The following is a 72,089-nucleotide window of genomic DNA, read 5'->3' on the forward strand; positions in this document are numbered from 1 at the left end:
TAATATTAAAATTAATTATATTATGAATTAATATTCATAATTTGGACCATCTTAGGCTGAAAATTAATTTGCCTTGATGCTTCAAAATTGCTTCTCGATTTTGCATTTCAAGTAGTGTCTGCCGAGCCGTTTTTGGTCCTTTGTGCGAATCTGTTGAAAATAAATCAAAATAAATTAAAATTTGATATAAAATTAATTAAAATTTATCATGTTAAAAATTAAAGTGCAATTTAATTATTTTATGATTATTATATATTTTTCAACAAGAATTTTACTAAAACTGCATGAATTTGAGTTAAAAAGGGCATGAAAAACAGTGTATATTTTTGTGTTTCCACACCCCAAACTTAATTTATTGCTCGTCTTGAGTAATGCACAAATTGAAAAGAATTTTTCGAAAACATTTTTGAAAAATTCCTTCAAAACAGCATTCTTCCCAAAATTATGATTTTAGTATACTTATGCTCAATAACAAGAATTTTGAGATTTATGCTACTTAAGTTTACATATCATTCAAATTAATCTCAATTATTCTTATGATAGAAAAAACAGACTAAATGCTTTCTCAATAAAGACATGCTAAATTCCTACCAATTTGATTTTATTCCCTTATTGAAGTTAAGTTGCAATCATCAAGTGTAATTTATACCTTCATATGTTGAGCATAGCAATTTCTCTCCACTAATATAGGTAGCATAGAAAATTCAATCAATAGGTCTTTTAAATAGGTTGTAACGTGGCTAGGCTAGGGGTTAGTAAAAGATATATAAATTTAGGCTTAAAACCCTAGACTCAGCTCGAATCGGACCTTCGGAATAATTACCTTCAATAAACCAACTTATTTTGCTTTCACACGCTCTTTTGTACCTCTATTTTGTTTCAAGTACATATGCTCTTCTTCTTTTTTTTCACGAGCATTATGCTATATGTAATACAATTTTTTTGAGCATTTGATATTTCTTTTCAACTCCCCCAAACTTATTTTCAAAGAATGTTCTGAATAGTACTGAGTCTAGTGTTTGGGACAATTTAAAGATAATTAAGAGAAAATTGATGGCTAAATATTGCAAGGGTTCAAATAAAATTAGGCCATATAGTCTCAAAGTTGGGTTTCAAAGGATAAAATTCCATCAAGGTTGGCTTGAAAGGCTCAGACGATCCAAACAAAAGTTGTCTAAATAATTTTCAACATTCTATGCTTCCAAGGATTTAGCCTTAAGAAATTACTAAGTAAATTCTAGAGACTTAAACTTTCATGCATGCCTAACTTTCCTAATGAGCTAAAATTTAATGGTATGATTTGCATGCTTAATTAAGAATACATTTGTTTCATAGTTCAACTAACATAACAATTATTGAAATAATTGAACTTTATTCATCTTGAAGTTTAACATACTTAACAAAATTTCAAATTTTGGACAAAATATAACTTAATCATAACTAAAAGTAAAATTTATTCGAGAGGAAATAATTTCAATTTTTCAGTCCCCTACTTAAGATGAACAATGTCCTCATTGTTAAAAGTGAATAGATACTATACACCAAGTAGGATTCTAGAAAAGAGATTTTTATTTATGATTTCCACTTGTTGTTTTATTTATGCGATAAATAAAAATCCTAATAGAATCTAATATTAAAACATTAAATAACCTAAGAATGAAAATAAAATAAAGTTAATATCCCCCCTTTTTTTATTTATTTGCAGATACCTCAGAATCCGACTCATCTTTTACTCCATCATCTTTGTTTCTGCATGAATCGCTTCGCTCCCTCTTCGATAGTGGCTCCATGGTTCAAATATGAAATCTAGAAACTCAGGCACAAAAATAAATGGGTCATTGTATATTTTCGTAAGAACGCTTCTCATTGAGTTATCCCATATTTTTGAATATCTCCAGTAAGCTTGTTGCTGCCACTGCATATGTTGCATTATGTCCATCAACTTTGACAGCTCATCTCAAAGATCTGGGTGAGACGATTGAGTTCTGAACATCGAGGTTGTTATGTCAGGTTCGGTTGTTGGTTCCATTGGTTCTGTTTTATTAGGGATTTCAGCTGACTGTATTGGTTCGATCTTTGTGGGATTTTCTTATTCTTCTTCTTCGGGATCCTCGCTCTCTTCAACTCATTGCTGGAGAACAGAGTCTCCGGCTATTCGGTATAGGTCCTAATTTGTAATTGTGCCTTGGCTATAACCTGTCTTCTTTACATTTGCAATAATTTTAGCTTTCAAGCACAAAATTGTTATCGTAAAGGGAAAGTAAGTTGGGCCAAAACGTCTAGCGGTTAAGATAAAGTATAACAAGACCATTCACTCTAATGAAATTGTAGTCCCGTATAAAATAGGCATAAGGCTAAACTGAATGAAATGGAACCATAGCTTCGCTAGTGATGTCAAATATTATCTACGACAAGTGTGAATTCCTTGCTTTAACACAGTCCACTTAGAATATGGAACTGTAAGTTCCTCGAGAATTTGTTGCATATCAATCTCAATATTTCTCATCAAGGAAGAGTATTCATTGTCTTCGAAATTAGGTAATTCAAAGGATCAATTAATAGCGTTTGAGGTTATCGATACCTTGATTCCTAGGACAGAAACTTTCGTTAATTCGTTTGAAGTGAAATTTGCATAAAGCTAACGAACTAATTCCTCATATACACTCGGTCTTGAATACACTTTCGTATCTTGCTTTGGATTCTTCACAGTGAAATTTATTTTGGGATTCTTTAATTTGGACAGAGGCACGAGTTCTCTTGCGAGGCATGATTAACCTGAACATAAGATGGAAATAAATTTTCTCAAAAATTTAATTAGTAAAAATAATATATTAACAGTTCACAATAAATTGAAAAGTTAAATAATTAAAACGAATTAAAATTTTGAAGAAAACTTTCTTACCACCTTGTATATAAAAATTAAGAACTCAAATAAAATTAGAAGGAAAAGATTGTAATTGAAGGATGGTTGGAAGGGTTATCGACTAAGTGTGGGCTGTTGGAGCTGGGAGCGACATGATGCGCATGGAGCAAGATGTGCAAGGCAGGGGTGTTGCGATGGGTGCTTCAATTGGGTCAGTAAGTAGGTGCGAGCCTTAGCAGTTTTGGAGTTGGGCAGTTGAGTCAAGTGCGTGCAATGACTGTGTGTGATTGCTGGCCGAAGGAAAGCTGCTGGCCGTGTTGTGATGGGAGCTGCGAAACTAGTTGGGTGTTTGGGTGATTGGTTAAGGTGATATGAAAGGTGGAGAAGGTTGGTGGAATTTATAAGGAAGAGGGTTGGTGTTCAATTAGAATTCTTAGAACAAATTAATAATTAAAATATTCTAAGCTCTAATTCTACACAAATTTAATAACAATTAATAATTAATATAATGCATATTAAATTATTATTTGTTATTAATTTATTGAAATAAAACCATTAAATAAAGTATTATCAAATTTAAACTAATCCTAATTCTATGCAAAGTTGATAACAATTAATATATTATAATAAATATAATTATATACTAGTTATTATCATCTTATTTATTAAATTAAATTAAAACATTTATTCTAGATGCCTTTGAAAATGTTTACAAAAGAGGCATCTAATTTTAATATTTACAAAAAAGAGCAACCAAAATTTGAAAATAATTCAATTAAGTACATAAACTTAAAGAAAATTTGAAAATTGAATTGTAATTAAGACTTGGATCAAAATTGACCCTTTTATTTGAAAAACTAAAACTTTATTTTGCCATTTAGAGAATAATTTCTTGAAAGATTATGTTGAAATCAATTCCCAAGAAAGATTGGAGGGGTCACAAGCGGTCCCGCTTAAGTTCCAATCTCCTAGACAAAATTTATTTAAACATACTAATCCCAAAAATATACCCTAAACTTAAAATGAAAAATAAGAAAAATTAAATATTTGATAAAATGAACGGGATTTGATCCTGTACAATTTTATCCCCTAGTAATGTTTGAAGTGCTGAGCATTGACTCGAAAATTACCTCCCTTACTTTGAAGTTCGACAACTCTGTATGGATAAACTTGGTGAATCGTAAATGGACTGGACCAACGTGATTTTAACTTACCTAGAAAGAACCTTAATCTGGAATTGAATAACAAGACTTGCTGGCTTGCTTCAAATTCTCGAACTCGAATGTGCTTGTCATGCCATCTTTTAAGTCTTTCCTTGAATAGTTTGGCATTCTCGTATGAGAACATTCAAAATTCTTCTAACTCATTGAGTTGAATCATCCGTTTTTCTTTAGCAAGCTTAAGATCCAAGTTGAGTTTTTGGAGAGCCTAGTAAGCTTTGTGTTCTAACTCTAAGGGCAGATGCCAAGCTTTCCCAAAAACCAACCTATAAGGTGACATCCCTAAAGGTGTCTTGTATACTATCTTGTAGGCCCATAAAGCATCATCCAGTCTTTTGGACCAATCTCATCAGTTCGGACAAACTACCTTCTCGAGTATGCCTTTGATCTCTTTGTTTGCCAGTTTAGCTTGCCTATTCGTCTGCGGATGGTAAGCTGTGGCAACCTTGTGCTTTACTCCATGTTTGTCGAGTAAACATTTCAACCATTTGTTCACAAAATGGGATCCTTAATCACTGATGATAGCTCTCGGGGTTCCAAACCTTGTGAACACATGCTTCTGCAAAAACTTCAGCACAACCTTAGCATCGTTCGTCGGATATGCCTCGACCTCAACCCACTTAGACACGTAGTCTACTGCTACCAATATGTACTTGTGACTAAAAGACGAAGGGAAAGGACCGAGAAAGTCAATACCCCAAAAATCAAATAATTCTACCTTAATGATGTTTGTCCGGGTCATCTCATTTCTGTTGGTGACGTTTCAACCGTTGGACATCGATCACAACTTTTTACATAAGCATACGTGTATTTGAATAGTATTGGCCAAAAGAATTTAGCTTGCAATACCTTGTCCGCAGTACGTGTACCTCCGAAGTGTCCCCCACTTGGAGCTAAGTGGCAATGATATAGAATCTTATGTACTTCATCTTCTTCCACACATCTCCAGATCATCTGATCTGTACACTTTTTAAACAAGTATGGTTCTTCCCAAAAATAGTACTTCACATCGTGAAGAAACTTTTTCTTTTGATGGCACGTCTTATCAATCGACATCCAACCACAAGCTAAATATTTAGCAATATCAGGAAACCAATGGAGTATTATGGACATGATTTACCTTCAGTATGTGTTCATCTGGGAATGTCTCCTGAATAGGTATAAGTGGAGAATTCCCTTCTTGCTGCTCCAATCTGGACAAGTGGTTTGCTACTTAGTTTTTTACCCCTTTTCGATCTTAAATTTCTAGATCGAACTTTTGGATTAGAAGTACCCATTGGATCAATCATGGCTTGGCGTCTTTCTTGGCAAGTAAATACTTAATTGTCGAATGGCCCGTATAGACAGTCACTTTGATAACTATAAGATAAGATCGAAACTTGTCAAAAGCAAACACAATAGCAAGTAAATCTTTCTCTGTTACCATATAATTCAATTGAGCTTCTGTCAGAGTCTGACTTGCATAGTAGATGGGATGAAAGACTTTGTTCCTTCACTGGCCTATCACAGCTCCTATCGCGAAGTCACTTCTGTCATACATCAGTTCAAATGGTAAATCCCAATCTAGTGTGACGATTATGGGTGCCGAAACTAATCGACTCTTTAAATCATTTAGAGCTCTTAAGCAATCCTCATCAAGTTTGAACATCGTGTCCTTCTCCAATAATTTGCCTAAGGGTTTAGCAATTTTGGAAAAGTTTTTGATAAATCTTCGATAGAAACTGGCATGGCCTAAAAAGCACTTAACACTCTTTATAGATGTTGGAGGTGGGAGTTTCTCAATAACATCTACCTTTGCTTTATCTACCTCGATTACATGTCTCGTTATCCGATGCCGTAGAACAATACCTTCTCGTACCATGAAATGACATTTTTTCCAGTTAAGTACGAGGTTTGTTTCTTTGCATCACCTTAGTACGTTAGCTGGATTGGCTAGGCAATCATCATAAGTGTCTCTAAACACTGAAAAATCATCCATAAACACTTCCAAATACTTCTAAACTATGTCAATAAAAATAGACATCACACATCTTTGAAATGTAGCAGGTGCATTACATAAACCAAATGGCATGTGTCTAAATGCAAATGTACCGTACAGGCATACAAATGTTGTCTTGTGTTGATTTTTTGGCACTGCTGTAATCTGATTATACCCTGAGTATCCATCAAGAAAATAGTAATAGTCTCGCCCCATGAGTCTATCCAGGATTTTGTCCAAGAATGATAAAGGAAAGTGGTATTTCCTTGTCTCCTTGTTCAACTTCCGATAATCGATGCAAATTCTCCATCCCATAACTGTTATGATCAGCATTAGCTCTTTGTTTTCATTCTCTATGACCGTAATACATCCTTTCTTTGGAAAGCACTAGACCGGACTTACCCACGAACTATCTGAGATGGGGTAAATTATAGTTTCATCCAACCACTTGATGATTTCTTTCTTTACACGTCCTTCATGTTGGGGTTCAGTCTTTGTTGTCCATCAATGGTCCTTTTCTCGCCATCTTCTAGGATGATATTGTGCATGTATATAGACGGACTAATGCCACGAATATCAGTTAGGATTCATCTGATAGCCTTCTTGAATTGTTTCAACACTAGGATGAGTTTCTCTTCTTGCTCTTCGGTCAATTTCGCAGAAACAATCACAGACAAAGTAGAAGCGTTACCCAAATAAACATATTTTAAATGTGAGGAAAGTACCTTCAGTTCTAATTTAGGTGGCTCTTCGATTGACGCTTTTGGTTGGGCATAATCCCTATTCTCTAACTCCAAAGATTCAAAGTAGGATTGCGGATTAAATCCCCTTTGATTAGCTTCTAGCAAAGCTAAGTATTCATCCTCCTCTTCATCACTTGAAAGGTCTGATTTCAAAATTTTCCCTAATGGGTCCTCACCAAAGTTAAGCTCCCTTTCCATGATTAATTCCTCTACGTTGGATACTGCAAAACAATCATCAGTTGTGTCAGGAAATCGCATACTCTTAAAAACATTAAATGTTACCTGATCGTCCTGAACACGTATAGTAAGCTCGCCCTTTTGCGCATCGATAAGGGTCCTTCCAGTTGTAAGGAAAGGCCTTCCTAGAATGATTGATAACTTTTTATCTACTTAAAAGTCTAGAATAACAAAGTCAGTAAGAAAAGCAAATTTGTCTTCTCGTACTAATACATCCTCGATTTTTTCCTTCTGGATGTGCTAAGGATCGATCTACCAATTGAAGTGTAACCGTAGTAGGTCTAACTTCACCTATCCCCAACTTTTTGAATATGGACATAGGCATCAAGTTAATGCTTGCACCCAAATCACATAGTGCCTTACAATAATACATTGCTCCAATGTTTCAAGGTATGGTAAAACATTCAGGATCGTTCAAATTTGGGGGTAGTTTATCTTGAAGATATGCACTGCATTCCTTCGTTAAGGCTACCGTCTTAAATTCTCTTAGTCTTCATTTCTTGGACAGAATATCCTTCATGAATTTGACATAATTCAGTAGTTTTTCAAGTGCTTCTACCAATAGAATGTTGATATGAAGTTGCTTGAGTACATCTAGGAACTTCTTGAACTAGACTTCCTATTTTTGCTTCTGAATCCTTTGAGGGTAGGGTGGTGGAGGCTTCTTTACTAGAACTGGTTGATTCATCTTCTGTGGCAATTCTGTATTTAATGAAGTTGTTAGTATTTTGACTAGTTCAGAAGTTACCTTATCAGGTTTTGCAGATTCTAGTTTCGGTGAAATTGGAATTTCAATACTCGGTTGACTTTCCACTGAGTCCTGAGCATCACTTAGCTCTTCTTGAACTTCAACAGTGTTGGGCTCTAATGTCTTTCAACTCCTCAATGTCAATGCTTAACAATGCTCCTTCCTCGAATTTCTTGGATTCTCTATATCACTAGGCAAAGCACCTTGTGGACGGTTTCCATAATTTTTGGCTGTGTATGCCTTCAACAAGTTTTCTAAGCCATTGGAAGTTTCAGCTTGAGGTTACTTCTGAGCTTGTTGGGTAAAAATAGGTGGCTGGGTCGGTCTAGGTTTGGCATAAGTGTTACTGGGTCTAGCCACTTAGTTACTCCAAGAGAAACTAGGATGGTTTAGCCAAGATGGGTTGTAGAAATTTGATTACCCATGTAATACATAGATTCTGAGTTTGATAGACATTCTTCGAACAAATGTCTGTCCCTAGAATAAACACAGGCTATATTTTCAAAGTGATTAGGTGGATGTGCTACAAAACTATTAAACCCATTAGTGGTAAAATTTTTAAGCATTGAGAAAATTGAAGATACTTGAGATACTAGTGAAGTGAGTGGATCCACTTCATGTATTCCAGCTACTCGCCTTCCTGATGCTGCTTGATTGGTTGGCCATTGATAATTGTTGATGGCAATCCTCTCAATGATTTCATAAGCCTCGTCATAAGACTTAGAGAGGAGAACACCATTAGCAGAAGCGTCAACTACCACCCTAGTGTGACCTTTGAGATAGTTATACAATTTCTCAAGTTGGATGCAATGAGGAATTCTGTGATAAGGGCACTCTGTAATAATTCTTTGTACCTTTCCCATGCCTCATGTAAGGACACTTCATCCATTTGTTGGAAAGCAGTGATCTCGTTCCTCAACTTAGCATTCTTTCTAGGCCGAAAATACTTCATGAGGAATCTTTCTACCAACTCTTGCCATGTGAAAATAGAATTTGGTAGCAATGAGTTCAACCAGGCTCGAGCTCTGTCCCTTAGCGAATATGGGAACAACTTTAATCGTAGTGCATTTTTGGTTATTCTGGCTAACTTGAAAGAATCGCTCACCTCCATAAACAATTTTAAGTGAAGATGAGGATCTTTGGTAGGCATTCCACTGAATTGGCCCACTGTCTAAAGCATCTGGAACATAACTGGCTTCAGCTCAAACTGTTGTGCCTCAATTTCAGGTCTCCTAATACTAGGATTAAGATCATGAAACACTGGCATCACATAATTTCTTAGAGCTCTATCCCTATCATCAGCAATAAGGATAGGATTTTGAGTAGGGTTTGCTCCATTTCCTTGATTTGGATTTTTGAAGTTTATCTCTTCGGTCCTTTTCTAACTTGCTTGTATCTATTGTTGTCAAAAAGTTCTTTCAATCTCAGGGTCTACGGGGAGTAAATTGATGATTCGATCAATACTCATAAACACCTAAAACAAAGATAGAAAAATTAATTAAGTTAAAATTAAACAAAAAAATAAACCAAAATGGAAAATCAAATTCACAAATAATGACTTCTAAAACAGTCCCCTGCAATGGTGCCAAAAAACTTGGAACGATAAAAATGTGCAAGTGTACACAATCGTAACAAGTAATAAAGTGACAAGTAAATGTCGAGTTATCGTACCCATAGGTACTGTGAAAAGAATTATTTATGAATGCAATTAAAAACACTTTGGTGAAGAAAAATATTTTGATTTGAGCAGGTGATTAAAAACTAAGATTTTAACTAAGTAAAATAAATAAAAAGAAAATAAAAGTTCCAATGCACAATTTCAAAAGATTATTTTAATCAAGATGACATAATTGTGTTAGATTAATTATGTTTCCTAACTTAGAATTACTAAACTCATGTTCCTGTTGTTACGAATAAATTCACAGCAACTTGATAATTTGCTAACTTATGAACAGACTCACCTACCAAAATCCATTTATCTCTTTACTATATCTCTATGTCAATTCAACGGATTAAACAAATTTTAATAAGAAAATGTGTTAATGCACATACATACTTATGAAATTAAAATAATTTCTTGTACATATCTCTATGCCAATTCAAACAACTAATTCAATGTCATAAGCGCATAAAAGATTACGTGAGGTAATAATGTATTCATACCATGAAACAGTTTAATCACAATAATCTTGCAAGTAATGTAAGGCTAATGTATTGTTAGATACCGTTACTAATTTAACCATCACTACTTTAGATCATTAAACATGTCTTGATTATATATTGTGTCAATTAATTACAATTTCAATCCATTTAAATAATTAATTCATTAGTTACCTTATAATTGTAATGCAAGAATAACGTAGTCATGGTTTTACTTAATCAAACATCATACCAAGGCCTATAACAACACAAACACAATTTTAATAAATTAAATGGACAAAATGCAATCAACTTAACATGAATTAAATTTAAGCCATATTAACTAAATTAAACATATCAACATTAAAATTATTCACAGACATGTTCATAACAACAACAGTAAAATTAAAAGGATAGGGAACAAGAATCAAATCCAGTGTTTCTCCGAGGCTTGAGTAGTTTGCTCCGCTCCTTCTTCTCCGCTTGTTCTTCTTGAACTGAGACTTCCACAAACACTTGAATGCTGCTCCAAATGGTGGTTGAAGGACTCTTTTTCAAGAGGTGAAATCGGAAAGAGAATGGGGAAGAAAATGAAGAACAACGGAAAGGAATTGAAAAGAGAAAGTGAGAGAGAAGTGAAAAGTTGAGAGGTTTTGAGATGTATGTCAAATGAGCATCCAAGGAGGGTTTTTATAGGTTGAGTAGGATTCAAAAAATAGCAAAAATAAGAAGCCATAGAGTCCCCCCATGGTCGGCCACATATGTGGCAAGTTTGAAGGTTTCAAACTTGCTATTTTAAGGTAGGAGCAAATCTAGAAAGGCATGAATAGTGGAGGGGTTTGAATGAAAATTCAAGGAGTCTTCAAGGGCTATTTTGTAAGCCAAATAGTTATCCAAACAAGCTGATTGGGTCAGCATGTGGGACAGTTTTGGGCTGCCCAGTGCTCGATTGGATCGGTTTTCTCAGTTCAGCTCAACTAGGCCTCTTTTCATAATTAATTAATAATAATTTATTTAACCCAAAATAAATTGGATTAAAATTAAAATTAACTATATTATGAATTAATATTCATAATTTGGACCGTCTTAGGCCAAAAAATTAATTTGCCTTGATACTTCAAAATTGATTCTCGATTTTGCGCTTCTAGTAGTGTCTACCGAGCCATTTTTTACCATTTGTGCGAATCTGTCGAAAATAAATCAAAATTAATCAAAATTTGATATAAAATTAATTAAAATTCAACATGTTAAAAATTTAACTGCAATTTAATTATTTTATAATTAGTATATATTTTTCAACAAGAATTTTATTGAAATTGCACGAATTTGAGTTAAAAAGGGCATAAAAAAGTGTGTATATTTTCGTGTTTGCAGTTACACGAGGTATTGGGTACAAAATTCAAGTTTAGTATGAATTTTCATTCACAAATGGGCTGTCAATATGAACAATTAATTCAGATTTTAGAAGACATGATTCGATGTTCCATTGTTGAGTTTGAGGGTAGTTGGGAGAAATATTTGTCATTAGTTGAGTTTGCTTATAATAACATCTAACAGGTGAGCTTAAAAATGGCACCGTATGAGGCTTTATATGGGCGTAAATGTAGAAGTCTGTTATGTTGGTCAGAGTTGAGTGAAAGGAAGTTGGAAGGGGTTGATTTAGTTCAAGATACTAGAGACAAAGTCAGACAAAAAGTCTTACGCAGATTTGAAGTGTAAGGATATTGAGTTTGTTGTGGGCGATTGAGTGTTTTAAAAAGTTTCTTCGTGGACAAAGATTCTGCATTTTGGCTAAAAAGGGAAGTTAAGTCTGAGGTTTATCGGGCCGTATGAAATCATTGGAAGAGTTGGTCCTGTAGCTTATAGGTTAGCTTTACCCCTAGAAGTTGAAAAGATTTATATTTTTTTATGTTTCTATGCTGAGATGATATGGATCAGATCCTTCGCATATAGTTGCTCCTTGTGAAGTAGAGATTTAGCCTGATCTGTCATATTTTGAAGAACCGATTAAGATTCTAGCACTTGAAGTAAAGGAACTCTGAAACAAAAAGGTATCATTGGTTAAATTATTGTGGAATCATCATGGGGTTGAAGAGGCTACGTGGGAGACAGAGGAGTTGATGAAATCACAGTACCCAAATATATTTTTTGGTAAGATTTTTGGGGACAAAAATTCCTGTAGGGGGAAAGTTGTAACAACTGATTTTTAGTGAAAATTATTATTTTAATGTCTATAGGAGATTATTAAGGTTTTATTAAAATTTCGTTAAGAAATTTTGATGTTTGCATTATTAATTAAGTAAAAAGGACTAAATCGTGAAAAGTGTAAAAATAGAGTTCTATTAGCTAAATGGGTCAGTTGGTTTTGAAACTTTAAAGTGAATGGACTTAAATGGTAATTAGATCATATGTATGAGTTAGTGGATATGCATGGCAAGGTATTAATGTAATTATGGAAGTTTTTAAAGGTTAAAATAGTAAATTAGTAATTAAAAGGAAAATTAAGTTAAGAAAATAATAAAAACAAGCTATCATCTTTTTCTTTTCACCTTGTTCATGCCAAAATCACCATAGGAAGGGGGAGAGAGCTTCGCTTTCTAATTCTTCTTGCATGATCACGAACAAGTTGATGATCGTGGAAAAGGAAAGATTTAGATGTAGTCCCTATGCTTTGCAATTACTACAATCTAGTCCAATAAGTTCATTTTATGTTTATTTTTAGTTGAATTAAAAACATTTTTAGTGATTAAATCTTTAAATTCTATTATGGAATGATGTTTAAATGTTGAATTATATTGTTATTTGGGCTTTGTGCCTAGTAGGCTTAGTGTCGGTGATATTCGGACTTTGTGTCTAGCAGGCTTAGTGCTAGTGTTATTCAGGCTTTGTGCCTAGTAGGCTTAATACCAGTGTTATTCGGGCTTTATGCCTAGCAGGCTTTGTGCCTAATAGGCTTAGTGCTGGTGTATTAAAAGTTAACATCCTTTGGAAATGTTATAGTTGATAGCAAATGAGTTTATTATCGAACTTACTAAGCTCCTTTGTGCTTATTAGTTTTATTTCTTTTTTTATGACTTTTGGAATCGTTGCTTTGATTGGATCGACTTGGAAGCTCACCCACTATCATCATCATCATCTCGATAGTCATTTTGTTGCTTGTTGTAGTTGGCTAAAGTGGCATGTATTAGGAGTGGTCCTTGGTATTATGATGTTTTGGTGAATATGTAAATGTTAAAAGTTGGTATTTTTATGCATGTTTTTAATGAATGGTATTGGACTTATGTTGCATGACTAAGTCCTTTTGGAACACTTTTATTTAGTAGATATATAAAGCCTTTTGGTGCAAAGTGTTGGAGTAAGAATGTTTCAATCATGTTGTGTTTTTAAGCTTAGTATGTAATGAGATATAGTGCTTGAATCTGTGGTAGGTTTTTGGCATGGTTAAGTAAGCATTATTTGTATGTGTTTGAGGTGCCTATGAGTGGCATATTGGTTTAATGTTAGATGGATGAATTAGCTTTTTTTAGGCTTGATTTTGGTCACTTTAAATAGGTCTTTTGGTTGGAAAATGATTTACTTAGGTTACAAATAAGCTTGAAATGGTAAACTTGTTGTTTAAGGTTCATTTTGGGTCCACACGGCCTGAGACACGGGCGTGTGTCTTAGCCGTTTGTGGCACAAGGCCTAGCGACATGGCCATGTGTCATCTGAGAATTTCTTTGTATGCAAGTCAGTGAGTTACATGGCCTAGCACATAGCCTGACACATGGGCGTGTGGGGCTATTTTGAGAGTTACATGGCCTGACACACGGGCTGGGACACGGTTATGTGTCCCTAGTTCAAAGGTTACACGACCTGGGACACGGGCGTCTGTTTCAGCCATATGAGTCACACGGCCTGGCCACACAGCCATGTAACCCTTGTATTCAAAATTTTCCAACTTTTTCTTGGACTTTCCTAATGTCTTCAATTTAGTCTTGAATTGTTTCTAAGGTATTTCTAAAGACTCGAGGGCTCGATTTAGGGATGGAATATGTATGTATGATTGATATATAATATGTTTATATTAATGTTTGAGATATCATTTAAATGTTTCTAATTGTACAGTAATGCTCTGTAATCCTAATCCAGTGACAAATACGGGTTATGGGTGTTACATTAACTCTTACCAATACTAGACATTCAAACATTCAATCACTCATGCAACCATACAAACAAGCCATTTAATTAGGGCTCGAAACGTACCTGATTCGACGACCATAAAATCACTTACTTAGCCATTTAACTAAGTTTGAATAGCAAGCTTAATCATTTTTTTAAGTATTAAAAATATTGTTTAACATTTAAATTTTATAGGTTAGAACCCACACCTTATTTTCGCACAACCATAGCATTACTTCTGAAACCCGTAATTCCTCCTTTAGACATAAACTAAGCCTAAATTTAAATACAATATTTATCAATTTAAAATGATGCCAAATCATCCCTAAAACACTCTCTTAAAGCTTCAATCAAATCAATGTTACCATAATAATTTTCAGATCCAAATCAACTAGGCTGCTTACATAGGTTTATTGCGAAAGGTATGCATGTAGTCACTACTGACCTGGGAAGTTTGAATAACACCTAAACATAATTAACCCCCAAAAATTAGTAACCCAAAACCCCCCATTCATACTTTAAAGTAATTGGCCAAATTAGAAATTATTAACAAAACAAAACAGTGTAAGATCTCACACAAATTTGCCCTTTGCACTACCCATTACCCAGATTTAAGTTTTCGGATGAACGTCTAAGTTATTTACTCAATTAGGATGAAATATCTAAGTTAATTATTAACAAAATAAAAATAAAAAATCTAACAATGGAGCGGTACAACTGTGATGAAATTCCAAAGAAAGGAAGAAACTTTGAGGAAAAAAAATAAAAAAGGAGAGGAGAACAACTAGGGTAGGAGAAAATTTGAATTAGGGCTGAAAAGGAAGTGAAAAAGTGATATTTATACCTAGTTTAAAAGGAATGGGTGGCACAAAAATAGGGTGAAGGAGAGAAATTAGCAAAATTAAGCTAGTTTAGAAGAGAAAGGAATCAAACTCAGGTTTCTAAGCGAATTGCATTGTCTCCTTGTTTTCTCTTAACCACCAAGTCAATTACTCATTATTGAAATAATTTTACAATCTTGAAACTAAAAATTTGGGATGTTACAAGTTTGAAGAAAAATTTGCGAAATAATAAAAATGGTGTAAGGGAAGGAATTTGAACTTGGGTTTCAATGATAATTTTAGCAACACTAAACCAATAGACTAGTAACTCATTTTTTCCTAGAAACACACAAATAATGTAAAAAATTAGGGCATGTCCTCTTTCTCTCTCTCGGTTCACAAGCCTAATTCTACTAACTCCCAATTTTTGGAATGTGACAACGACCGTGGATTCGATTTTCAAAATCTTAGTTTTGAATATTTTTGCAACTCAAATGGAATTAGTTATAATTTTTCAGCACCTAGAACCCCTCAACAAAATGGAGTTGTTGAGAGGAGAAATAGAACTTTAGAAGAAATGGCTAGAACTATGCTTTGTTAAAACAATTTAACAAAATATTTTTGAGCGGAAGCGACAAACACCACTTGATATATTTTTAACAAAGTAATGATTAGGCCTATTTTAGAGAAAAATCCAAATGAACTTTTCAAAAACAAAAAACCTAACATTAGCTATTTGCATCCTTTTAGACGCAAGTGTTTTGTTTTAAATATTGACAAAGACAATGTTGGCAATTTGATGCAAAAGGTGATGAAGGAAAATCTTCTTGGTTATTCTTTAAATTCAAAAGCTTATCGAGTATTTAACAAAAGAACTTTAGTAGTAGAAGAGTCTATACAAGTTATTTTGATGACTCTAACCTTCCTCATAGAAAAGATTCTTATGTTGACGATGATGATGATGTAGAAATTTTTAGTAATGATAAAGTGGATCAATCATCAAGTGAGAAAATACAAGAACAAACTCAAGATGCTTTAAAGGATCTTACATTAGAGGAGATGGAAGTCATTCATCCAATGGAGTTTAACTATGTGAAGGATGGTAAGATTTTGGGAGATCCATCCAAAGGGGTAACTACTAGATATTTTTCTTATAAATACATGAAGTTATGTTGCATTTATTTCAGACATTGAGCCTAAAAATATCAAAGAAGTATTAAATGATGAATATTGGATATTGGCAATGCAAGATGAATTAAATGAATTTGAGAGAAGCAATGTATGCACCATTCTAGATAGATCAAGTGATAAATCTACTATAGGTACTAAGTGAGATTTTAGGAATAAGCTTATGAGAGTGATAGTATAGTGAAGAACAAGGGTAGGCTTGTTGCTCAAGGTTACAATCAAGAGGAAGGTGGAAACACGAAAATTTACAAATTTTTACATACCCTTTTTAACTTAAAATCATATAGTTTCGATAAAACTCTTGTCGAAAAAATAATTAATTTTTACAAAATAATTAAAGTGCACTTAAAATATGAACATGTTGAATTTTAGTTAATTTTATAATTAATTTTGATGAATTTTGGTTATTTTCGACAGATTTGCACAAAGGGCGAAAAATGGCTCGGCAGACATTGCTAGAAGCGCAAAACCAAGAAGCAATTTGAAGTATCAAGGCGAACTAAATTTCAGTCTAAGATAGTCCAAAATTATATGTATTAATTCATCATAAAATTAATTTTAATTTATATCCAATTTAAATTGGGTTAATAAATTATTATTAATTAATTATAAAAAAGTTGTCCAGTTGAACTGAACCGACTGAACCGAACCGACCAAGAAATGGATAGCCCAAAAGAACTGTCCCAAGAGCTGAGCCAAATCCGCTTATTAGCTGATTATTTAAGCTTGCAAAGAGGCCCTTGAAAACTTGTTCAAGTTGCTTACAAACCCCTCCACAATTGGTGGCTTTATAGATTTGCCATAAGCCTAAATTAGTAAAGTTGAAACTATCAACCTTGCCACATGTGTGGCCAACCAAGGGAGGGCTCTTTGGCTGATAATTTTAGCTATTTTTAGAAGCCTTCCTCAGCTATAAAAACCCCCTTAGGCTACTCATTTTAAACACACCTCAAGCATTCACATATTTCCTCTCTTCTCTCCAGTTTCTCTTTTCTTTTCCATTTCAAAATTCCCTTGCTCTCTTGCCAATTTCTCCTCTTGGGAAAGGGGCATTCATCAGATATTTGGAGCAGCAATTAAGTGTTCATAGCAGCCTTGGTTGACAAGGACAATAGAGAAGGAAGAACAGAGCAACTAGTCAAGCCACAGAAAAACACCAGATTTAATTCTTGTTCCCTATCTCTTTAATTTCTGTTGTTGTTTTGCTGAACATATCTATGAATATTTTTTTTGTTGGAATGGTTAATTTAATCAATTTAGCTTGAATTTTATTCGTGTTAGGTTGATTGCATTTTGTTTGTTAAAATTATTGAAATCGTGTTTATGTTGTTATAGGCCTCGGTAAGATGCTTGATTAAGTAAAATCATGACTATGTTATTCTTGCATTACAATTGTTAGGTAACTAATGAATTACTTATTTAAATGGATTGGAATTGTAATTAGTGGACACAGTACTTAATCAGTGCATGTCTAATCATCTAAGGTAGCTAAGGGTTAGATTAGCAACGGTATCTAACGATACATTTGCCTTGCATAAATTGCAAGATTATTGTGATTAAACTGTTTCAAGGTAAGGATACTTTGTTACCTTACATAGTCTTTTGTGTGCTCATTAAATCGAGTTAATTGTTTGAATTGACATAGGGATATGTTCAAGAGATTATTTCAATTTAATAAGTATGTATGTGCAATAACATATTTGCCTATTAATATTTGTTTAATCGGTTGAATTGACATAGGGATATAGTAAAGAGATAAATGGATTTTGGTATGTGAGTGTGTTCATAAGTTAGCAAATTACCAAGTTGCCGTGAACTTATTCGTAACAACATAAACATGAGTTTAATAATTCTATGTTAAGAAATGTAATTAATCTAACACAATTATGTCATCTTGATTAAAATCATATTTTGAAATTGTGCATTTGATATTTATGTATTTAGTTCACTTAGTTTAAAATCTTAGTTTTTAATCACCTTCTTCAAACAAAATATTTTTTCTTCACCAAAGTGTTTTAAATAGCATTCATAAATAATTCTTTTTACAGTCCCTGTGGGTATGATAACTCGACATTTACTTGTCACTTTATTACTTGTTGCAATTGTGTACACTTGCACATTTCCATTGTTCCAAGTTTTTGGTGCCGTTGCCGGGGACTGTGTTTTAAAAAAGTCATTATTTGTGAAGTTATTAGTTTTGTATTTTGGCTTATTTTTCTGTTCAAATTTTAACTTAGTTAATTTTTCTGTGATTATTTCAGGTGTTTATGAGTATTGACCGAATCATCGATTTACTTTCTATAGACCTTGAGATTGAACGAACTTTTCGATAGCGAAGAAGATAAGCAAGTTAGAGAAGGACTAAAGAGATGAACTTCGAAAGTCTGAATCAAGAAAACAGAGCAAACCTTGCTCAAAATCCTATCGTTATTGCTGACGATAGGGATAGAGCTTTAAGTCAGTATGCCATGCCAATATTTCATGATCTTAATCTGGGTATTAGGAGACTCGAAATTGAGGCACAACAGTTTGAGTTGAACCCAGTCATGTGCCAGATACTTCAGAGAGTGGGCCAATTTAGTGGAATGCATATCGAGGATCCTCACCTACACTTAAGACTGTTTATGGAGGTGAGCTATTCTTTCAAGTTAGCCGGAGTACCCGAAGATGCATTACAATTGAAGCCATTCCCATATTCACTAAGGGATAGAGCTCGAGCTTTGTTGAACTCATTACCACCAAACTCAATTTCAACATGGCAAGAGTTAGTAGAAAAAATCCTAATAAAGTATTTCCCGCCTAGAAAGAATGCTAAGTTGAGGAACGAGATCACTGCTTTCCAACAAATGGATGATGAGTCATTGTATGAGGCATGAGAAAGGTACAAAGAATTATTACGGAAGTGCCCTCATCATGGAATCCCATGTTGCATACAACTTGAGACATTCTATAATGGTCTGAATGTTTACACGAGGACGGTAGTGGACACTTCTGCTAATGGTGCTCTCCTTTCTAAGTCTTAGAATGAGGCTTATGAAATCATTGAAAGGATTGCTAGCAATAATTATCAATGGCCAACCAATCGAGCATCGTCAGGAAGATGAGTCGCTGGAATACATGAAGTAGACACTCTTACTTCACTCACATCTCAAGTATCATCAATATCCTCAATGCTAAAAAATCTTACTACTAATGGGTGTAATAGTTTTGCAGCACAGCTACTGAATTAATTTGAAAACGTAGCCTGTGTTTATTATGGGGAAGGACATTTTTTCAAAGAATGTCCATCGAACCTAGAATCTGTGTATTACATGGGTAACCAGAACCAAAATCGAGGAAGAAAAGGATTGCAATCCAATTTCTATAACCCATCATGGTGAAACCACTCGAATTTTTTCTAGAGTAGTCAAAGGGCAGGAACCAGTAACAATTATGTCCAGCCTAGATCGACCCAACCACCTAGTTTTTCCTCACAAGCTTAGAAACCAACCCAGGCTGAACCATCCAATAGCCTAGAGAATCTATTGAAGGCATATATGGTGAAAGCTGATGCCTCTCTAACGAATTTGGAGAATCAAGTGGGCCAGCTTGCAACTGAACTCAGAAACCGACCACAAGGTGCTTTACCTAGTGATACGGAGAATCCAACGAATCTAGGGAAGGAGCATTGTAAAGCGTTAACATTGAGGACAAGAAAGACTTTAGAGCCCAATTCTGTTGAAGTTGAGAAGGAGCCAGCTGATGCTCAAGACTCAGAGGAAGTTCAACTTAGTGTTGAAATTCCAGTTTCATCGAAAATTGAATTTACAAAATTCGATAAGGTAATTTCTGAACTAGCTAATTCTGATAAACAAATAACTCCGTTAGATGCAAACTTTCCACAGAAAATGAATCAACCAGTTCTAGTAAAGAAACCTCCACCACCCTACCCTCAAAGACTTCAGAAGTAGAAACAGGAAATTCAATCCAAGAAGTACCTAGACATACTAAAGCAATTTCATTTCAACATCCCATTGGTTGAAGCACTTGAACAAATGCCGAACTACGTCAAATTCATGAAGGATATCCTTTCTAACAAATGAAGGCTTGGAGAATTTGAGATGGTATCCCTAACGAAGGAATGCAGTGCATATCTTCAAGACAAACTACCCCTAAAATTGAAGGATCCTGGATGTTTTACCATACCTTGCAATATTGGAGCAACATATTATGGTAAGGCACTATGTGATTTAGGTACTGAAGGTACTTCCCTCACATTTGAAATATGTTTATTTAGGTAACTCTTTTACTCTGCCTGTGATTGTTTCAGTAGAATTAACTACTGAGCAAGAAGAGAAACTCATCCTGGTGTTGAAAAAATTCAAGAAGGCTATCGGATGGACCATAGCCAATATTCACAGAATTAGTCAATCTGTATGCATGAACAAGATTATCTTAGAGGCTGGTGAAAAAGGAACGATTGGTGGACAACAAAGACTAAACCCCATCATGAAGGACGTAGTCAAGAAAGAACTTATCAAGTGGTTAGATGCGGGTATAATTTACCCTATCTCAGATAGTTCATGGGTAAGTCCAGTCCAGTGCATGCCAAAGAAAGAAGGTATCATGGTCATTGAAAACGAGAATAACAAGTTGATACAGACTAGAACGATTACGGAATGGAGAATTTGCATCGATTATCGGAAGCTGAACAAGGCAACTAGGAAAGATCACTTTCCTTTGCCATTTTTGGACCAGATGCTGGATAGACTCGCAGGGCGAGACTATTACTATTTTCTTGATGGATACTCGGGGTATAATCAGATTACAATAGCACTGGAAGTTCAGCATAAGCCAATATTTACTTGTCGATACAGTACATTTGCATTTAGGCACATGCCATTTGGTTTATGTAATGCACCTGCTACATTTCAAAGATGTATGATATCTATTTTTACTGACATGGTTGAGAAATATTTGAAAGTTTTTATGGATGATTTTTTAGTATTCGGAGAGACATATGATGATTGCCTAGCCAATCTAGCCAAGGTACTAAGGCGATACGAAGAAACAAACCTTATACTTAACTGGGAAAAGTGACATTTCATGGTACGAGAAGGTATTGTTCTACGGCATCAGATAATAAGACATGGAATCGAGGTAGATAAAGCAAAGGTAGATGTTATTGAGAAACTTCCATCTCCAATATTTGTAAAGGGTGTTAAGAGCTTTTTGGGCCACGCCGGTTTCCATCGAAGATTCATCAAGGACTTCTCCAAAGTTGCTAAACCCTTATGCAAATTATTGGAGAAGGACACAAAGTTTAAATTTGATGAGGAGTGCTTAAGAGCTTTTAACGATTTGAAGAGTTGGTTAGTCTCGGCACCATAATAGTCATACCAGACTGGGATTTGCCATTTGAATTGATGTGTGACGCAAGTGACTTCGCAATCGGAGCTGTCATGGGTCAGCGAAGGAATAAAGTTTTTCATCCCATCTACTATGCTAGTTAGAATCTGACAGGAGCTCAACCGAATTACATGGTAACAGAAAAAGAGTTACTTTCTATTGTGTTTGCTTTTGACAAGTTTCGATCTTATCTTGTAGGTACCAAAGTGGTTGTTTATACGAACCACTCGGTAATTAAGTATTTACTTGCCAACAAAGACACTAAGCCAAGACTGATCCGATGGGTACTTCTACTCAAGAGTTTGATCGAGAAATTCAGGATCGAAAGGGAGTGGAAAACCAAGTAGCACACCACTTGTCTAGATTAGAGCCGCAAGAAGGGAACTCTCCTCTTATACCAATTTGAGAGACGTTTCCAGATGAACACATACTGAAGGTAAATCATGTCAATAATACCTCTTGGTTTGCTAATATTGCTAACTTTTTAGCTTATGGTTTGATGCCGATTGGTAAGACGTATCATCAAAAGAAAAAGTTTCTTCACAATGTGAAGTACTACTTTTGGGAAAAACTGTATTTATTTAAAAAGTGTGCAGATCAAATGATCAGGAGATGTGTGGCAGAAGATGAAGTACATAAGATTTTATAGCATTGTCACTTAGCTCCGAGTGTGGGACACTTCAGAGGTACACGTACTGCAGCCAAGGTATTGCAAGTCAGATTATTTTGGCCAACACTATTCAAAGATGCATATGCTTGTGTAAAGAGTTGTGATAGATGTCAAAGGGTCGGAAATATCACCAACAGAAATGAGATGCCTCGAACAAACATCATTGAGGTAGAATTATTCAATGTTTGGGGTATTGACTTTCTTAGTCCTTTCCCTCCGTCTTTTGGTTACAAGTACATATTAGTAGCAGTATACTATGTGTTTAAGTGGGTTGTGGTAGAGGCATATCCGAAAAATGATGCTAAGGTTGTAATAAAGTTTTTGTAGAAACATGTGTTTACAACGTTTGGAACCTCAAGAGCCATCATCAGTGATGAAGGGTCCCGTTTTGTGAACAAGTGGTTGAAATATGTATTAGATAAACATGAAGTGAAACACAAGGTCTCTATAGCTTACCATCCGCAGACGAATGGGAAAGCTGAACTGGCAAACAAGGAGAACAAAGGCATACTTGAGAAGGTAGTTTGCCCGAACCGACAAGATTGGTCCAAAAGACTGGATGATGCTTTATGGGCTTACAGGACATCATACAAGACACCTTTAGGGATGTCACCCTATAGGTTAGTCTTTGGGAAAGCCTGCCATCCACCCTTGGAGTTAGAACACAAAGCTTACTGGGCTCTCCAACGACTCAACTTGGATCTTAAAAGTGCCAAAGAGAAACAGTTGCTTCAACTTAATGAGTTAGAAGAATTCCGAATGTCTTCATACGAGAATGCCAAATTACTTAAGGAGAGACTCAAGAAATGGCATTACAAGTATATTCGAGTTCAAGAATTTGAATCAGGTCAGCAAGCCTTGTTATTCAATTCCAAATTAAGGCATTTTCCAGGTAAGTTAAAATCACGTTGGTCCGGTCCATTTATGATTCATCAAGTTTATCTATACGGAGTTGTTGAACTTCAAGGTAAATAAGGTAATTTTCAAGTTAATGCTCAACGCTTGAAACATTACTGGGGAGATAAAATTGAACAGAATCAAATTTCGTTCATTTTATCAGATATTTAATTTTTCTTGTTCTTCTATTTGAATAAATGATTTAGGGTATATTTTTGGGATTAGTATGTTTATATAAATTCTGTCTAGGAGATTGGAACTTAAGCGGGACCGCTTGTGACCTCTCCAATCTTTCCTGGGAATTGATTTTAACATAATTTCCCAAGAAATTATTCCCTAAATGACAAAATAAATTTTTAGTTTTTCAAATAAAAGGGTCAATTTTGATCCAAGTTTTATGTTGCAACTCAATTTTGAATTTGCATTAAGTCTAGGAACTTAATTGAATTATTTTTAAAAATTTGGTTGCTCTTTTGTAAATATTAAAATTAGATGCCTCTTTTGTAAATATTTTCAAAAAGCATCTAGAATAAATGTTTTAGTTCAATAAAAAAAAAAAAAAGAAAAGATGATAATTACTAATATATAATTATATCCATTATAATATATATTAATTATTATTAGTTTTATTTAGAGTTAGAATTAGTTTTAATTTAATCATATTTTATTTGATAAGTTTTATCTTAATAAATTAATAGAAAATAATAATTTAATATGCATTATATTAATTATTAATTGTTATTTACTTTGAGTAAAATTAGAACTTAGAATTTTTAAGAATCCTACTCTAGCTCCTACTCCTTTCACTATAAATTCCACCCATCTATTCTTTTTTTATCATTCATACACCATTCCCTCCAAGCACACCAAAACCCTTAAGTGTCGAAACCTCCTAACAATTCTCTAGCCATAGCATCACCCATTGATCGGTCAAGAAGACACCATGTGGCACCACACACAGTTCGCTCAACGATCCGCACGCTGCTCATATTCATCCCCTACTGCGCGCTGCTACCTTGTATACCTGAGCGGTACATCATCCTTTCACCCATCCTTAGCCAAAAAATCCTTCAACTTGCCATTTCTTGATTCAAAATTATTTTTCTTAAGAGCTCTTAATTTTTACAAAAAAAGTGGTAAGACCAATTTTTATCCTAAATTTTAATTTGATTATCTAAATTTTCAATTTATTGAATTATTAATATTTTATATTAATTAAATTTTTGAGAAAATAATTGTTAGCATCTTATGATCAGGTTAATCATGCCTAGCAAGAGAACTCGTGCATCTGCCTAAATTGATGAATCACAAAACAAGTTCCATTGTGAAGAAGCCAAAGCAAGATACAAGAGTATCTTCAAGAATCAACAGATGCATCCAGAGAAAGGTTTCACATTCACATTGAAAGAAAGCAACTATATTGGTTTTATGGCGTGTATTCGTCAGGTTGCTGAAACTCTTAATTAGAAGTTGTTTTGTGAAAAGAGACCTAGTGTGGATGAGGAGTTAGTACGCAAATTCTATGTGAATTTAACCTCAAGCAAGTTGAAGGAAGTTCCAGTTTACGGAATCAAGGTACCAATAACTTCAAACACTATTAATGAGTTCTTTGAATTGTCTGATTTCGAAAACGATGAATATTCCTCCTTGATGAGCAATATAGAGTCTAAAAATTTCTAAGAAATTCTCGAGGAACTTACAGTTTCAGGTTCTAAGTGGGCTGTGTCAAAGCAAGGAATCCACACTTGTTGAAGAGAATATTTGACACCACTTGCAAAGGTATGGTTCCACTTCATCCGATTCAGCCTTATGTCTAGGTCACATGGGACTACAATCTCATTAGAGTGAATGGTCTTATTATACTTGATTCTAACTAGGAAGACCATTGATGTGAGAAAAGTCATCCTGAGGGGAATGCGGAATTGTGCCGTTAGACGTTCACGTTCTGGCCCAACTTACTTTCCCTTTACGATAACAATTCTATGCTTGAAAGCTAAAATTCTTGCAAACGTAAAGAAGACAGGCTATAGCCAGGGCACAATCATAGATTGGGACCTCTATCGAATAGCTGGATACTCTATTCTACAGCAACGAGTTGAAGAAAGTGAGGATCCCGAAAAAGAAGAAGAAGATCCCACAGAGATCGAGCCAGTGCAATCGGCTGAAGTCCCTGATAAGGTGGAACCAATGGAACCAGAAGTTGAACCGCCTCGCCCAGATCTTCGAGATGAGCTATCAATGTTAATAGACATAATGCAACTTATGCAGTGGCAGCAACAAGCTTACTGGAAATACTCAAAAATACGGGATGACTCGATGAGAAGTGCTCTTATGAAAATTTACAATGACACATTTATTTTTGTGCCTGAGTTTCTAGATTACATATTTGAACCATGGAGTCCATTATCGAAAAAGAAGAAAAGCGATTCATGCAAAGATAATAATGATGGAGCAAAAGATGAGTCGAATTCGGAAGGATCTGCAAATAAATAAAGGGGGGATCTCGACTTTATTTTATTAATGTTCTTAGGTTATTTTAGGATAAAGTTAGTTAGGAATTTTTGCATAATAAAACAAGAGATGGAAATCATTAATAAAATTGAACGAGTCGTGAAGTATAAAGTGTGGCAATAGATATATACATGTCTAGTATTGGATTTAGAAAGAGCTTGGTACTTAAGTAGTCAAATTGACTCACCTCTTTTTTTCTAGAATCCTACCTGATGTATAGTATCTATTCACTTTAAACAATGAGGACATTGTTCATTTTAAGTAAGGGGACCGAAAAATTGAAATTATTTCCACTCAAAATAAATAGTTCTTTTAATTATGATTAGGATATATTTTGCTCAATAATTTAAACTTTTGTTAAGTATGGTAAACTTCAGTATAAATAAAGTTCTATTATTTCAATAAATTGTTATGGTAGCTGAATAATGATATAAATGTATTTTTAATAAAACATACAAATCGTACCATAAAATTTTTTTAGTTCCTTAAGAAAGATAGGCATGCATGAAAGTTTAAGTCTTTAGAATTAACTTAGTAGTTTTTTGAGGCAAAATCCTAGAAAGCATGGAATGTTGAAAATGATTTAGGCAACTCTTGTTTGGACTGTTTGAGCCTTTCAAGCCAACCTTGATGAAATTTTATCCTTTGAAACCCAACTTTCAGACTATATGGCCTAATTTTATTTGAACCCTTGCAATATTTAGCCATCACTTCTCTCTTAATTATCTTTAAATTATCCCAAACACTAGACTTAGTACTATTCAGAATATTCTTTGAAAATAAGTTTGGGGGAGTTGAAAGAAGTATCAAATGCTTTAAATTGTAGTATATACAGTAAAATGCTAAAAAAAAAAGAGCACATGTACTTGAAATAAAATAGATGTACAAAAGAGCATGTGAAAGCAAAGTAAGTTGGTGTATTAAGGGAAATTATTGCAAAGGTTCGATTGAAGCTGAGTCTAGGGTTTAAAAGCCTAAATTTATCTATCTTTTACCTACCTTTAGCCTAGCTATGTTACAACTTTTTCAAAGACCTATTGATTCAAGTTTTCTATACTACCTACATTAGTGGAGAGAAATTGCTATGTTCAACATATGAAGGCATAAGTTAAACTTAATGATTGTAGCTTAATTGTAACACCCCAAACTCGATCTAGACATTTTGGTCGAATCTAGTGATGTTACATGGAAAGGGATTTGAAGGCCAAATTGTCGAGTTTAAAAACCTTTACAGTAAGTTAACTTTTATTTAATTCGAAAAAAAAACTAGTTCATTTACTTTAAAACTTATATCTTAGCGGAAGCTTTTGTAACCAATTAATTTAGGGAAAATTGTTTCTATTTACGAAAAACCTTAGTTTTTAGAAAAAAACTGTGTTTTGAGGAGTTGCAGTTTAAAAAAATTCATAAAAAATAGTATAAAGTCTCAAATTTAAAGCCAACCCATCCATAGTCCAGAAGATACATCAAAAACCCCAAATAAGTAATAAATTCTAGGCATTAATGGAAAAAAGTCTAAAATTTACGTGTGGCTACCATTGAGTCCTCCGCTGCACCGACCCGTCAAGTCTGGGGATTACCTGTACAGATTAAACAGAGAAAGGGTGAGTTTTCACAAACTCAGTGTGTAATCTTCACAGAAAACATGCATACAGATAATCAACAGAATTCAGTTAGATACAGTCTGGGGCCTGTGCCCATCATAGAACCAATTTGGGCTTTAGCCCATTCATATACAGTCTTAGAAAATGCATTAGGGCCTTGGCCCATATCAGATACAGAATGCAGATATAGTAAATCAGAATCCTACCCACCAGCCTCTACACACCATCTCCGTCCAACCCTACACATCATGTGGGGATTAAATCAACCCACCCATCCCTAGACACCATGCTGTACCGAAATGCGGCACATAATCAGAAGGTTGCAGCTGAGCTGCTAGTTAACAGGCTTAATAGCCTTTCAGACACTTCTTCCAAATATCATCAACCCACCCGGATGCAATGCAACATATAAAATATGTCATGTCATTATGCATTTAATAGTACATACATTCAGATATCATAAGTCATGCTCAGTATAGAAGTCAGAAAGATAGATCACATATAGGGGTCTAAGTAAAGCTTACCGACCCTACAGTAGGTCCACAGTCAACTTAGGCAACCCGTGCAACCTTACTGAACTTTTCAAAAAAATGGGCTCACACACCCATGTGGCCCACTAGGCCCAAATTGGCCTTAGCCACGCGATCCATTTTTAATGTAACCCATGGTAGTTAATTATTCATATATATTGTCATTATTTACTTATATGTTTCTTCAAAGCTGTCTACTTGAGTCACTGTTACTAAATTATTTATATCTTGAGCTACAGAATTTCGAATTAAGATTCACTTGATGTCTTTGAAACTAGACTCAAATACCTTTCTATTTGGATGATGTTTTCATTTGTTTCTATTGAAAATAGACTCATTAATAATTTAAACATGTAAATTTTAACCCTTAATCATTTTTCTCCAATTTTTGATGATTTTCCAAAGTCAGAATGGGGGAACCCGAATTCAATCTGACCTTTTCTCACAAATTTTATTATTCCTCATGATTTACAATTCCGTTACTTACACCGTTTCTTCTATGAGAAACTAGACTCAATGAGATTTAATTCCATATTTTGTTCATCCTCTAATTCGATTTCCACAATTTATGGAGATTTTTCAAATTTAGCCTCCTGCTGCTGTCCAAACAACAAGCAATTTGAGCTTTTTACCAAATCCTATTTTTTTGTGTCTTGGTTACACAACTAGTTTTGTTTGATGCTAAAATAGTCCCCGAGCACTCCAAAGCTTATAATTGAACAAATAACACTAATTTAATCTCACATAACGTGATCCCAAATTGAACTCGTATCGAAGTTTTAACCCATAAGCGATTAAACCTTACCTTCAACCGATGAACAGTAATTCCCACACAAACTAAGACACCTGAGACAGTTAAAGTTGTACGAAAAGAACTATCGACACACGATCTGGAATTGGCAGCTATTGTGTTTGCATTGAAGATTTGATGCCACTACCTGTTTGGTGAGAGATGTTATGTTTATTCTGATCACAAAAGCCTTAAATATTTGATGACTCAGAAAGATCTGAATTTGAGACAATGTAGATGGTTAGAGTTGTTAAAAGACCACGAGCTCGTAATTGACTATCATCTGGGAAAGGCTAATGTTGTTGCTGATGTTTTAAGTCGAAAATCGTTGTTTGCTTTGTGAAAAATGAATGCACATATGACTATGTCTAATGATGGTTTGATAATAGCTAAATTGAAAGCAAGATCGTTATTTGTTCAACAAATTTGTAATGCTCAGAAAGTTGATAATGATTTGTTAGAAAAGCGAGCTTAATGTGAATCGAGTGTTGAAACAGAGTTTTGAGTTGATACCAATGATTGTTTGAGGTTCAAAAATCGAATATGTGTTCCAAAGTATTCAGAATTGATTAAGATAATTTTGAATGAAGCTCACAGCAGTCAGTTATCTGTTCACTCGGGTAGTACAAAAATATATAATGATCTGGAACAGTTTTACTAGTGGCATGGTATGAAACGAGAAATTTCTGACTTTGTTTCGAATTGTTTAGTTTGTCAATAAGTAAAAGCCGAGCATCAAGTACCTTCTGGGCTACTTCGGCCGATTATGATACCCGAGTGGAAGTGGGATAGAGTTACGATGGATTTTGTATCTAGTTTACCGTTGACACCGAGCAAGAAAGATGCAATCTGGGTTATTGTGGATAGATTGACTAAATCGACACACTTTATTCCAGTTTTTACAGATTATTCGCTTGATAAGCTAGCTGAATTATATGTTTCTCAGATTTGGAGGTTGCATGGAGTGCCTATTTCTATTGTTTCGGACAGAGACTCGAGGTTCACATCCCGATTTTAGAAGAAACTGCAAAATGCTTTAGGTACGAAACTACACTTTAGCACAGCGTTCCATCCATAAACAGATGGTCAATCCGAACAAATCATTCAAATACTTGAGGATATGTTGAGATGTTGCATTCTCGAGTTTGAAGGTACGTGGGAACGCTACTTACCTTTGATTAAATTTGCTTATAATAATAGCTTTCAATCTAGTATCAAATGGCACCTTACTAGGCTTTGTATGGTCGTATATGTCGTACACCATTGTATTGGACTGAGCTCAGTGAAAAAAAGATACACGGGGTCGATTTGATTAAAGAGACTGAACAGAAAGTGAAAGTGATACGCGATACTCTGAAAATAACATCGGATAGTCAGAAATCGTATGCAAACTTGAAAAGAAAGATATAGAGTTTTAGATCAGAGACAAAGTCTTTTTGAAAGTATCACCGTGGAAGAAAATTCTCAGCTTTAGTCGTAAAGGCAAATTGAGTCTGAGATTTATTGGGCCGTATGAGATTATAGAGCATATCGGGCCAATTGCTTATAGATTGCTATTGTCACCTGAGTTAGAAAAGATTTACAATGTATTCCATGTTTCAATGCTCCGTACCGGTCCGATCCTTCACATGTGATTAGTCCGACTGAGATTGAGATTAAGTCTGATATGACATATGAAGAAGAACCGATTCTTATCCTGGCTCGTGAGGTTAAAGAATTACGAAATAAGAAAATTCTGTTAGTTAAAGTACTGTGGCATAAACACGGAGTTGATGAAGCAACTTGTGAACCAGAGGATACAATGAAAGAGCATTATCCGAACCTATTCACCGGGGACGAAAATCCCTAAGGGGGAGAGTTGTGACAGTCCGATTTTGACCCTAATCGGAACAGTGGTTTCGGGACCACAAATCCGAGTCTAAAAAATATTTTAAAATTTTATTTCTGTGTTTATTATGTGTGAATTTGCATGTGTTAAAGTTTCGTGAATTAATTTTATTGTTTGGGTGCTTAATTTGATAAAAGGGCTTAATCGTGTAAAATGAAAAATTAATGGTCAAATATGAAAGTGCCTAATTGTTAGTCTTTATAATTTGGAGGTTCTATGATGCAATTAGTCCACTATATAAGTTAGTGGATGGCAATGGTCAAGAATGACCTTATATTATATGTTTTATATTATTAAGTAAAGGTTAATTTAGTAAAATAATAATGTTAATATATGTTAATAAAATAAAAGAACCATGTAATTTTTATCTTTTCTTCACAAAAATACAAAAGAAATAAAAGAAGAAAAACTTTGAACATTCAAAGACTTATTTAGATTGATTAAGGTTAGTTTTGGTTTGATTTTGATAATTTTTACGTTTTTGAGATCGTTACTTCGAATACTATTCGACCCATGCTTGAATTTTTGATTTTGATGAATATTTTGAGTGATGTCATTGATGAATAATTGTGTTTTGTGATGTTTAATGATGAATAATGAAATATATGTTTTAGATTAATATGTTTTGTATTGGAATTTTTAATGAAATTGAGTATTTAGGGCTAAATTAAAAAATAATATTTTTAGGGACTAAAATATGAAATAAATAGAATGTGTGGACTTAGATGCACTATAGGTAGATTCGACCTAGCTATGGTATATGTAAATTTTGTGTATTTTGTGTTTTATGCAATAGGGACTAAATTGCAAAAAAGTGTAAAATGTCAGGGGAAAAATGGTAATGTCTCCATTTATATGTTTTTAGACTAAATTATGATTAAATAAGTTTAATTTGAATATGTTTAGATCAAGAACGAAAGAAAACGGAATTAGACCGAGGTAAGTCGAAAATAGTCGAGTAGTCGATTTCGTCTACTAGTATCCGAGGTAAGTCTTTAAACATATAAATGTCATTAAATTTGATAATATATATATGTTACACGATGAATAGAATTTTTTTGAATTAAATTGTGTATGGCCGAATGTATATTGGGTAAAGGACCTATATTTTAAGTTCGATCCAATTGAGAATCAATGTCCGAAAGCCCCGTACGAACCCTAGAAAGAGTTAGGATACATATGTCATGACATAGGATCTCCGATATGTGTTTTCGTATAAGACCACGTCTGGGACGTTGGCTTCGAATTTCGTATACGTGTAAGACCCTGTCCTGGACAATAGCATCGATTTGTGATTACATGTAAGACCACATCTGGGACGATGTTGTACAAGCGTTCCAATTATCCGCGTATCCTTTTTAATTCCGAACGATTCAACGGGTGAAGATAAGTTATGTACGATGTATAAATCAGGCTAAGTGACCAAGTATGTTATAGTTGATTACCTATGTGAAAATAAGGTAAGTGGTATACTTGAATTGATGATATAAAATTATGTGAAATATGAATTATGTGATTGCATATTTGAATATAAATGTATTCGGTCTTTGATGTATATGTGTATTGAGGAAATTGATGATTAATTATATTAATGTTCAATTGATTATTTGGAAAAGAGGAAAGTTATTACAAATTATATAAGTTTTGATACATAAGTTGATAAGTTGAATTTTATGTGAAATTATAATGGTTTTTTACTAATTGTCTAGCTTAATTTATGTAGATGATTAAATGTTTATTTGCTTATTACTTACTAACCTTTGATAGCTTACTGTGTGTATTTGCTTTCCGTTTTATAGAATTGGAAGTTGGTTACAAGCTCAGGGATCGTCGGAGAAGTCTATCACACTATCGACTGATTTCGGTATTTTACTAAGTTGAATTTGAATTTATGGCATGTATAGTCTAGTTAATATGTTTGATTTTTGGGTATGTAAATATGAGCCATGCGAAAATGGCTTTTTTATTTTGTTAAGCATGGTTTTTATGCTTTGATCAAGGGATAGATATGTTGATTTTTGTATTTCGGCCATGGCATATTTATTTATGTGATTATGTTTGATATGCTTTGTTAAGGTATTATTATGTAATTTAGTAATTAAGTGAACTCAGTTATGACATATAAGTGAAATGTTAAGTAAATCATAGATGAAATGATAGTTAAATTTGGTTTGTAAGAGTATATTTATATTGATAAATTAATTTGAAAGAAACTAGTAATGTGCATATGTATGTTCGGTTATAAGGTATGGAAGAACATGTGTATTTTGGTCATGATCTAGACCTGTTTTGGAAGTGTGTTTTATGCTATAAATTTGTGTATGGATATAGGTTTGGAAAATGTAAAGTGATAGGTATGATTTTATTATTTGAATTGATATGGTTTGATTAGGAAGTGGCATATTTTGACTTATGATTTAATGGCTAAATCTTGTACAATTTATGAGGTTATTTATGGATACCAATTTGTTATGAAATAAACTAGTAATGTGGAGTATTTAATAAAAGTACGATTTGCTCATACAAGTGGACTTAATATTTGATTTTGTATTTGTAAAATGATACTAATTGTATGGATATTTGGATATGGCTAAAGTGGTGTATTCATATGCATAAACTTGTAATAGATAAATATGCATGTTTTTGGTCTTTTAAATGATATATAAATGACTTTAAAGTAGGCTTAAAATTAATGATTAAGATGTATACGAATTCAAGTAAAGATAGTTAAGTGAGTAATACAAGTTTAAATTTAGCCTCTATAAATTTATTGGATTAGTCGATTAAAGGACAAGTTGATTTGTATTGAGTGTGTATAGTTTATGATTGTATGATTTTATTGAAATGGTCATATGTGTACAATATAATGACATCAAAGGTATGTATGACCATATTATAATCTGCTAATGTTGCATATGTGATTGTACATTAAGTTGTATACATATTGGTTTAATTATGTACATATAAAGAAGTTATAAAATGAAATGTTTGATATTCATATAAGGAAATTATGTACGAACATATTTTACGTATTTGAAAAGTGAGGTTATATGCTTTAATATGATTTAATTATGAAAATGTCATTAATATGATGGATTTAGGGAATCAAATATTGAATGTATTATTTAATTGAACATGACTCGATGTATACAAGTTTGGTTCAATTTAGATGTATGCTAGAATTGAATTAGTTTGAATTTTGAAATGTGTTATTTGTGACACATGCTTAGTAAGGTATGATTGATTTGAATTGTGAAATACTTATATATATATATTTGAATTTAAAATAAGTGAATTAAGGATATTCAAGTTTGATAATGTTATAAATGTTTTGTTATTCTTTGGTGTATGAAAGGTGATAAATGACTGTGTTGAACTGTGTCTTGTTCGGAAATTCCTCGTAACCCTAATCTGGCGACAGATATGGGTTAGGGGTGTTATAAGATCGATTTTTAGTCCATCTTAAAGTCTCGTGGACGCACGAGCAAAAATAATGCCCATGCCAAGATTCGAACACAAGACCTCTTTCACACCAACACTTTACTTATCCACTAGACCAGCAAGCCCATTCTGTTAATTATTTGCCAAATTTTACTTAAAAGCCTACTGACCAAAGATAGAGCTTATTCATAAAAATACCAAAATTTTCCCAAGTCCTGGCTTGAACTTGGGACCTCCCAAACACACCCAGAACACATAACTACGATATTTTGTGTCACACATTCACAACACCAAAAATTAAAATTTTGGGGCGTTACATTAATCTTGAATAAGGAAATAAAATCAAATGGGTAAGGGTTAACATGTCTTGTTAAGGAAACATTTAGTCTAATTGTGCTATCATAATAGTTGTTGAGATTAATTTGAACGATATGTATACTTAAGTAGCATAGCTATCAAATTTCTTGTTTTTGAGCATAAGTATATTAAATTCATAATTCTAGGAAGAATGTTATTCGAAGGAATTTTTCAAAGTTGTTTTCGAGTAATTCTTTTTAATTTTTTCATTACTCGGGACAAGCAATGAATTAAGTTTGGGGGTGTGGAACATAGAAATTTACACATTTTTATATACCTTTTAACTTAAAATCATACAGTTTCGATAAAATTCTTGTAGAAAAAATAATTAATTTTTACAAAATAATTAAAGTGCACTTAAAATATGAACATGTTGAATTTTAGTTAATTTTATAATTAATTTTGATGAATTTTGGTTATTTTCGACAGATTTGTACAAAGGGCAAAAAATGGCTCGGCAGACACTACTAGAAGCGCAAAATTGAGAAGCAATTTGAAGTATCGAGGTGAACTAAATTTCAGCCTAAGACGGTTCAAAATTATATGTATTAATTCATAATATAATTAATTTTAATTTATATCCAATTTAATTTGGGTTAATAAAATTAATTAATTATGAAAAAGTGGTCCAGTTGAACTGAACTGAGTGAACCGAACCGACCAAGAAATGGACAGCCCAAAAATATGTCCCAAGAGCTGACCTAAATTAGCTTATTAGCTGATTATTTAAGCTTGCAAAGAGGCCCTTGAAGACTTGATCAAGTTGCATACAAACCCCTCCACAATTGGTGGCTTTATAGATTTTCCCCAAGCCTAAATTAGCAAAGTTGAAACTATCAACCTTACTACATGTGTGGTCGACCAAGGGAGGGCTATTTGGCTGATAATTTTAGCTATTTTTAGTAGCCTTCCTCAGCTATAAAAGCCCCCTTAGGCTGGTCATTTTAAACACACCTCAAGCATTCATATCTTTCCTCTCTTCTCTCCACTTTCTCTCTTCTTTTCCATTCCAAAATTCACATGCTCTCTTGCCAATTTCTCCTCTTGGGAAAGGGGCATTCATCAGCTATTTGGAGTAGAAATTAAGTGTTCATAGTAGCCTTGGTAGACGAGGACAACGGAGAAGGAAGAACGAAGCAACTAATCAAGCCACGGAAAAACACCGGATTTGATTCTTGTTCCCTATCTCTTTAATTTCTGTTGTTGTTATGCTGAACATATCTATGAATATTTATTTTGTTGGAATGGTTAATTTAATCAATTTAGCTTTAATTTAATTCGTGTTAGGTTGATTGCATTTCATTTGTTAAAATTATTAAAATTGTGTTTATGTTGTTATAGGCCTCGGTAAGATGCTTGATTAAGTAAAATCATGACTATGTTATTCTTGCATTACAATTGTTAGGTAACTAATGAATTACTTATTTAAATGGATTGGAATTGTAATTAGTGGACACAGTACTTAATCAGTGCATGTTTAATCATCTAAGGTAGCTGAGGGTTAGATTAGCAACGGTATCTGACGATACATTTGCCTTGCATAAATTGCAAGATTATTGTGATTAAACTTTTTCAAGGTAAGGATACTTTGTTACCTTACATAGCCTTTTGTGTGCTCATTAAACCAAGTTAATTGTTTGAATTGACATAAGGATATGTTCAAGAGATTATTTCGATTTAATAAGTATGTATGTGCAATAACATATTTGCCTATTAATATTTGTTTAATCGGTTGAATTGACATAGGGATATAGTCAAGAGATAAATGAATTTTGGTAGGTGAGTATGTTCATAAGTTAGCAAATTACCAAGTTGCCGTGAACTTATTCATAACAATATAAACATGAGTTTAATAATTCTAAGTTAAGAAATGTAATTAATCTAACACAATTATGTCATCTTGATTAAAATCATATTTTGAAATTGTGCATTTGAGATTTATTTATTTAGTTAACTTAGTTTAAAATCTTAGTTTTTAATCACCTTCTTCAAACAAAATATTTTTTTCACCAAAGTGTTTTAAATAGCATTCATAAATAATTCTTTTCATAGTCCATATGGGTACGATAACTCGATATTTACTTGTCACTTTATTACTTGTTGCGATTGTGTACACTTGCACATTTACGTCGTTCCAGAAGGAATAGACTACGATGAAATCTATGCTCTCGTATCTAGAATGGAAGTCATTAGAATGCTATTATATTTTGCATGCTTTAATGATTTTAAATTATATGAAATGGATGGAAAAAGTGATTTTCTAACTGGTTTTATAAAGGAAGAAGTCTATGTTGAACAACCACATGGTTTTGAAGATCCAAAATTTCTAAACCATGTTTTTGAATTAGCAAAATCTTTACAGGCTTTGAAACAAGCTCCTAGAGCTTGGTATGAAAGACTTTCAAATTTTCTTGTTGAAAAAGGTTTTTCTAAAAGGAAGGTTGATACAACACTTTTTATCAAAAGAAAAGACAAAGATTGATTAGTGGTTCAAATATATGTTGATGATATTATTTTTGGTGCTACTAAGGATCTTCTTTGTCAAGAATTTTCCAAGCTGATGCAAGGTAAATTTGAGATGATCATAATTGGAGAACTAATTTCATTTTAGGACTCTAAATCAAGCAAAGGAAAGATGACATCTTCATCAACCAATCTAAGTACACAAGGGAAAAACTCAAGAAGTATGGGATGGACAATCTCAAACCGCAAGCTACACCCATGAGCTCTTCTACAAAACTTAACATATATGAAGAAGGTAAATGTATAGATTTAAAATTATATAAGTCTATGATTGGTTCCTTGATTTATCTTTCTGCAAGTAGACCAGATATTATGTTTAGTGTTTGCTTGTGTGGTAGATATCAATCATGCCTTAATGAATCACATCTACAAGCCTTTAAGAGAATTTTTAGGTACCGTAGAGACACTCCTAATTTAGGCCTTTGGCATCCTAAAGACATTTTATTTTGCTTGCATGCTTTCTCGGATGTAGATTTTGGAGGTTGCAAGCTAGATAAGATTAGCACCTCTGGTACTTGTCAAATTTTAGGCAACATACTTATTTTATGGTTTTCAAAGGAACAAAATAGTGCTGTGTTGTCCACACCGAAGCATAATACATTTTCACTAGTAGCTGTTGTCGTAAAGTTTTGTGGATGAAACAAAAACTTAAGAACTATGAAATGGATATAAATATTATTCCTATCAAGTGTGATAATATTAATGCTATTTGTCTCACTAAAAATCCCATCAAACATTCTAGGACTAAGTACATTGAAATTAGACATCATTTCATTAGAGATCATGTCCAAAGAGGTGATATTGTTCTAGAGTATGTAGACACTTTGCATCAATTAGCTGACATTTGTACAAAACCATTGAATAAAGAAAGATTTGGGAAACTTAGGATAGAACTAGGTATTACTATCTTGTCTTAATTTTGTGTTCAAATAATTTTATGCACATTGTTGGGTTTTTTTCAAAATATTTTATGACTTCAATTATTTGGAAAAGCATGAACAATTTTTTTAAATGGCTCCCATATGCAATTAGTTAGGGGAGTTGATTTTTCATGATTAGTCTATTTTTGACTTATTTGGTCTAATTTTTGTTGAAGGCCTTTGAATGTGTTAAATTAAACTTTGTTGAATATTTATATTAAATTTTTACATGTCGTATAATATTCTATGTTTCTTATGCATGATACTCAATTTTGAAATTTTAAGCATATGAAATCATTAGATTTTGCCTAAAAGTTATTCTAAGTTAGTTTAGAACATCTTAGAACTTAAAAGTCAAGTTGGGAAAATTTTCTGCAGTTTAAAAAATAGTTTTAACATTAGGTATCGATACTGGTACTGATTTATATATACTTTTTTTTAAATATCGATACTCATTTAAAATGTATCGGTACTCATGTTTTAAAGACTTCTGTAAGTGTTTTTCAAACTGTTTACGAAAACCCCAAAATCCCCTTTTCACGTTTCAAAAACCCCTCAACCCTAAGTTCCAAAATCTTCAAATTCTTCACTAGTCTAAATTCTTGACACAAAACAACCTACATTGCCTTTTTCTACAAGAATTCAACAAGTTTGCTCTCAAATTTCACCATTTCTAAGTAATTTCGAGGTAAATATTTATTTTTCCCATTTCAAATTTTGTTGATTTTTTGTCATATTCTTGATTGCAAATTGTGTTTTTGGTTGATTTAGAACATATACATTGTGTTTTGTTGCAGGAGGTAGCCTAAGCTTAGGCAAAATCATAAAACATATCTTTAAACCATTTTCCTACAAGTTGTTTGATAAAATTCTCCAACTAAAATTTTAAGTGCACATAGTGTAACACCTATACCTGACTCGGTCTTCAAGCTTGAGTAACAGGATGCAACATCACACGTCACAACATCACACATTACACACCGTCTCATTTACATACAAACATCATCACATTTACTCATTTATAGGAGTTTAAAGTCTAAAATACTCTAAGTGATATTAAAAATTAGAAAACATACATTAAACGACCTTGTATCAAATTAAAAGCATGCTTAAAGACTACTTAACGAAAATTTCCAAAAAGTCACATAGGTATCGATAAACACGCGCTGGTATCGATAGTTCTCATAATGGGTATCGATGCCATTTAGAAAATCGATACCTTTTTAGCATTCTGTTTCTATGCAAAATTTAAAACCTAGCAAATTATCGATACAATTAAAAAAGTATCTTTATTTTCACCCCCAGTATGGCTGCTCGAAGAAGGGCATCGATACCAATTTAAGCTACTGACTTCCTACACATTTGTTTTAACATGGAGGTATCGATACATATTCCACGAATATCGATACCTCTATACAAATCAACAATAATTACATCAAAATAGGGCATTTTACACAACTGAACATATACCATTTCGACATGCAACTAGAAACTCAAAATTCAACATCAAAATTATCCATAATTCCAGTTCAAAGGATCAACAATACTTTCAAGCCAAGACAACCCAATAACATAATATCAATTCCTAATAGTCTAAAATCATAACAACCATTTAGGACATCATAACAATCAACCAAAATGTCTACCAGATTGCTTTATTCCCACAGTTCAAAGAATAATATGAGTTTCACCTACTCAAAATCTAAAGCCTAATTTGGATCACTTCCTTGGAATTCTGCACCACTCACACCACAACGCTAATTGTCTGCAATGTTTAGAAAGAGTGGGTGATCTTAAACAAGCTCAGTGAATGATCAGAAAAACCACAAAATAAACATGATAATATGCATTAAATGAAAAATTCTAAAGCACAATTACATACATGCGTAACTAAAGTAACACATTAAAATATTCATGCATCAAATTGTAAGAACATCGGTACACCCCATGGCACAGTAGAAAAATTAAATTCGGTGATCACATCTAGGATCCATGTGCGAAGAACTAATCGCGGTGAGAAAGGTATGAATGATTACCTTTAATTTTCTGGAAACCAAAGATAACTGTTGTGAAACCGATTACGTAATTGTATGTCGATTCACAACTGCTACTAAAAGTTTTGGCCATTACGTAATCCACCCGATGTGTAACACCCTAAACCCGGCCCAGACGTTATGGCCAGATCTAGCGATGTCACATAATAGGGTGCTTGAAAACCGTATCATTGTGTTAAAACCATCTCCATTGAATTTATTATCTTAATATCTTATTAGTTCCAAAATTGTGTTCCTCATTTAATCGACAGTTTCAAAACATTATTCGTTTGCGGAAGCTTTTAAAATAGATTAAACAATCGTGCGTTTAGGAAAAACATTTGTTTCTTTTGAAAACTGAGGTTTCATACTACTAGCAATTGTAATCCATAAGGTAAAGATAATTAAAACCCAAAACTAAAGTCCGAAAATCCAATTACAACCCAAAAACTTAGCCAGTAAAAATAGAATAAAAATAAGACAAATTATCGTAAATGTGGGTTAAAAACAATAAAAGTCCAAATTCGTGGTCAACGTCGAGTCCTTCGCCGCACTGATCCGTCTAGATCTGGGGATTACCTGTGCACATTTAAACAAAAGGGGTGAGTTTACGAAAACTCTATGTGTAATCCACAGAAAATAAATAATAGGAAATCACAGTGCAAAGTTAAACTAGTCCTGACCCTAAGCCCTTTTTTAGTATCAGTAACAGTTTGGGCCTTAACCCATCTCAGTACAGTATCAAATATGCAGTAGGGCCTTAGCCCATCACAGCATCAATAGGAGTCATGTAGTATTCAGTAACAAAGTCCTACCCAACCAACCTCTACACACCATCTCCCTCCAATCCTACACTCTATGTGGGGATCAAATCAACCCACTCATCCCTACACTCCAGATAGTACCGAATGCGGCACAAAATAGTAATTTGCAGCTGAGCTACCAATATGTTAGGCTTAAGAGCCTTTTAGTACACTTCCTCCAAATATAATTAACCCAACCCCATCCAATGTAACATACAAGTCATGACATGTTATCTCAGGACATCAGTACATATAACTAGTTCAATACACAAGCATACTATCACCATGCTTAGCACATATATAACAGTCAATTCGTACAATTAGGGGTCTAAGTGATGCTTACTGACCCTACAGTAGGTTCACAGTCGACTTGGGAGACCCATGCAACCTGAGTAATCAATTCAGTGAAAATGGGCTCACAGGCCCATATGGTCTACCCATGTGGGCCCACACGCCCGTGTGGCCCACTCGGCCCAAATTGGCCTTGCCCGCGTGGTCCATTTTTAATGCAACCCGTGCTAGCTAAATATTCATATATGTTTTCACTATTTAATCTTATGTTCCTTCAAAGCTGTCTACTTGAGTCACTATTACTAAATTATTTATATCTTGAGCTACAAAATTCCAAATTAAGGTTTGCTTAGTCCATTTCAGAATTTTTTTCTTCGGTCAATAAGTACAGTAAAATATTCAATCTTACCATTATTCTCCTATCTGACAACTTTGACCTTTCATTGCTAAAAATTAATTATCTCCTAGTACAAAATTTGGATTATCTTACCATTTGTTTCTATTGAAAATAGACTCATTAATAATTTAAACATCTAAATTTTAACCCCTAATTATTTTTCTCCAATTTTTGATGATTTTCCAAAGCCAGAACAGGGGAACCTGAATTCATTCTAACATTTTCTAAGAAAACTTATTATATCTCACGATTTACAAGTCCATTACTTACACCATTTATTCTATGAGAAACTAGACTCAATAAGATTTAATTCCATATTTTTTATCCTCTAATTCAATTTCTACAATTTATGGTGATTTTTCAAATTTAGCCTACTGCTGCTGTCCAAACAGTAAGCAATTTTGGCTTTTCGTCGAATCCCATTTTCTGCGTTTCGAGTACACACCTGGTTCCGGTTTGACATGTAGGCACTCTCAAAACACTTAGAACCTAGAATTGACATTCCCAAATATAGATTCAGATTTTAAACAAGTTTTTAAAATGTAAATATGAACGACCGTAGCGTTAATCAAGCGACCAATGCCTACCCCAACACCCTTAATGGATTTGGTTACGAAGTGACACGAGGAAGACACTGTTCTTCTCGATTGTCTACTATCCAAAATAGAAAATCACAACCTTCAGTCGGTAATTGAATGCCAAAACTATAATAACTTAAGCCACTTACCAAATGGGGAAAAACGCAGCGATCAAATAGAATCCTGAACAAGGAGACACGTCTTGGTGAAAACAATAAAAGGAAGAAAAAGGAATTTGCTAACAGAAAAAGAAAGAAAAACGGTAAAGGAGAATTCGGCAGAGAGAATGGAAGGCAAAAAGTGCAGATTGTTTTTGGGATAACCACCATTAATCCCTTATTTTTCTCCTAAAAACAGTCCACCACACTCCCACTATCTCTCAAACTTCCCAAAAACTGTCCATTACATCCTTCAACAACTGAATTCAAACTTCACTCAAACACTTCAGTATTTTACTTCCCTTCAAGCTCCCACACGGCATAAATAACAAAAAATAGTTCCCTTACATGCACAAGGATTCGAACTCAAGACCACCAGCATATTAACACTCCACCTAACCACCAGCATATTAACACTCAAGGCCCATTCTGTTATATTCTTACAACAAAACAAATAGATGCTTACTGAAAAAGAGTGAGGCTTTATTCAGAAAAATTCCAAAATTTCTCCAATGGCATGGCTTGAACTTGGGACCTCATACCCACACCTAGAAAACTTAACCACTGAAGCAGATACACAGTTGTGTCACACCTTCACAAGAACAAAAATAATAATTCTGCGGTGTTACAACTCTACCCCTAAAAGAAAATTTTGGCCTCGAAATTTACCTGATCAGAACAAATAAGGACACTACTGACGCATCGCATCCTCTGGCTCTCACGTGGCCTCCTCAGTTCTATGATTACGCCATAGAACCTTCACCAAAGGAATAGACTTTCTGCTCAGAACCTTTACTTCACGATCCAGAATCTAGACAGGCTCCTCCTCAAAGGTCAAGTCTGGCCTAACCTCAATCTCCTCAACAAGGATAGTATAAGTAGGATCAGAATGGTAATGCCTCAACATAGAGACACGAAACACATCATGGATACAATCCAAGGCCGGAGGTAGCTCCAACTGATAAGCAACTGGTCCCACTCGCTTCAGAAAATGGTAAAGTCCAATAAACCTAATGCTCAACTTGCCCTTACAACCAAACCTCAGTACCTTCTTTCATGGTGAGACCTTGAGAAAAACGAAGTTCCCCACAGAATACTCGATCTCACGCCTCTTCAAATCCGCATAAGTGTTTTTCCTGTCAGAAGCCGCTTTCAAATGATCTCGAATCAATCTAACCTTATCCTCTGTCTCAGTGACTAACTCAGGACCCAGAACACATCGCTTGCGCAACACAGTCCAACATAAATGAGTACGACACTTACGACCATACAGTGCCTCGTAAGGTACCAACTGGATGCTAGACTGGAAGCTATTATTGTAGGCAAACTTCGCTAACGGCAAGTACTCCTCCCAACTACCTCAAAAATCAATAACACAACTCCTCAACATGTCCTCCAGTATCTGAATCACCCTCTCCGACTGACCATCTATCTGAGGATTGAAAGCAGAATTGAAGTCTAATATTGAACTAGAGCCTCATGAAGCTTCTTCCAGAACTGAGACGTGAAACGAGAATCCCTATCGAAAATGATCGAGATAGGTACCCCATGCAGTCTCACTATTTTCAATATGTAAAGCTTAGCTAATTTTTGAAGAGAAAAGTTCGTCCTTACTGGGATGAAATGAGCAGACTTGGTCAATCGATCCACGATAACCCAGACAGAATCCTTCTTAATAGGTGTTAGAAGCAACCCACTAACAAAGTCCATCGTTACTCGCTCCCATTTTCATAACGGTATCTTAACCGGCTGTAGCAAACCCAAAGGTAATTGATGCTCAGCCTTAACTTGCTGACAAGTCAAACAGCAAGCAATGAAGTCAGTAACCTCACGCTTCAACCTTGGCCACCAGTATAATTCCCGAAGATCTTGGTACATCTTGTTCCCACCGGTACGCATAACATAGGGACTACCATGCACCTTTCAGAATCGACTGCCTTAAATCCACATCATTCGGTACACAAATCTGACAGCGGAAACAAAGTACCCCATCACTGTTTGTCCCAAAGTCAGTAGTGCAACCATTCTCAACATGATGAAAACGTAACCTGAGAGACATATTCCCTAACTATTTACCTCGACTCTGTTCAATCCATGTCGGTTTGACCTAAAGTTCTGCCAACAGACTTCCATCGTCGAATAGGCTAAGTCGAGCGAACATCACTCTCAAATCGGTCATAGCCCTACAACACAATGCACCGGCCACCACATTGGCCTTGCCAGGATGGTACTTAATGCTACAGTCGTAATCCTTAAGCAGCTTAACCTATCTTCGCTGCCTTAGATTCAGTTCCTTCTGAGTAAGGAGATACTTGAGGCTTTTGTGATCAGTGTAGATGATACGCTTCTCACCATACAGTTAATGCCTCTAGATTTTCAATGCAAAGACTATGCTGGCTAACTTTAAATCGTGCATCAGATATTTCACCTCGTGTGTCTTAAGCTAGTGAGACACATATGCAACCACCTTTCCATCCTGCATCAAAACATATCCCAAACTGACATGTGATGCATCATTGTAAACCGTGAACTCTTTTTCAGGTTTAGGCTTTACGAAAACATGAGCCTCAGTCAGTACAGTCTTAAGCTTCTCAAAGCCCTCGTGTGTCTTAAACTAGCGAGACACATATACAACCACCTTTCCATCATGCATCAACACACATCCTAAACTGACATGTGATGCATCATTGTAAACCGTAAAATCTTTTCCAGGTTCAGGCTGTACCAAAACATGAGCCTCAGTTAGTACAGTCTAAAGCTCTCTTGTTGCGCATCAATCCAGTCAAACGGTACACCTTTACGTAATAGCTTAGTCAAGGGTGCTGCGATCACTGAAAATCCTTCCACAAACCGTCGGTAAAAACCTACCAGCCTAAAAAACTGCTGATCTCAGACACATTCTTATGCTGCTTCCAATCCAATACAGCTTTAACTTTTCGATGATCTACTCGAATCCCCTCAGCAGACACCACATGACCTAGAAATGTTACTTCAGGTAACTAGAACTTGCATTTGCTGAACTTAGCATAGAGCTGCTTTTCCCTCAAAATCTGAAGAACAATCCTAAGGTGCTCGTCATGCTCATCCTCAGTCCTCGAATAAACCAATATGTCATCAATGAACACCATTACAAACCGATCCTGGTAGGGCTGAAACACTTGGTTCATCAGATTCATGAAAGCTTTCGGTGCATTAGTCAATCCAAATGGCATCACTAGGAACTCATAGTGACCATAACGAGTCCTAAATGTCGTATTATGCACATCAGCCTCCTTAACCCTCAACTGATGATACCCAGAATACAAGTCAATTTTGGAGAACACAGACACCCCTCGGAACTAGTCAAACAAATCATCAATCCTCGGAAGTGGATACTTGTCCTTAATAGTCAACTTATTTAGTTGTTGGTAGTCGATACACATTCTCATGGATCCATCCTTTTTCTTAACAAATAGTACCGGTGCTTTTCACGGGGACAGACTAGGGTGGATGATCCCACGATCCAATAACTCCTGAATTTGAGCCTTCAGCTTCGTAAGCTCTTTCGGTGTCATTCGACAGGGAGCGATAGACACTAGTGCTGTACCAGGGAAAAGCTCAATCCCAAACTCCACTTCCCGATTTGAGGGTAAACCCGATAGCTCCTCAAGAAAGATGTCTGGAAAATCCCTCACAATTCTGGTGTCCTTTACAGTAGAGTCCAGAAGTAGAAACACTAAGTAGGCCAAATATGCCTCACATCCCTTCCGAACCAGTTTCTCAGCTGCTAGTGCAGAGATCACGTTAGCCAAGTAATTCCGACGTTTCCTAATCACAACTACTTCATTACCCTCCTCAGTTCTCAATACGGCCCTCTTAATCGTAGAGTCCAAACTAACACGATGCTTGACCAACCAGCCCATCCCCAATATCATATCGAACTCCCCAAACAGAAGCTCCATCAAATCAGCCAGAAATATCATCCCTTGAACCTCTAAAGAAACATCCTTGTACAGTTTGCTAACTCTAATAGATTGCCTCAGCGGGCTCAGCACCGTTACCTCACTAGAAGTACTCTCAACTGGAATCCCTAGGTTTTTGGGAATAGAACAGGCAACATAGGAATGCGTAAATCCTATATCTATCAATGCAGTATAAGGCACATCAAGAATAAGAAACGTACCCGTGATGACTTCCGTAGCATCTCTATCCTCTCGGCGATGAGTAGTATAAACTAGGGCTAGTTATCTCAACTCAGCCTGTCCAGCACCTCTGCCCGGTGCTCTTTACCCACGTCCCATACAATTACCACCCCTAGCCTGACCACAGCCTCTAGGTGGCTGCTGTGCTACCCTTTGTAGCTGTGCAGTACCAGTACCCTAAGCTTGCATCTGATCAGCCCTCAACGGACACTCCCTAATGTGATGGTCTAATGACCCACACCTCAGGCACGCCCCAGTCCTTCTCCAACACTCGACCTGATGGCGTCTAGCACAGTCGACACATGGCTACAGTCCAGTAGCAGTAACAAAAGGACCAGCTCTAACTGGCTCATTAGCTCTGGCATTTTTCTTAGACCTCTACATAGAACTCGAGGGCTCCGAATCCCTCTTGTTCCTACCTCTCTCCCTGGAAGGAGGTCTTAAAGAACTTCAGGGTCAGACGTTCGGGCTGAGTGCCCTCCTTAATAGTAAGCTACCACTGATAAGCCTCATCACGTAACAACGAGACTGCACCCTTAAATTTCTGCTCGGAGGTGCAATCCAGGTCATCCGTGATCCTCTCCGTGGCATCAATCTAGTACTCGACCATATTAGGGGTGACCCCAGTGACACCTCTGAAAAGCTCAGCTCCATTGAACCGGAGTCATTCCGTAATCGACCCAAGGCCCCCAGGTCCAGTATTAGGCCCGACGACCCTCTCCAATATCCTCAATATTGCTTGGGACAATGCGTAGTCCCCAGCCATGCTATCATGAGACTCAGTCTCAGTAGCAGGCAACACTGGCGTCTCACTCGTGTCCAAATTCGGTATATTACCCAGGAAAGAGGACTCAAATTGGACCCCCTACGGCCTCTACCTTGGCCTCGAGTACCATGTCCACGAATACCTCTTGCGCTCATGTCTATTCAGATTTATCTGTATTATGAATTTTTTTATGCATCAGTTGCAGTTTCAGTATTTACTAGTAGATGTTTTATGTAAATAGTTACAGTAATTCATAGTGGTTTTCGTAAATCGCAGTCTCTACCAGTTTTGATAAAGTCTCAATATACACTATCTAGAATGTTTTCACAGTATACTACCTACAGTAGTTTCAGAATATCATAACATATATCAGATTTCGAACACTTACAAGATCAGTGTCGGAGACTCGGTGCACCATATACCCAGTAGAAATATTTCAAATCATTTAAAAAAATGTTCAAAGACCAAATTTAAAACCCATAATCCACAGCCGAGTTTTGCAACCACACTTTGATACCATTAAATGTAACACCCCAAACTCGGCCCAGACGTTCTGGCTAGATCTACCGATGTCCCATGATAGGGTGTTTGAAAACCGTGTCGTCTCGTTAAAACCATTTCCATTGAATTTCTTATCTTAATATCTTATTAGTTCCAAAATTGTGTTCCTCATTTAATCAATAGTTTCAAAACGTTATTCGTTTGCAGAAGCTTTTAAAATAGATTAAACAATCATGCGTTTAGGAAAAACATTTGTTTCTTTCGAAAACTGAGGTTTCCTACTACTAGCAGTTGTAATCCATAAGGGAAAGATAATTAAAACCCAAAACCAAAGTCCGGAAATCCAATTACAACCCAAAAACTTAGCCAGTAAAAATAGAATAGAAATAAAACAAATTATCATAAATGTGGGTTAAATTCTATGAAAGTCTAAAACCGTGGTCACCGCTGAGTCCTCTGTCGCACAAATCCGTCTAGATCTGGGGATTACCGTGCATATTTAATCAAAAGGGGTGAGTTTACGAAAACTCAGTGTGTAATCCACAGAAAATAGACAATAGCAAATCACAGTGCACAGTTAAACCAGTCCTGGGCCTAAGCCTTTTTTTAGTATCAGTAACAGTTTGGGCCTTAGCCCATCCCAGTACAGTATCAAATATGTAGTAGTGCCTTAGCACATCACAGTATCAATAGCAGTCATGCAGTATTCAGTAACAAAGTCCTACCCAACCAGCTTCTACACACCATCTCCTTCCAACCCTACACTCTATGTGGGGATCAAATCAACCCACCCATCCCTACACTCCAGATAGTACCGAATACGGCACAAAACAGTAATTTGCAACTAAGCTGCTAGTATGTTAGGCTTAAGAGCCTTTCAGTACACTTTCTCCAAATATAATTGACCCAACCCAATGTAATGTAACATACAAGTCATGACATGCTATCTTAGGACATTACTACATATAACCAGTTCAATATACAAGCATACTATCATCATGCTCAACACATACAAGTTGGTTCATACAATTAGGGGTCTAAATGACGCTTACGACCCTACAGTAGGTTCACAGTCGACTTGGGAGACCCGTGCAACCTTAGCAATCAATTTAGTGAAAATGGGCTCACACGCCCATATGGTCTACCTGTGTGGGCCCGCACGTCCGTGTCCCACTCCGTCTAAATTGGCCTTGGCCGCATGGTCCATTTTTAATGTAACCCGTGCTAGCTAAATATTCATATATGTTTTCACTATTTACTCTTATGTTCCTTCAAAGCTGTCTACTTGAGTCACTGTTACTAAATTATTAATATCTTGAGCTACAGAATTCCAAATTAAAGTCCGCTTGATATCTTTGAAACTAGACTCAAATACCTTTCTACCAAGAACTTTTTAGAACTTTTTGCTTTAGTCAATAAGTACAGTAAAATCTTCAATCTTACCCTTGTTCTGCTGTCTGACAACTTTAACCTTTCTTTGGTAAAAATTAATTATCTCCTAGTACAAAATTTGTATTATGTTACCATTTGTTTCTATTGAACATAGAATCATTATTAATTTAAACATGTAAAATTTAACCCCTAATTATTTTTCTCCAATTTTTGATGATTTTCCAAAGCTAGAACAGGGGAACCCGAATTCATTTTTACCTTGTCTAACTTATTATATCTCACGATTTACAATTCCATTACTTACACTATTTCTTCTATGAGAAACTAGACTCAATAAGCTTTAATTCCATATTTTGTTCATCCTATAATCTTATTTTCACAATTTATGGTGATCTTTGAAAATTATACTACTTCTGTTGTCCAAACAACAAGCAATTTCGACTTTTTGCCAAATCCCATTTTCTGCGTTTTGGGTATACACCTGGTTCCGGTTTGACGTGTAGACACTCCTAAGACACTCAGAACCTAGAATTGACACTCCAAAGGCATGGCTTGAACTTGGGACCTCAGACACACACCTAGAACACTTAACCATTGAAGTGGACAGATATTTGTGTTATTTTTTTACAAAAAAATACATTTTTGGGGCGTTACACGGTGTGACAATGAATGACAAGAACTCACTTAAACTTTTCTGAGAGAATTCATTATATAATGGCTGTTAGACCTCACTCTTTTTTATTTTAGGTATATTAGGTTTTCTGAAAACCCTATATTTCCTAATTCGAGAATAGTTGATATTTTAATATGAATCAAAATTCATTATAATAATTAACGAATATAATAATTATAATTACCATAATTATAATAATGTTTGACTGAAAAATTATAATTATAATAATATTTGATCGTAAATTATAATTATAATAATTATAACAAGGATTTGATAAATTATGTTTAGTTATGTTTTACATGAATCAATTTCATATATATAAAATTTAACCATGTTCTCATTATGTGTAGAACATAATTCGTTCGATATTAAACCACCTAATTAAATTAATTCTATATCAACTTAATTCATGTGATAGCTTAAAACAATACAAACTATGTTTGGATTCCGTTCGTTTCAACCATAGAGTGTGACCTTATAGGTTCTTGTAACCTTAGTAGTAATACTAGAACAATTCTAATATTACAAGCAATGACTGGCCTATCAATGCACCATTGCTACCTAAGTTACAATAAGTCATGATTCGACATAACCCCTCTGTGATTAACCCTTCATGTATTAAATTCTTTTGTCCTTTTATATCTAAAATGGACACAAGTCATGGAATAGTCACACTTGAATAGTCAAACTTGTTCAAGGATAGCCTTGCATTTCTAGTCTTACTCAATCAAGTGACCAAAGATATTGTTCCCTTTATGTAGGAGGGACAAATCATATATTGATCAACCATATCCCACTACATAGATTGTGGTATACCCAGCATCAGCCTTTATAGAACAACCAGTTACGGTGGTTTGACTGTATCAAAATATACGACTCACAATGTTGGGATAATAATGATTTAAAGCTTGTGGATCGTATACATAGTAATCACTATGAGTAATGTTGTGACTATTAAATAATAATCTAAGAAACATACTCATAGCAGGTCAATCCAATATGTTGTTCTCTAACACACATATGATTTTAACATCCCATGTCAATGACAACAATTCGCCATCAATAAACTTCACGTTAGCCTTAATGCATTATTGTTGTCCAAGCCCACAATAATAATCATATAAGGACCTTTTAAGAATAATCATATTATTCTTAGGACATTATTATAAAAAATTATTTATATTCATAGAAAAGAAAAACTGAAATAATAATGGCAATGCCTTATATTAATAAACGAGGCAAAACAAGTATGTTATTACAATCATCTCATGATTGGTCTTTGGGCATACTCTAATAGTCTCCCACTAGCACTAGGACCAATCACTCATATATCTAATACCAAGTGACTTAGTGTGACGATCATGCTTCTGCTGTGTCAAAGGCTTGGTTAGTGGATCAACGATGTTATCATCTGTAGATACCCTGCATATGTTTACATCCCCTTGATCGATAATCTCTCGAATAAGATGATATCGCCTAAGTATATGTTTGGATTGTTGGTGAGATCTGGGTTCCTTGGCTTGTGCAATGGCTCCGTTGTTGTCAAAATTAAGTTTTATAGCATCTAGTATGCTAGGCACTACCCCTAGTTCAGTAATAAACTTTTTGATCCAAACAACTTCTTTTGTTGCCTCACTGGCTGTAATATACTAGGTCTCTATTGTAGAAGTAGCTACTGTATCTTTCTTTGAACTCTTCCATCTCACAGCACCACCATTACGGTAAAACACAAAACCTGATTGTGATCAAGAATCATCCTTATCGGTTTGGAAGTTAGCATTAGTGTAACCTTTTACACTTAGCTCTTCCTCACCTCCATACATAAGGAATGTTTCATTAATCCTTCTCAAGTACTTAAGGATGTTTTTAACTACCACCTAATGAACTTCACCGGGATTTACTTGGTATCGACTCGTCATGCTTAAAGCATACGGCATATCTGGACGAGTACATAGCATGGGATACATGATAGACTTTATAGTCGAAGTATATAGAATCATACTCATGCGTTCTCTCTTTTATGGAGTTGAAGGACATATTTTCTTCGATAGTGAAATACCATGTCTCATAGGTAGGAATCCTCTCTTAGATTCTTCCATACTTAACCTTTTCAGTATTCTATCTATGTATATACTTTGGCTTAGACCTAGGAGTCGTCTTGATCTATCTCTATAAATCTTGACTCCTAAGATATAAGTAGCTTCACCCAAGTGTTTCATATAAAAAACAACTTCCTAACCAAGTCTTAATAGACTGTAAGGTAGGTATGTCATTTCCTATGACAAGTATGCCATCCACATACAATACCAAGAATGTGATAATACTCCCACTAACTTTCTTGTAAACAGAAGGCTCATATTCATTTTTGATAAAACCAAACTCTATGATTGCATCATTAAAATGAAGATTCCAACATCGAGAAACTTGCTTTAATCCATAAATGGATCTTGTAGCTTGGATATTTTTTTAGCATCTTTTGGATCTACAAAACCTTCAGGTTGTGTCATGTACACATCCTCTTTAAGTTTTCCACTAAGGAAAGCGGTTTTGATTTCCATCTACTAGATTCCATAATTATGAAATGCAAATATTACAAGATCTGGATGGATTTAAACATAGCAACAGGAGAAAAGGTTTTGTCATAGTCTCTACCATGAACTTGAAAAAAACCTTTAGTGACTAATCGCCATTTGTTTGTTTGTACGTTACCATCCATGTCGATTTTCTTTTTGAAATCTCATTTGCACCCTATGGGTTTAAACCCTTCAGGTGGGTCAACCAGGGTCCATACTTGATTTTCTAACATGGAATCCATATCAAACGTCATGGCTTCAAGCCATTTCTCAGAGTCTGGGCTCGCCACCTCTTCTTGATAAGTCCTAGGCTCATCTTGATCCATAAGAAGAACATCACCGTGTGTTGTAATGAGAAATCCATATCTCTAAGGTGCATGGAGTTCTATTAAAGATCTATGCAGTGGTTATGCTTCTATAGTAGTTACTTGTTCCTCTATTTCTTGTGGAACCTGTTGTTGTTCTATATCTGGTTCAGTGGTATTTTATGGTTTCTGAATTTCTTCAAGTTCAATCCTTCTCTCATTTCCTTTTCTAGAGACAAATTCTCTTTCTAGGAAGACACCTATCTGAACAACAAGCACTGTGTTCTCAGTGGGATTAAAGAAATAATATCCTTTGGATTTTTCAGATATCCCACAAATATACACTTTTCATATTTTTGTTCAAGCTTAGTAGACATCTGATGTTTAACATAAGCTTTAGAACCCCAAATATTAATAAAAGACATACTAAGACGTTTTCCAGTTCACATCTTATATGACATATCTTGAACCGATTTAGATGGAACACGATTCAGTGTGAAAGCAACTATCTCAAGTATAAGTCCCCAAAAGAGATTCGGTAGATCAGCATGACTCATCATTTATCGAACCATGTCTAACAGAGTTTGATTTCTTCTCTTAGAAACTCCATTCCATTGAGGAGTACCAGGAGGAGTAAGTTGTGAGACTATCCCACATTCTTTCAAAATGTCATCAGGCTCTAGTCTTAAAATTTCTCCACATTGACCAGATCGAAGTGTCTTGATAGTTTTTCCTAGTTGGTTTTGTACTTAATTTTTGAATTCTTTGAACTTTTCAAGGGCTCCAGACTTATGGCGTACGAGATAAATATACACATATTGTAACGCCTTTACTTATTTAGTTTTGATTTTATGAATTTTGTCATAAATGTGTATCTACTTCAATGGTTAAGTATTCTAATTGTGTGTTTGAATTTTTGGGTTCAAATCCCACTTTTGGAAAACTATGTTATTTTTTATCCTAGCCTTATATTTAGTGGTTTGGTTTACATATTACTTTTGGTCAACTCATATCAGAATGAGCCTGCTGGTTCAAGTGGTAAGGTGTTAGCTTGCCTTAGGGTCTTGTGTTCGAACCCCCGTGTGAGCAAAGATGTTATTTTTGCAGCTGTGAGTGTGGGTCAATTGTGTAGTAGAAGTTGGGTTAAATTAGAATTCTGAGGTTGTTGGATAAGTTATTGGGTCAGTTTTGGGGGAGTTTGTTGGTTTGTGGATATTGGGGGGTTGGGATTTTAGTGGGATTTAATTTTGAATTAAATATTTTAATTTAATTTTATTTCATTTTTCCCCAAAAATCCCTCTTCTTTCTGACATTCTTCTCTTTCCTTTTTCTGTATTTTTTCTTTTTTGTTTTCTGCTTCTATCCTGTTCATAATCTGTCGTCATATCATTGCTTTTTGATTTCCAGTTTCCTTCGTTTGATTTGGTAAGTGGGGTTTTTGTTTATCTGTAGTTTTCAATTTCTATAGGGTCGTTTACAATTACATCTTTTGAAATGGCGTAATGGTGCGCAGTTAGGGGATTTAATTCCTATGAATGTGTGTTACGGAGGAGAAGATTGTGAAGTAGTGAATTTTGTTCCAGCGGTTTAATCCGTGATAGTGGTTGTTTTCATCGTCGATAAGTTCGTATGCGTTGTTCAGGTTATTATTGTCGAATTAGTAATTAATTTCTAAAACGATGTTTGGGACACTATTTCTAGGTTTCGGAGGTCTCTGGATTACTTTCACCACAAAATTAAGTTAGATGTGTAACGAAAATGAGAGAAATATCAATTGACGAAAGCCAAAAATCTAGCCTATCAACACCACACGGGCGTGTGTCCAGCAGTGTGGTAGGTCGTGTACGACAAACGATAGTGTGAAGGGTGTATGTGTGGCCGTGCGAGCCACACGGGCAGGGCCATTTTGGGTGTGTGGGACCACACGAGCATGTGGGCCCAAAATTCAGAATGTCTCCCTAAGGTGGCATGCGTCATTCCGATCAACTGTGGGCCTTTCGTAGGGTCGGTATGGGCAAACAAACCCTTAACCATGAAACCTGTTACTCAGTTGGACTGAAAATAGCTTAAATAGTGTTTATATGATATTTATGAGATATTTATGTATAAGCATGCATATTATCTGTTATTTTGTTTATCTGTATCTGTGTATGGGGTAGGTTATGCATATGTGGAGGAAGTATTCTGTGAGGGGATGTTTTGCAAATATACTAGCATCATGGCTGCGATTTGTTCTGATAAGTGTCACACAAACACTATGTGGTGTGTAGGGCTGGGCGGGTGTTTTATACCCCACGTAATGTGTTGGGCTGGTCAGAGTTGGTGTGTAGAGGATGGGGGTAGGACTATGCATATATGATTCTGTATGATTCTGTCGATAATCTGATTCTGTAAAGAATTTATGCTTGTATATGTTCTACTATGCGATAAAATCTAGATTTATGTTTCCATTGAGTTACACACTGAGTTTTTAAAACTTACTTCCGTTTGTCTGTTCTGTTCAGGTAATCCTCAGGCATAGGCGGGTCGGTGTGATAGAGGCTCAATTGTGACCACGCGTCCGTAAACTCTGTTTTCACAAAAAGATTATTTAAATTTTCTGGTTTTTGAGAGTTTTATAACTTTTGGACTCTCTGAACTGTTTGGTTCTAACTTTTGGATTTGAATTTGTTTTGAATTTTCTTGCAATGTTCAACAAATTTTTTTACAAAAACAACGGTTTTATGCAAACAAACGTTTATGAGCAAATAAAATGAGTTTTCAAAACTATATTTGATTTGAAACTTCCACTGTAAATTAATGTTTTACTTGAAAGGGAAAAACAATCAATGGTTTTACTAATGAGTATAATGACAGATTCTTTAAATTAAATGATACAATGTTTTAACGAAAAAGTAGAATTTCTAACTTTTCATTGCAACACTTCCAGATTTGGCCATAACGTCTACGCCAGGTTTGGCCATAACTTTTCATTGTACTAAAATCCACCTCTTACCCATGTATTCATTGGTCCACGTATATCAGTATGTATTAGGCCCAATAAATCACTAGCCCACTCACTTTTACCAGTAAAATGAGCTTTAGTCATTTTTCCCAATAAGCAAGATTCACATACTTCAATTTGTTCAAAAACAAATGAATCCAAGAAACCATCTTTATGGAGTTTGGATATGCGTTTCTCACTTATGTGGCCCAAGCGATAATGCCAAATACAAGTTTGGTTTGAGTCATTTATTTTAGATCTTTTAGTATTTATGTTGTAAATGAGATTAACTTGATATAAAATATCGAGGCCATTCACCAATTGTGTTGAACCATAGAAAACATTATTAAGATAAAAGGAACAACAATTATTCTTAATAATTATCTCAAAACCAATTTTATCTAAACAAGGAATTGAAATAATGTTCTTAGTCAAACTAGTCACAAAATAACAATCCTGTAATCATAAAAAAATCCACTAAGAAAAGACAAAGTATATGTTTCTACAGCTAATGCATCAACTCTTACTCCATTTCCAACTCGTAGGTCCACATCTCTTCTACCCAGAGTCCTACTCCTTTGCAGTCACTGTACAGAAGCACAAATATGAAAACCATAACCAGTATCTAATACACCAAGAAGTAGTAGTTTATAAATTAATATTAATAACATAAATACCTGAAGCGAACACCCTACTTGCTTTGGCCCTCTTGACTTCCTCAAGATAGACAATGTAGTTCTCTTTCCATTGTCCAGTCACACCACAATGGAAGAAGTTTCCTTCCTTAGCTACCCTTTCTTTGGGCTTCAGTGCAACATTTCCATTTTTAGATTTGGGCCTGCCTTTGCTCTTGGGCTATGCCTTAACTTTAGCTTTACCCTTGCCCTTGTTATCACGGATCATCAGAATGGGCTTGGGTTCAGCCTTTTTCATGTTAACTTTAGTAGTTCACAACATGCTGAGTAACTAGGGCAGAGTCTTGTCAATTTCATTCATATTGAAATTAAGGACAAACTGGTTATAGCTATTAGGCAACGATTGCAGAATAACATCAGTGTCCAACTCCTCACTCAGTGGAAATCCAAGTTTAGATAGGCTTTTAATATAGCCTATCGTTTTAAGAACATGAAGTCTTACTAAGCTTCCTTCTGTCAGCTTACATTGGAGAAGGGCCTTAGAGGTATCAAACCTCTCTTGTTGTGTTTGCCCCTGATAAAGTTCTTTTAGGTGCTCGATCATATCATAAGCAGCCATGTCCTCATTTTGCTTCTGAAACTCAAGATTCATAGTGGCAAGCACAAGACATCCAAAGTCTACCATGTCATCGAGATGCTTCCTATAAACATCTCTATCAACCCTAGAGGCATTACCAGGCGGTTCATTAGGACGAGGTTGTTCAGTGACATATAATTTGCGTTCTTATTTGAGGACAATCCTCAAGTTATGGAACCAGTAAAATAAATTCAAACCATTCAATTTGTCCTTCTCAAGAACCGATCAAAATGAAAGTGAATTTGTGTTTACAGCCATAATAGATCTTTAACAATGAAATATGCGAGTGAGTAAATTTACCAAGTTTATATTAGTATTTAAAAGGACTTTATTAAATGATGCTCCTATTATTTTTTTCAAAACTAATAACCCTCATATTTTAATTTTGAAAAGACTTTCTCGAAAGTTTTTCTAGTAGGTAAGGATCCATATTTCACCTCCTCTTAAGTCAGCTTTGGCTTTATTCTCAATATTATTGTTATTTTGGTAAGAAACACTTGCTAATTACATCACATGTAACTCCTAAATATTTGGTGAAAAACTCTTATTCAAATCATCTAATGAAATATTTGCTAATTACTTGCCTCTAGGTTTCTAATCCAATTAGAGTAACCTAGTTAAGTGACTAACCAATGTTTTAACCAGCGAATATCACTTGATTATTCTTTGCGTTTAACCAAGATAGATACTAGTACTTCACTTTAGCAGAACCTACATAGTATCGATCGAGGCCTTAACGAGGGCAATGATTGGAAGGTAACGTCTACTTAATATTTTGATTGAGGAAAATTTATTATGGTTGCATCTCACCAATTATGGTCTACTTTAGTCCATTTAGTACTTTAATTGATCTCATCAATTAATGTTGTTTATTGTTATCAAATATTATGTAACCCCCAAAACCCAGCCTAGACGTTATGGCCGTATCTGGAAATGTCACACGATAGTGTTTTTGAAACCTCGTTGTTACGTTGAAAACATTCCACGTTATTATCTTTAGTAAACCTTTGTTAGAACTTAGGAAGTCGTCTTTATTCATTTAAAACATTTTTTTTGAAACATCCCTCGTTGTGGAAGGTTTAATAAAATAGTCTAAGTGATCATGCGTTTAGAAACTACTTTAACATTTTAAAAACTGAATTTCCTACGACAAGCAGGTATAAATCCATAAAGTAAAATAAATAAATAAAAACCCAAATTTTAAAACCAAAGTCCCTAAGGGTCCTTAATTTACAACCCAAATAATCAATAATAATTAAATCATAAAACGTAAATTGAAAACCATGAAGTCCAATAATTTCTGTGGTCACCGCTGAGTCCTCCACCGCACCGATCAGTCTAAGTCTGGGGATTACCTGTGCACATTAAACAAAAAGGGTGAGTTTACATAAACTCAATGTGTAATCCCACAGAAACAAACAAACAATCAGTATTCACAATGTACAGTTGAACAATCTTGGGCCTAAGCCCTTATAAACGGAAAAATATATAGAATTTTTCCTATGTAATTTATCATCTTTTTACTTAAATCCGTTGTTAAAACTAAGTAATTATTTAATAGATTAATGAAATATGTGAAAATATGAAATTATGACATAGAAATTATTAAAATGTGATTTTACGCTTTATTATATAGTTTTCATACAATAAATGGCTTATTTTATATTAATTTGAATATATTATATTTTTAAGACATAAAGTGGGTCATGCATGATGAAATTAAATAATAAAATATAAAATTATATTTAATAATTCATTTTAAAATATGTCATTAATAATTTGGGATTTTAATTAATTAATTAAATTGGATTTGGTCCTCTAACTTATTGATTTATTCTGGACAGGTCTAATAGCTTTGTTGGATTACAAAACTGTCCCAATTGGAGACCAAGTCAACCCCAAAATTCGGCTGCACATGGCTGTCCATGAACCACTCTTTGGTTTAATTGCACAAGGTCCTTGAAGAGTCGAAGAAATTAGAGATTTACCTGAAGACTTGCACTTAACCGAGTCTCAGTCTTGAGTTGTTGGGGCACTCTAATTGACCAAAAATCAAGGAAAAATCAGCTCAACTTACTAAAATTATGGCACGCCACCAGTGGAAGATGCTTCAAAAGATGGAAACTCCTATTTTTAGCAAACTATCTCTCTCTACTCACCTATAAATAAGACCCTCTCATTCCTTCATTCATCATCCCTCAAGCATCCATCAAGCATCATTCACTCTTTTTCTCTTAGCCTTTTCCATTCCCACACCTAGCATCATCTCTTCAGAGAGATTCTATCAATTAGGCCTCTTAAAGAAACCTTGGTCGGTCACCTTGGAGAACCATCAGCAAAGGAGCAAAGCAAAGGAACGAAGGAGTCTCGTCAGTTAGAGTCTTGGGTGACAGCCACTCTGAATTGGGTCTAATCTTCCTTTTCTTTAATTTAATATAAACATGTTTGCTATGTGTTCTTTGTTCTTGTTAACAACAATATTAGCTCAATTTTATTTAAGCTAGGATGATTGCTTTGATTAAATAATATTAATTTGATTCATGTTTATAACGTTTGTGCCTCAATCGACCATGTTTTCAATTAAAATCAAGTCTGTATTTCGTTCATACGTGATTGAAATGCACCTGAATTAGCTAAGCGATCCTAACCAGACGACGGCTAATGGATGCATAATTGAAATGTGCATTGTCAATTTAGATCCTAACAAGATTAAATTGTAGGTTGCATAACAACTCTAACCAAGCTCTGTTATCTGTATAGTTTTTAGATTTGTGTGAATAAATTCTTTCAAACCTAACACGTCCCTGTTACATCGCACGAATGCTAAGAAACCCTTGGTAAATAAGGATCAGTGAAATACATATTTACTAAGTAAAGGATTCTGAAAGGACCTAATGTGGTTTCCAAACTCATGAAATATCAAGTTGCCATGGAATGTTTCTTCGAATGTTATTAAGCATGTTGATAATAAATTGAGTTTAATTAAAGTGATTGTCCTAGTTTATTTATGTTATAATTGTTGCAAATTGTGTTTAATTTTACTAAAATCTATTTCAATAATATAGTTTGCATACTAAGGATAATTGAAATTAGGGATCATTGCATTTAGTTTAATATATTTTAATCACCACTTCTCAACTATATTGTGTTTTTATTTGCCAAATTATTAATATAATTTTACAAATTAAGTGATTTAGCACAAATAAAATCCCTGTGGATACAATAACTTGATACTTACTTATTACTTGATAATGACTATTTGATAATGATACTTACTTATTACTTATTACCTAAGTGTTACAACCCTTTTCAGTATCAGTGACTATTTGGGCCTTAGTCCATCTCAGTACAATGTCAAAAATGCAGTAGGGTCTTAGCCCATCACAATATTAGTAGCAGTAACAATTATGTAGTACCAAATCCTACCCATCCAGCCTCTACACACCATCTCCATCCAACCTTACACTTCATGTGGGGATATAATCAACCCACCCATCCTTACACTCCAAGTAGTACTGAATGCGGTACAAAATAGTAGTTTGCAGCTGAGCTGCCAGTAAATTAGGCTTAAAGCCTTTCAATACACTTCCTCTGAATAACAACCCCCAACCCAATGCAATGCAACATAAAATGGATGATATGCTATTATGAAATTTTAGTACATATATTCGGTTCAGATATTAAGAAGCTCAGTACAAATATCATTCAATCAATTTAACACATTTAGGCGTTTAAGTAGCACTTACTGACCTTACAGTAGGTTCACAGTCGACTTGGGCGACTTGTTTTGGAAGGGACTCAACTAAAAACCTAACAAAACCTTACCTTGCTTTAGTAACCACGATTTCGCACAATCACAACGTCGATTCAAAACCACCAGCCCCTTGATTAACTCCTAAACACCAAAAAGGAATCCCCCTTTCAGAGACTAACCAAGAACGATTAACAATAGATAAAACCGTTACTTACCGAACACATGCAACCAACGATGAACAACCAAATCAATTAGAAAATAAAGAAAGAAACAAAATGGGAAAAATAGTGGAAATTTCGGTAGCAACTAGGGGAAAGAATCGACAGAGGAGGGAAAAAAGAAAAAGAAAACGTCAGAAAAAGTTGCGTAATTAGAGAGAAAACTGAAACACTATTTTTTTCTACAACAAAAAGATAATCAGATTATTTTCTGGTAACCTCTCCCCCATTATCTCTTAAAATGACTCCCTATTAACCCACTAAAACACAACTACTCAGAATTTTTCCCCAACACAACTCTTAGTCGAAATTGGAGCAAAAATATTGTCTTCACGCCATCACAGAGAATTGAACAGAGGACTTCCTTCACACCAACACTCCACTTATCCACCAGACCAACAGGCCAATTCTATTACTTATTTTCCAACTTTTACTTAAAAGCCTACTAACCAAAGATAGAGCTTATTCATAAAAATACCAAAATTTGCCCAAGTTCTGGCTTGAAGTTGGGACCTCTCACGCACACCTAGAACAGTTAACTACTGAAGCAGATACATAGTTGTGTCAGACCTTCGCAAGAAAAAAAGTAAAAATTCTAGGGCGTTACAACTCTACCCCCTAAAAGAAAATTTTAGCCTCGAAATTTACCTGATCAGAATAAATAAGGATACTGTTGACGCATCGCATCCTTAGGCTCCCACATGGCCTTCTCAGTGCTACGATTACGCTATAGAACCTTCACCAAAGGAATAGACTTCCTCCTCAGAACATTTACGTCGCGGTCCAGAATCTGGACAGGCTCCTCCTCAAAGGTCAAGTCTGGCCCAACCTCAATCTCCTCAACAAGGACAATATGACTAGGATCAGAGTGGTAACGCCTCAACATACCGACATGGAACACATCATGGATACGATCCAATGCTAGAGGTAGCTCCAACTAATAAGCAACTGGTCCTACTCGCTTCAGAATACGATAAGGTCCAATAAACGTAGGGCCCAACTTGCACTTACAACCAAACCTCAATACCTTCTTCCATGGTAAGACCTTGAGAAAAATGAAGTCCCCCACAAAATACTCGATCTCACGCCTCTTCAAAACCGCATAAGATTTCTGCCTATCGGAAGCCACTTTCAAACGATCCCGAATCAATCTAACCTTATCCTCTGTCTTAGAGACCAAATCAAGACCAAGAGTCTGATGCACCTTTTTCCAAAACTGAGACATGGAACTAGGATCCTTATTAGAGATGATCGAAACTGGTACCCCATACAATCTCACTATCTCAGAAATATAGAGTTTCGCCAGCTTCTACAAAGAATAATTTGTCCTAACTGAGATGAAGTGTGCAGACTTAGTCAATCGATCCATGATAACACACACTGAATCATTTTTAGTGGGTGTTAAAAGCAACCCACTAATGAAATCCATTGTTACTCGCTCCCACTTCCATAGCAAAATCTTAATCGGTTGCAGCAATCCCGAAGGCAACTAATGCTCAGCCTTAACCTGCTGGCAAGTCATCCATCTAGCCACAAAATCCATAACCTCTCGCTTCAACCTTGGCCACCAATACAACTCTCGAAGATCTCAATACATCTTATTTCTGCCAAGGTGCATAGCATAAGGGCTACTATGCGCCTCTCTCAAAATAGACTGCCTCAAGTCCGAATCATTTGGCACACATATCTGGCCTAGAAAACACAACACACCCTCAGAGTTCAACCCAAAGTCCGTAGTGCTACCACTCTCAATCTGTCAGAACCAAAGATCCAAAGACTCATCCTTCAACTATCTACCCTTAATCTGCTTGATCTACGCTGGCTTGACTTGAAGCTCAGCCAACAAACTCCCATCATCGAACAAGCTAAGTCAAGTGAACATTGCTCTCAAATCAGTCATAGCCCTACGGCTCAATGCATCGGCCATCACATTAGGCTTGCCAAGATGGTACTCAATGGTACAGTCGTAATCCTTAAGCAACTCAACCCATCTTCGCTGCCTTAGAATCAGCTCCTTTTGAGTAAGGAGATACTTGAGGCTTTTGTGATCAGTGTAGATGATACACTTCTCACAATACAGATAATGCCTCAAGATTTTCAAACCAAAGACTACAGCAGCCAACTCCAAATCATGCGTCAGATAGTTCACCTCATGTGTCTTAAGCTGACGAGACACATATGCAACCACCTTACCATCCTGCATCAACACACATCCCAAACTGACATGTGATGCATCACTATAAACCGTGAACTGATTTCCAAATTCAAGCTGTACCAAAACAAAAGCCTCAGTCAGTACAGTCTTAAGCTTCTTATAGCTCTCTTACTGCGTATTAGTCCAGTCAAACGGTACACCTTTACGTAGCAGTTTAGTCAAGGGTGCTGCGACTAGTAAAATCCTTCTACAAACCGTCAGTAATAACCTGCCAGCCCCAAAAAGCTATGGATATCTGACACATTCTTAGGCTGCTTCCAATCCAATACAGCCTCACCAGACACCACATGACCTAGAAATGTTACTTCACATAACCAGAACTCGCACTTGTTAAACTTAGCATAGAGCTGCTTTTCCCTCAAAATCTGAAGAACAATCCTAAGGTGCTAATCATGCTCATCCTCAGTCCTCGAATAAACAAATATTTCATCGATGATCACCATTACAAACCAATCCAGGTAAGGCTAAAACACTCGAACTAGTAGGGCTAAAACACAGACGCCCCTCAGAACTGGTCAAACAAATCATCAATCCTCGAAAGTGGATACTTTTTCTTAATAGTCAACTTATTTAGTTGTCAGTAGTCGATACACATCCTCATGGTTCCATCCTTCTTCTTAAGAAACAGTACTAGTGCTCCCCATTGGGACACACTATGGCGGATAAACCCACGATCCAATAACTCCTGAATTTGAGCCTTAAGCTCTGTTAGCTCCTTTGGTGCCATTCAATAGGGAGCGATAGACACCAGAGCTGTACCAGGGAAAAGCTCAATCCCAAAGTCCACTTCCAGATTCAAAGGTAAACCCGGTAGCTCCTCAGGAAAGACGTCCGAAAAATCCCTCATAGTTCTGATGTCCTTTACAGTAGAGTCCTCAAAAACGAAATCACTTACTAGGCCAAATATGCCTCACATCCTTTGCGAACCAATTTCTTAGCTGCTAGTGCAGAGATCACGTTAGCCAAGTAATTCTGACATTCCCCAATCACAACTACTTCATTACCCTCCTCATTTCTCAATACGACCCTCTTAGTCGTATAGGCCAAACTGACACGATGTTTGACCAACCAATACATCCCCAATATCATATCGAACTCCTCAAAGGGAATCTTCATCAAATCAGCCAAAAATACGTCCCTTGAAATTCTAAAGGAACATCCCTGTACAGTTTGCTAACTCTAACAGATTGCCCTAGCGGGCTCAGCACAGTCACCTCACTAGAAGTACTCCCAATCGGCAACATAGGAATGCATAGATCCTATATCTATCAATGCAATGTAAGGCACATGATAAATAAGAAACGTACCCATGATGACATCCGGAGCATCTCTGTCCTCTCGACGACATGTAGCATAAACTAAAGTAGGCTGCCTCACCATAGTCTGTCCAGCGCCTCTGCCCGGTGCTCTCTATCCACGACCCATGCCATTACTACCCCTAGCTTGACCACGGCCTCTAGGTGGCTGCTGTGCTACCCTCTGTGGCTGTACAGTACCAGTACCCTGAGCTTGCATCTAATCGGGCCTCAACGAACACTCCCTAATGCGATGATCCAATGATCCATACCTCAGACATGCCCCAGTCCTTCTTCAACACTCGCCCTAATGGTGTCTACTAGAGTCGGCACATGGTTGCAGTCCAGTAGTAGTAACAAGGGGCCCAACCCTAATTGCCCTATCAGCCCTGGCCCTTTTCTTAGGCCTCTGCATAGAACTCGAGGGCTCAAAATCCCTCTTGTTCCCCTCTCTCCCTATCGCGGTTTTGGCTCTCAGCACGCTTAACCTCCTCGGTGATCTTCACCTTCTCAACCAGTGAAGAAAAATCACGCTCCCTCTGCGGAGCTATCAAGACACTCAAATTATCTCTGAGGCCATCCTCAAAGCGGACACAATGCTCATACCCAGTCGCCACCATACCTCGCGCATTGCGGCTCATTCGCAGGAATTTGGCCTCATACTCGGCCACTGACCGATCTCCCTGTGTTAGATTCAGGAACTCTCTCCTACGGGCATCCACATAACTAGCTTCCATATACTTCCCCTAGTAGGCGGTCTTAAATAACTCCCCGGTCAGACGTTTGGGCTGCGTGCCCTCCTTAATAGTAAGCCACCATTTATAAGCCTCATCATGCAACAGTGAGACTGCACCCTTTAATTTCTGCTCGGAGGTGCAATCCAGGTCATCCATGATCCTCTCCATGGCCTCAATCTAGTACTCGGCCACATTAGGGGCGACCCTAGTGACACCCCTAAGGAGCTTAGCTCCATTGAACATGAGTCATTCCGTAACCGACCCACGGCCTCCAGATCCAGTATTAGGTCTAACGACCCTCTCCAATATCCTCAACATAGCCTAAGACAATGCATCATCCCCAACCATGCGATCATGAGACTCAGTCTCAGTAGCAGGCGACACTAGCGTCTCACTCGTGTCCAAATTCGATATATTACCCAGGGAAGAGGACTCAGATCGAACCCCTTATGACCTCTACCTCGGCCTTGAGTACCACGTCCATGAATACCTCGTGCGCTCATGTCTATTCAGATTTATCTGTATTACAAATTTTTATGCATCAGTTTCAGTTTCAGTATTCACTAGCAGATGTTTTATATTAAAAGTTTCAATAATTCAGAGTGATTTTCATAAATTTTAGTCTCTATCATTTTTGCTACAGTCTCAATAAACACCATCTTGAGTGTTTTCACTTTATACTACCTACAGTAGTTTCAGAATATCATAACAGATATCAGTTTCAGAATATTATAGCATGTATCAGTTTCAGAACACTTACAAGATCGACGCCGGTTACTTGGTGCACCACATACCAGTTTTTCAAAGGCCAAATTTAAAACCCATAATCCATAGCTAAGTTTTGCAACCTGCCTCTGAAACAATTAAATGTAACCCCCCAAACCTAGCCTAGACGTTATGGTCGTATCCGACAATGTCACACGATAGTGTTTTTGGAACCTCGTTATTACGTTGAAAACATTCCATGTTATTATCTTTAGTAAACTTTTGTTAGAACTTAAGAAGTCGTCATTATTCATTTAAAACATTTTCTTTGAAACATCCCTCGGTGCGGAAGCTTTAATAAAATAGTCTAAGTGATTATGCATTTAAAAACTACTTTAACTTTTTGAAAATCGAATTTCCTACGACCAGCAAGTATGAATCCATAAAGTAAAATAAATAAATAAAAACCCAAAATTTAAAACCAAAGTCCTAGAGGGTCCTTAAATTACAACCTAAATAATAAATAATAATTAAATCATAAAACATAAATTGAAAACCATGAAGTCCAAAAATTTCTGTGGTCACCGCTGAATCCTCCGTCGCACCGATCCATCTAAGTTAGGGGATTACCTATGCACATTAAACAAAATGGGTGAGTTTACATAAACTTAGTGTATAATCCCACAGAAATAAACAAACAATCAGTACTCACAGTGCAAAGTTAAACAGTCTTGAGCCTAAGCCATTTTCAATATTAGTGACAGTTTGGGCCTTAGCCCATCTCAGTATAGTGTCAAAAATGCAGTAGGGCCTTAGCCCATCACAGTATCAGTAGCAGCAACAGTTATGCAGTAGCAAAATCCTACCCACCCAGCCTCTACACACCATCTCCATCCAACCCTACACATCATGTGGGGATATAATCAACCCACCCATCCCTGCACTCCAAGTAGTACCGAATGTGGCACAAAACAGTAGTTTGTAGCTGAGCTGCTAGTAAATTAGGCTTAAAGCCTTTCAGTACACTTCCTCCGAATAACTACCCCCAACCCAATGCAATGCACCATATAATAGATGATATGCTATTATGCAATTTCAGTACATATATTTGGTTCAGATATTAATATCCTCAATACAAAAATCATTCAGCCAATTTCACACATTTAGGGGTTTAAGTAGCACTTACCGACCTTACAGTAGGTTTATAGTCGACTTGGGCGACCCATGCAACCTTAGAAACATTCTGGTAAAAATGGACCCACGCGCTCGTGTGTGCCCATAAGGCCCTCTCGGCCCAAATTGGCCTTGACCTTGTTATCTTTTTTTAATCTAACCCATGCTAGCTAAATATTCATATATGTTTTCACTATTTACTTATATGTTCATTGAAAGCTGTCTACTTGAGTAATTGGCCCTAAATTATTTATATCTTGAGCTATAGAATTCCAAATTAAGATCCGCTTGATGTTTTAAAACTAGACTCAAATAATTTTCTACCATAAAATTTTTAGAGTTTATAGTTTATCAAATAAGTACAGTAAAATCTTCAATTCTATCCCGATTCTGCTATTTGACAGCTTCAACCTTTCCTTACTAAAAATTATTCATCTCTTAGTACAAAATTCAAATGATGTTTCCGTTTATTTCTCTTGAAAATAGACTCGTTAAGGATTTAAAAATATAAATTTAAGCCTCTAATTATTTTTTTACGATTTTCAATGATTTTTCCAAAGTCAAAATAGGGGACCCTGAACCCATTCTGACCTTGTCTCACAAAGTTCATTATATATCATAACTTACAATTTCATTGCTTACACTGTTTCTTCCATGAAAAACTAGACTCAATAAAATTTAATTTCGTATTTTATTCAACCTCTAACTCAATTTTCACTATTTTTGATGATTTTTCAAAATTAGACTATTGTTACTATCCAAAACCATTTTAGTGCAGAATGCTGATTTCCAAGTTTATAACACCCTTATTTCCTTTCTCTACAATTTTTTGCATCAGTTTCTCTTATTTCTCTTATTTCATGACAGCAAGCAATTTTGGCTTTTCGCCAAATCCCATTTTTTACGTTTTGGGTACACATCTGTTATCGTTTCTGATGTGTAAGCACTCCTAAGGCTCCACAACCCAAAAAAAATCGATCAACAAATCTCCAGATTAATCACTTAATTCGTTTTTAATCAACCAATTTTTGAAGGAACTCAACTAAAAACCTAAAAAAACCCTTATCACACTTGTGTAACCACAACTTCTCATAATCACAGCGTCGATTCAAAATCACCAGCCCTTTGATTAACTCTTAAACACCAAAAAGGAATCCCCCTTTCAGAGATTAACCAAAGAATGATTAACAATAGAAAAAATCATTACTTATTGAACACACGCAACCAACGATGAACAACCAAATCAATTGGAAAATAAAGAAAGAAATGGAAGGGGAAAAATAATCAAAATTTTTGCAGCAACTAGGGAAAGAATCGACAGATAAGGGAAAAAAGAAGAAGAAAATGTCAAAAAAAGTTTGGGTAATTGGAGAGAAAACCGAAACTCTACTTTTTTTCTGCAACAAAATTATAATCAAATTATTTTCTAATAACCTCTCCCCTATTATCTCTTAAAATCTACAACTACTCAGAATTTTTCCCAACACAACTCTGAGCCGAAATTGGAGCAAAAATACTGTCTCCACGCCATCACAGAGAATTAAACATAGGACCTCCTTCACACCAACACTCCACTTATCCACCAGACCAGCAGACACATTCTGATAATTATTTGTCAAATTTTACTTAAAAGCCTACTGACCAAAGATAGGGCTTATTCATAAAAATACCAAAATTTGCCCAAGTCCTGGCCTGAACTTGGGACCTCTCACACACCCAGAAAACTTAACCACTGAAACAGATACACTCAAAATTTGGCATGTTTTAGACACCCATAGCATCTCATACATATATAAGTAATACAGTAAATAAATGCAATAGTTATGGGAGAACCAAAAGGAAACCTAAAGGTGTAAGCTGCTTCACAAGGTTCTTCTCCATTTTAGTTGGCCCATCTTTCTTCTCATCTAGCGCATAACAACTCATGCAATTTACAAATTGTAGAAACTCGTTTTACATATGAGAGAGTAAGATGAGAAGAGAAATACAAGAGAAATGTAGTAAGCCACGACACGCAGGTCATATTTATAAAATTTACAACCTTTTCAAATGGCCTACACTCGAGGTTGTTACAACTTTATTACACACAAGTCAAGCTGTTGCATGGCATTTCAAAACACTGTGCATATCAAACATAGCAGACAAAATACAACATGTTTTATCCAACATTTTTTTAAAGTGAATCATTAAAAGTTCCTTCTAATTTTGTAACCTACCCTCGAGGTCCTAACTTTCATCTGTCCCGAAAAGCTAGCAGTGCGACCCGCTTGGTGGAAGAAATAAATTGAGAAGAAAAGGGCATCTGTGATGGATGTAGAGGAAGTGGGCCGAAAAATTAAATTTTAAGAACATCGGTACACCCCATGGCACATCAAAAAAATTAAATTCGGTGATGACATCCAGGGATACATGTGCGAGGAACAAATCAGGGTGAGAAGGGTATGAAGGATTACATTTAATCGTTTGGAAAACCAAAGATAACTATTGTGAAATTGATTATACAATTGTATGTGAATTCCAAGCCGCTACGAAAAGTTTCAGCCTCTACATAATCCACCCAGTGTGACAACGAACAACAAGAACTCTTTTAAAATTTTTAGAGAGAATTTACTATATAACAACTTTATTACGCACAAGTCAGGCTATTACATGGCCTCGCAAATGACCTCGCACACGGGCATGTGGGGGTATTTCGAGAGTTACACTGCCCAGCACACGGTTGTGTAACACGATCGTGTGACCTACTTAGAAAGGTACACGGGTGAAAACATGAGCTGGGACACGGCTGTGTGTCCCTATTTCGATTGTTACGTGACCTGAGACACAGGCGTGTTTCTTAGCCGTGTGAGGCACACAGCCTGGCCACACAATCGTGTGAGGCACACGGCCGTGTGACCCCGCAGTCCAATTATTCTAACTTTTTCTTATTATTTCTGATTATTTCCAATTTGGTCCCAAATTGTTTCTAAGGTATTTCTAGGTCCTCGAGGGCTCGATTAAGGGATGTTTTCTATGTGATTGAATGTATTTAGATTATGTTTGCAATGATGTATGAAATGGATGTTTTAATGTTTCGTTTGTACGTTAATGCTCCGTACCCCTATTCTGGCGATGGATGCGGGTTAGGGCTGTTATACATACAATCAGGAATCATTTATATATATAACATTAAAATAGATACATGACATTCAAAACCTATCGATCATAGGCATTTCGTCCCTAAATCAAGTTTTTGAGGCCCTAAAAATAGCTTTGAGGCAATTTGAGACTAATTTGAAACAAATCAGAAGTTTTAAGAAAAAGTTATAAAAATTAGAAAATAGGGGTCACATGGCCGTGTGGCCAGGCCATGTGAAATCACCCCAGGCTATGTAATTTTTGAACAAAGGACACACGACCGTGTCCTAGCTCGTGTCCTCACCCGTGTAACTCACTTAGTAGCCCCACATGTCTGTGTGCTAGGCCGTGTAACTCCCTGAGTTGCCACACACCCCCGTTTGCCAATCTGTGTGCTAAGCCGTGTAACTCACTGACTTGAACACTAAAAAATTCTAAAATTACACACTGTCGTGTCGCTAGGCCATGTTGTTAGAGTATGCCCAAAGATCAATCATGAGATGGTTGTAATAACATACTTGATTTATCATGTTTATTAATATAAGACGTTACCATTATTATTTCAGTTTATTTTCTGTGTGTATAAATAAACTGTTTTATAATAATGTCCTAAGAATAATATGATTATTCTTATAAGATCTTTAGTCAAGTATTATTGTTGGATAGAACAACGATAATGCATTAAGACTAACATGTAGTTGATTGATGATAAAGAGTTGTCATTGATATGGAATGTTAGAATCGATGCATGAACATGTGTGTTAGAGAACAACATATTGGACTGACCCATTATGAGTATGTTTCTTGGATTATTATGTAATTGTCACGACATTACTCATAGTGATTAATATGTCTATGATCCTCAGACATGAGATCATCATAATCCCAACATCATGAGTAGTATATTTTGATACAGTCAAACGTACACCGTAACTGGTTGTTCTATAAAGGCTGATGTTGGATATACCATAATCGATGTAGAGGGATATGGTTGGTCGATATAGAATAAGTCCCTCCTACATAATGGGAGTAATATCGTAAGCCACTTGATTATGTGAGACTAAAAATGCATGGCCATGCTCAAATAAGTTGATATGAGATATCATACTTATTTGTATATTGTAGTCTGCTTAAGATATCAATGAACATGGAATGGACTATGCAAGTGTGACTATTCCATGATTCTGTCCAATCCAGAGATAAATGACTTAAGGATTATTGCATAAAAGGTTAATCATAAAAAGGTTATGTCGAATCATGATCTCTTGTGACTTAGGTAGCAATGATGCATTGCTAGATGCCACTCATTGTTTGTAACATTGGAATCATTCTAGTATTACTGCTAATGTTACAGGAACCTACAGGGTCACACCCTATAGTTGAAATGAACGGAATAAACCATAGTTGGTATTGTTTTTGGGGGTCGCTTGAATTAAATTAATTATAGGATTAATTTAATTCGGTAATTAAATTTCCAACACATTATGTATAAGGTTGTTGTACGCATAATGAGGACATGAATTTGGTTAGCATTTGAATTCAAATAAATATATGGTTTACCAAAATTATATTATAATTAATGTAATTATAATTTTTGGTTTAAAATATTATTATATTTATTTAATTCCTAAAAACCCTAAAATAAAAAAAATATATATATATATATAAGAATCTCATTTTTCTTTGTTTTGGGTCTAGCAGCCATCAAAGAAAAATCACTTTCAAAACTGTTTTGGAGATTTCTGATTTCTTCCGTTCGTAATCAACTGGGTGGATTACGTAGAGGTCGGGGTCTCGATAGATTGTGCTTGGTTCGACTGTAGATCTGACTACACGTTGTTGAGACATTGCTGTCTACTCAGAATAAACATTCGATAATTTCGTAACATTTATCACCCTGATTTGTTCCTCACACATGGATCCTTGGTTAGGATCGCCGGATTTTTTTTTTTGCTACACCATAGGGGTGCCGGCAATTTAACACATGTGTCTCACACGACCATGTGATAGCCTGTGTCCCAGGCCGTGTGAACCTAAAATCAAGCCATTTCATAACCAATTCATGCATAACTAACATATCTATTTATGCACACTTTCAAGGGACCTAAGCATCATTCAAAAACACATAATCATGCCATTTCAAACAACATAATTCATCCAACCAATGTGCAATTCAAAGGCACCACAAATACATCAAAACATTACATACCAAAACAAGCCAACAATACCTTAATTCATGCATAAAATCTTGTTCAAACACTTACCAAAACTTATAGTAAATAACCATTTTCAAGTCATCATAAAATACGAAAAAGGAACCTTATATACAAGCATTTGAAAGTGCCCAAAATG

The 72,089-nt window shown here is 35.4% G+C and overlaps 1 protein-coding gene and 2 non-coding genes across 3 annotated transcripts; 1 reads left to right on the top strand and 2 right to left on the bottom strand.

The window, feature by feature from the left end:
* Nucleotides 1–8,605: 8,605 nt before the first annotated feature.
* Nucleotides 8,606–8,711, top strand: LOC128040771 (small nucleolar RNA R71). Its single transcript, XR_008195577.1, has one exon. It is a non-coding gene; the product is annotated as a small nucleolar RNA R71 (small nucleolar RNA).
* Nucleotides 8,712–18,911: 10,200 nt separating this feature from the next.
* On the bottom strand, nt 18,912–19,018 carry LOC128040699 (small nucleolar RNA R71). Its single transcript, XR_008195505.1, has one exon. It is a non-coding gene; the product is annotated as a small nucleolar RNA R71 (small nucleolar RNA).
* Nucleotides 19,019–42,688: 23,670 nt separating this feature from the next.
* On the bottom strand, nt 42,689–43,587 carry LOC128040450 (uncharacterized). The gene is made up of 3 exons (XM_052629198.1): nt 43,511–43,587; nt 42,944–43,232; nt 42,689–42,859 (listed from the first exon to the last, which is right to left on the bottom strand). The coding sequence occupies exons 1-3, from the start codon at nt 43,585–43,587 to the stop codon at nt 42,689–42,691; spliced, it is 537 nt and encodes a 178-aa protein (XP_052485158.1).
* Between the last annotated feature and the right edge of the window lie 28,502 nt (nt 43,588–72,089).

Source organism: Gossypium raimondii, chromosome 4, assembly GCF_025698545.1.
Source record: "Gossypium raimondii isolate GPD5lz chromosome 4, ASM2569854v1, whole genome shotgun sequence".
Taxonomy (NCBI): domain Eukaryota; kingdom Viridiplantae; phylum Streptophyta; class Magnoliopsida; order Malvales; family Malvaceae; genus Gossypium; species Gossypium raimondii.

Excerpts from the sequence above, each read along its gene's own strand:
- LOC128040450 (XM_052629198.1), bottom strand. The coding sequence starts at position 43,587 with ATGGACTTTGTTAGTGGGTTGCTTCTAACACCTATTAAGAAGGATTCT. Across the intron at positions 43,233-43,510 it reads ATCGTGGATCGATTGACCAA|TTGGGAGGAGTACTTGCCGT; the intron begins GTCTGCTCATTT and ends TTTTTGAGGTAG. Across the intron at positions 42,860-42,943 it reads GGAACTTCGTTTTTCTCAAG|CGAGTGGGACCAGTTGCTTA; the intron begins GTCTCACCATGA and ends CATTTTCTGAAG.